Here is a 72089-nt window from a genome sequence, read left to right as displayed (position 1 = left end):
AATGTACAGAAATGAATTTGACTATTATTTGTAGTGCTTGACTATAGAGTTTATACAAATGAAAATTTCGGGTTGTCACAGTATGTCTCATAAACTATACCAATTATAGTTTATGTGCTTGTTTTCCATATTGTATTCTGAACTTGGTAAAATAGTGCATAAGTTCCATAAACTATACCTATTATAGTTTATATGTTTCTTTCTGTATTGTATCTAGAACTTGGTAAAGTGGTATGTAAGTTCCATAAACTATACCTACTATAGTTTATAGTGTGTGTTTTATTGGAATGAAAGCCTTTAAATTTTCTGCAACTATGTATGTTTATAATCATAAAGTTGTGATAAAGATATTCCATGAAATTTAACGTTTTTGTACAAACAGTAATAAAATGAGTTGTAAAATATTGTTTTTGTTTAACATGCTGAATAAATTTATTATACTTATATATAAAGCATATCTAATTACTATTCAAAAGACATTCGAATAAATGATTCTACCCTAAGCCCACAACCAAAAGAAGGAACAGGAAATAAAGCAGAATAACCAATTCTAAGCCTGTTGAATCTTAATTATATAATTATATATATATATATATATATATATATATATATATATATATATATATATATATATATATTAGTAATGACAACAATTGAAACTATTTCAAATAATTTAAATATTAACACAAGATTTCATGTGTTTTACTTGTATTCCCCCCCCCCCCCCCTAAAACAATGAAAAATCTTGAAAACGTGGGGGTACGAACTCACCTCGAGTGTGTGTTCTTGGTTGGTTACGACTTGATTGCGATAATCATCGGGTTAGAACACGTATGTATAATCTTAATCCTAATAGTATTTATACACGATATTGTAAAATATTAGTGAAATAATAATTTAAAGTGTTAGACAACACTAAATACTTACAATAATCTTTGGAAATATTTGGAAGTGTTCTTGAGTAAGTTTGAAGATGTGAAGGTTTTCTGGGAACCTGCTTGAAGATATGAATTTGTTCATGATGTTCTTGGGTAAAATATGAAGATTTGAAGATGATTTCGGTTGATGATATGAAGATTGGATGATGATCTGGGTAATTCTTATGAACATATGGAGTTTACAGATGAGTTTTGAGAGCAAATTGAGAAGGATATCGGTCTAGGAAATGAGAAATGAAGAGTGTTTGTGGTTATAGCTATATATATATATATATATATATATATATATATATATATATATATATATAGTAGATTTTGGCCTTAATGGGCCTTAACAAAGTGTTTTCGGCCCTAAATTGATTCACAATTGGGATTTCGGTCATATACTTCACATGGAAGGAAGTGATTCGGTCCTAGGGATAAGAACGGTAGAGTTTTCAGTTTTGGCATTCCCCATGAAGAGATTTTAGTCCTAACATGAAGTTTTGGTCCCCAAAAAACCGAAATCCTAAGGCTTCTTTGATTCCATAAACCGAAATCACTATGGTGAGGTGTAATTCATGCTTTTTGATTTACTTCTTTGACTTGTGTTGACTTGTATTAACTTATTTCAACATGGTTTTCAATATATACTTATATATTAACATATGAACTTATATAAACATGTATTCTTGGCAGCCAAAGTTCTTATTGTATTAATGTTATGATGTGAATTCACTTGTACACGGTTATAGTTTAGACTTTTATTTGAACAAGTTTGACTTACATTAACTTGAAATAATGGGTTGTTACATATGTGTGTATGAGATCCAACAAACCTTCACCTCTTTCACAAGACCTAATGAAAGGTGATTTTGTCATCTTGCCCAAAAGACAAGATTCACATTCATCATCTAGCCTTAAGTCGAATGATTCCAACACTCCATCCTTTTGGAGTTGGGTGATGCATTTCTTGTTAATGTGCCCAAGATGACAATGCCATAAGAATGCCTTGTCTAAACCATTAGATGAATCAATATTGAATACACTATTACCTAAGCTATCAACACAAATCACAGTTTCATACACACCATTACAAGGTAAAGCTCCAAACATAATAATTCTGTTTTTATAAACCAAAATCGATCCATTCACATCATTAAACGAATATCGAAAACCTTGTCCAAATAGTGCATGAAAAGAAATAATGTTTCATGTCATTTTTGACAAATAGCAACAATCAACCAATTCTAATCTAACATCACCACCAAGCACAAGACCATATGTTCCAATCTTGATAACAAGAGAAGATCGCCTATTGCCCATTATTAGATTCATCATTACATGCTGCACCTCCTCACTTTCTCTTAGCCCCTACAACTCAGAACAAATGTGAAAACCACATCTAGTATCAAGGACCCAAGAACGAGTAGGTTGTGAGTTATTAGTTTGAATAGTGTAAATATCTGCTGACGATGGCTTTACTTTGCCATCCTTGATGTCCTGTAAGTACTTGGGGCACCTTCATTTCCAATGGCCCTTTTCATTTCAATTGAAGCAAGTGGCCTCTTTGGGTTCACTAATAAAAGGAACGTCAGAACTGGGCTTTGCTTTTGAGCCATTTCTACACGACCCAACATGGTACTTTACCATCTAGTTCATCTTAGGAGCACCTTCCCTATTCGTTCCTTTTTTATGCCCACTATCAAGGCATGAGCATTAGTAGGAGTAGATTTTTTATTTTTCTTCAAACCCAACTCAGTTGTCTGCAATAGGTTATGGAGTTAGGCCAGTGTGGTTTATGTATTGTTCAATTGATAGGTCAAAATGAACTGATCATAACAAGGTGGCAAGGAGTTAAGGACCATGTCAATGAACAACTCCTCTTCGAAATTCACATTTATCCTTTCAAGGCGCTCCATGTATCTTTGCAATTTTTTCATGTGATTGCACACCGACTCTCCTTCCTTCATCTTGCAAGCCATTAGTGCTTTGACGACCTCATACTTTTCATTACGAGTTTTCTTGTGAAACTTTTCCATATGATCCAAGTTCATCTCGTATGGCCAGTAGTCCTCATAGAACTTTTGCAACTCTGGAACAATGGTGGCAACCATGATGCAAGCAACTTTAGTTGCGTCATCATAATGTTTCTTGTAGGAGAGGATATCTTTAGGAGTAGCAGTGGACTCATCGATCTCAATAATTTGGTTTTCAAGGACATACTCTTGCCCTCGAATCAAAGAGCCATCTTGATGTTGCACAACCAATCATTGTAGTTGGTGCCATCCAATGTCACTTTGGACACGATCGAAAGTAGCGAGAAATTCTAGTTGTGGGTGGAGGTTTGTGGAGAAGAAGCATCACCAGGAGTAGACATCTATAGAGAAAATGTACTTTTAGTTAGATGACATAAGTCCTTAATATTTTATCTCATAATAAATATTCAAGGCTAGGATCCAATATAACAATTCACAACTAAGAAGAGGGATGTTATAATCTTATCGCGAATATATAAAGGTAGGTAAAACAATTCACCAATTTCAAACTATGAACTTCCTAGATTTTTTGAGATTCATCGAATCCTATCAGTGACATGTTAAATCTCAGATTATGCTCTTCTATTTGTGACTGGGATGCCGAGGATCACAAACAAGATGTGAATAACCATGCAAACATGTTTGGCAACCTTGATGTTATTTATCATTTTTAATTAATGTGTTAGTTAACCACACACGCTCCATTAACATTGATAAGTTTCGAGATGCCCATTACTACTCTTTATAGTTACTATTAGTGTGAGGGTTAACCACATACGCTCCACTCACTACATATAAAGCATAATGTACAATTTCATGGATTAACATACTTTTCACAATTTTCCTAAAGTAACTAGAGTGAGATTTATTTTAAAGAAAGTTCTAGTAATTTTATATCATTATACTTATTAATAAGATTATGTCCTATCAAATCCGTTCGGCTAACGACCCTCTACCATACAACGGAGCGGTGGGTAAGAGTGGACACCAAATGACGGTCATTTTACATGTCGCTTCCTCATACCCCTTATAGTATGGCTTCGTGAATATGGCGTACTAGCGATTTGACTGACTTTTCTTATACATATAATATTTTAAACTTTTAGTAGTATATATACAATATGTATTTTAAAACTTTTCTAAAATACTAGGTTTAATATTAAATTTTCGAAAATTAATAAAATTAATTTAATTTAAAATTAAACTAATTATGATTTAATTTTTATCTTTAGTTAACTATTAATTAAATTAATTTAAATCGTATGAGGGTTAAATAATTATTTACTATTAAACTATTAATCAAATAATTTAAATTTAATCCTAATGCAATCCCTACTAGATTTTCGAAAATTAAAGGTATTGGGAATATCCAATTTTAATTATTCTATTTTAACCAATTAAAACAACAATTATCAAATATGGAAACCCTAACAACCCTAATGATTTTCGAAATCAAGGGAGGAGGCTAGGGTTTCAAGAACCCTAGCCCAAGTCGAAAATTTCAAGCCTTAGGGTTTAATTTCTATAAACACAAATTTGATTTATTCAACTATTATGCATATTCAATTGAAAACATTTGGCTCTAATACCACTGATAGGTTTTATAGGTTACAAAAATCATGTGGCAGAAAATAACTTAACTCTTAAGTTCCCATGCAACCTAATTGAATCTATGTTTTCACTATTGAATGCTATAATCTATGAACATCAAAGAACCCTATGGAAACCCTAGTTTAATCGAAATTCATAAGAAGGTTAAGGTTTACATACCTTTTGATTATTCTTGTAAATAACCAATGAAATCCTTCTTCAAAATATCTTGGAGGCAAGCACCAGAAATCTCGTGCCTCTGATGGTTCACACTCAAACCCTAGCAACTAAGGAAACTTGAAGAGAGAGAGGAGAGGGAATGATTTTCGGCTATTCTCTTGAGAGGATGAGTAGCCAAAAATATGAAGGGTTAAGGCCCTATTTATAGCTGCATTAGGAAACCCTAGAAACCTTAATTTGAATATAATACTATTATTTCTAATTAGATAGTTATCCAGTCTCCTAAATGATGAGTTTTGAGCATAACAAACAAAAACCTATATGTACATGCAACCCTAATTCTTGTATCTATGTTTTCTCTAATGAACATACAACTTTTGAACATCAAATGGAATACCCTAGGAGATCTGTATAATTTTCAAAAAACATAACTAGGGTTAGTAAACATACCTTTGATTGTTATGTAGTAATAACAATGAAAATCTAAGTATTCTTGAACCCTGAGAGCAAGCGTCACAAGTGTGACACCTCTAATGGTTCACACCCAACACTAGCAAGAGGATGAGAGAGGAGAGAATAGAGGAGCATTAAGAATTTCGGCTATTCCCTTAGGGTTTCATGTGTCCGAAATTGTGAAGGGGTAAGGCTCCTTATATAGGTGAGGTAGCTTAGAGCTAAAGCGAGGGTTTTAGGAGGAAACCCTAATTCCTTAACTTAAGGACCAAGCAGCCCATGAATTCCCATCCAAAGGCCCTTGGATGAAAATTCTAGGGCCTTCCTAGAAGTTTTTGTCCAACCCTTTCTAAGGAGGTTCTAGAGCCTCTTTCGTCAAATATTAATAAATTGTCAAACAGCGCCTGCACTTTTAGTTAATTCAATTAATCCCAAAATTAATTTCTGATTAACTATTAATTAAATAATTTGATTTCTAATTCATATATTACTTTCATAATACATTAATAAATCATTTATTTCAATTTATTAATCGAAAATAAATTCAACCTCCCTCTTCAAAAGTCATCATGTCTTGTTGCTAGTTTTGAGGGCAACCCAAAAGGACTGTGCTATTATCAATTCAAGTATATACCAATTATAGTTATGGGATTAGACACCTAATCCAGTAGTCTCTGACGTGGATAAGTCTAATAACTATAGTTGCCAGTATAACTTCCAAACTTAGCAAATTGTAGCTCTCAAAGCCGTTGTCGAACTCTAACCCAATCAGTTACTTGTCCTAACATAAGTGATCAAATATTCCTATGTTCTACAAGATATCGTACAGACATGAGACATGTATTATAATCAATCCCATTGTCCAAGTTTTGTTTCCTAATTTTTTATTTATGACGACTGATTCAGACTACCAATTGAACACATCATTTCTGTCCAGGCTTGGCTGAGCACTTCAGATGTCGACATCAAATCATTGAGGGGCCTACAAATATCACTTTTCCTTTTAGGGCAAAAGGAACGGATAAACTTCGAATTATATGTTTGCACTATCCACTCATCAAATTACGCACAACAATACGTTTTACAACATCAAGTTACTGATGCATTTACGTATTATCAATGCACAACTGATTTGTAAACAACAGCTCATATATCTCCGCTTCAAGAATATAAGATATTATCGTCTCAGAATTACTCGTGATAGAATCCATGATGTAATTTTCTGAGCGTGGGTTTATCCAATACTTAAATCTCCATTTTCCAAGTACTAATAAATATTGCAGAAAAACTATTGCTATGTCTAATCTCCATACACAATCTACAATTCTATTCATGACATCTTAATTTACTAGTTACTTCCAAAAGTACGATCGACTATGGATGTTTGAATAATCCAATTATTCGGGAAGTAAAACATGCAAAGTGAAACACAATAATAACATAACTAACTATGGTCTCAAAACAATTGAATATAAATAAAAGTCTTATTATTTAATCACCATATTAATTAGCCTTTATTCATTGTATAATGTTTCGAGTAATCAACTAAACACTTGAATTAAACATCAGTCATATCATGTTATAAACATGCATACTATGTCTCTCTATGGTCCTTCCTTTGTGAACAAATCGATTGGACACTATTCTAATGATGCTTATTTCATAATTCCAAATTCTTGTCACTATTAAAAGTGTTTATATGAAATGTCCTTTTGTGATGTCAAGGCCTCAAAGTCATAGAGACTTTGCCAACGATATTACAAAAATCAAAAGTCACATAGACTTTGCCAATGATATTACAAAATGTTCCATTGGACCTTTTGTTACTAAAAAACAATTCCATGGTAACAAAGTTTCAAATTCAAGGTACACTCCTTGAATACCTTACTTGCATTAAAGTTCCTAACTCACATGTTGATTTTAATTACCAACTCCCACTATGCAAAAATATCCATATTCCCATATGACTATTAATTCTGAATAGAATCACCTCCATTCATAATTTTGTCAATATGTTCCATCCAAATACTATGCTTCCAACTATCCACAAGCAACCAATCCTTTGGTATAACCTGAGAATGTTCTTGACAGTTGTTCAACAACTTTAGTCACACAAAGTTCTAGTCCTTTTTCCCTCTCAATGCCCAATGCATTTGAAAAAATCAGAACAAGTGAATATTATAGCATATGTGATCGATCCAATATACAAAGCATATGAGACTCGATTCATAATGTCTTACATAAAGACATGATATCTGCTCAGTCTCTTGCTATAATATTTCCATATATCGAATTTCATAGGTTGAACCAATTCAACACGATATTCATATATGTCCAAGACTAAGTTCTTTTAAACCCTTCAATCTAAACTTTTATATTTGAAATGAAGTATGATTGCCCTCTCCCTCGAGCCTTTACTATACCAAAGCAATTTCCAAACTTCGCAACTTGTAATTTTGTGGACTTTGTTTCCTACAAATGATATTGCCAACTTGCAACACTTAGCATAACAATTATGCTCCCACTACCTTTGACATGTATCTAGAAATCAATTGGATGTCTACAAATCAATATTTTTTTACTTCCTTACTAAAGTGTAGACTTCTGATACGTGATGCTTTGATAAGTCTTCATCTAGACTTCTCAAGCTTATACACCTTCATTAGATAGCATATGTGTGTGTTTAAACCCTTTCAAAACTTATAACTATAAGTCCTGAACGTTCAAATAGTTCCTTGACATTTCTCACAATTCAAACTACGAAAAGGGATGTCGTAATCATATTGCGAATTTGAGAATGCAATTATCACACCACTAATCATAATGATATTTATCAGATATGTAAATTTTACTAGTGAAAGTGTTTTCTCATAATAATTCTCATGAATTAGAGCAAAAACTTTGCCACTTAGATTTTATGGTGTATACATTCCCATCCATGTGAATCCGTCATTTCCAACCTACAATCATAAGATAAGGTAAGGGACAAAATACAAATCAAATTTAGCTTCCCTTTCATGGACTGAACTTCGCTCATTCTTAATTTCTTTCCCTCTGGTAGCACAAGGGGCCTACCAGTGCTTTCGTGTTGTTAAGCAGCTCACCTATATTGATCAATATACTTTCACTGATCAACATGCTTTGCCTTGGCAGTCTAATGAGAACCATAGAACTCATAAGCATTGACAACTTAACTGGAAGGTGCATAGAAACAAGAACGTGTCAACTTAAAACGATAGGTTATCAACCTTGGGTTGTGTACTAGTGATAACTAAAAGCTTTATTCTCGATTGACTCCTGAAACTCTTCAAGATCAATAAGACTCCCACTGACTTTTTGACATATAAGTTTCTCTCTTCAATGAATATTCCTTGATGAGCAAAAATAAATATTCAAAAATTAGTGTGGATTCCCGACAAGAAACACTTCATGGAATTGGTCTTAGTTCATCCTTTGTTTTAAACAAAACATCACAACTTCCAATTCCCAATGTGCTTGAGTATGAAAACATTATTACTCCACATTTCATGAGGTATTATAAACCTAATTAGTAAGAAATAAGTTTGAAGATACGATGTGTAGTAAATAGAGCATGGCTCCAAAACTTTTTTGGCTACGAAGTATGACTCGTCTCTTGATCTAACTATTTCAACATATCTGATTCTATTTCTTATTCATACAATTACCCTAAGATGTTCTTCGAGGATCAATTGAGATACAGTTCCACAATCATTTAAGATGATCATAAAACAGAATACTAAAGTACTCTCCTTTCCTTTCAGAATGGAGAAACCTTTATCTTTCCGCCTAACAGACTCTTCTTATTCATTAGGCCACTCTTTGAAACTTTTCAAAGTATGAGAATCATGTTTATCTTATAAACATAACCAAGCTTACTGAAAACATCAGTCAATCATGACGAAAATAGTTATTATCCTTTGTGGTAGATCTGAATAGTCCACATCAATGTGTACTAGACCTATTAGTCCTTCACTTGACCCACATAAACATGTGATCAACGAATTAGTCATAATCTTCCAACGATCAAGATTTTCACACATCACACTATTCAAATTGCATGACTCCAAGTTTCTATCAAATTGGAACTTGGGTGATGAGAATTCCTTTTCACTTAGTCAATCATGACACTACCATAAACGATATAATTAAGAAACAAATCCACATTTAATATTGCTAATAATGGATATGTAACAACCAATTTTCATAAATACCATTGCAAGGAAATATAAAGTAAACCAACTATATAAACCAAAATTTCACTTTTATTAATAATAAGCGGAAAAATTTTGTCCTTACAATGAAAAAATATGAAAACAATGTTTCTAGACATTTCCTAAGCAATCTATTAAATTATCATAACTTCCAAGTAGTAACTTCTAAATCTGATCATTGATCCATGCGACCAAAATCCATATCTCATGATCAGATTCAACTCACTCTTCTTAAGCTTCCTTCTTTCTCTTAGATCCTGTAAAACATCAAAACGTGATCATCACATAATGTATTAAGAATCTACAAATAGGAACTTAATAAAATAATGGAGTTATATAATGGATGTACCTGATATAGAGTCACACAACTTGACTTTACTATCTCTAAGATCTTTCAGGTAGTCTGAGCAGCTTCACAACGAATGGTCCTCTAATTGACAATAGAAAGATGTGGACCTTTTAGGATTAACACATGGAACTATCTCAGAACTAGCCTTTCTCTTAACCATATGGTCAAACGGTTTGACCTTGGCCTGTGGTTGTGTTGATTATGATGACAAAATGTGAAATATTAATGATCTAGTGAATCATCATACAAATCATGAACACATGGAGTAAATAAATCTTGTTTCAAGCTCTCATTAGTTTGGTTAGAAAGAAAACAAATGGGTTTGCTATTTCTCTCTCTAAAACTAATTTCTCCAAATGAACATTACATAATGGGAGTCACTCACTTCCTAATTATAGGAAAAGACTCAACCCATTTACACATACAAGAGGGTAAGCCACATCCAAGTAGAACTTTGCACCCTAACATTCTCCCCCTCAAAGTTAGGATTAGATGTCCCGACTTCAATATCCAATGAGCTCGCGTGATCAAGACCAACTCCCCCTCGAAATGATATCGGTCTTCAAATCCACAAATGAATACTTGAAGCTTCGAATACCCGCTCTTCATTCTTTCCCTTTTTATAATCAAAAAATGATTATAAAACCCATTAAGGGTGAGAAGCGCCCGAGGATTAATCTTCACATAACTCCCCCTTGATGTGTGCCAAAAATGAAACCTCGAAAAACTTGCATGGAAAAACAATCATGAAAAAGTCTTGAAAATTTCCAATTTTTGTGAAAATTTTCGACTTTTGGGTGAGGGTTGCAAGAATTTCCAAAATCCGGGTAAAAATTGTTACTTTTAGAATTCTACAGGGACCTGTTGCGCCAAAAACAACTTAAGATGCGAAACACTCCCCCATTTGCAAAACTGGGCATAAAGAGTAACTCCGCATTAACTGTAGGGACTGAACTCGTAAAATCTTCAATTTCTCAGCATTGTTAGCCCAATTTCAAAGTTGGTTAATTTCTGCGACATTTCGAGACTACAGGGCTAAATGAGAAACTTTAGCTTTCTTCACAAATTGTTGACACGAATGTCGGAGTTGGACCATTTATGTCATTTCGTGAAAAGATTAGGGACCCAATTCGAAACTTGTGTGTTTTCTTCCCAATTCGTTATACATGTAACGAAGTCTACACAAACAATGAATTCAATCATTCGTTATCAAACAATCGAATCAATTTCTCTTTAACGAACTACACCCGTTCGTTACTCGACCATCCACGATTCATCCTTAAACCTTAGAGAATCGACCACCGACCTCTTCATCTTTCGCTTTTCATTCAGCTAGCCATCGATATCCTTATCAAAATGTTAAGGTCGAAGTTAGGTTGTAAGATGTCGAAATTGTAATGTTATTTTACAAAGGTTGTTTATGTCGAAACTGAATGTCTAGTCCTTTGTAATTTTTTTGTATGCTTTATTGTTCTCCTATAAATAGGGGAGTTACTTAGAGTTAGATAAGAACTATGAGTCAATCTTGTCTAGTTTTCTCTCTGTAACCTTCAAGCATAATATGAGTTGAAACCAGATCCTATTTACATTCGGTGTTCATAATTCTCATTACTCTGATTTACTTTACATTTCTCGATTCAATAATTCATCAATTGGTATCAGATCAGGAATCATATCTCTGCTATCTGATATTCATTCTGAATCAAAAGGTTTTTGAATCAAATTTTGGATTCAAAAGTTTCCGCGCCTTTTGTTTTGAACAACATTGTTGATCTGTAGTTGTGATTCGATTCTGCAACTGATTTGTTGAATCGAGTATTCTGCTTGAAATCTCTGATCGTTTCAGCTATCTGTTTCCAAAAAATCTTAAGTTTTTTCTGAAAAATTCATCCGTACGTTCATGGCTAATCTCAACCTGAACTCAGTGACATCCTATTCTCATATGCTAGGATCTTCAACTAAGATTCCTATGCTCATCCCGGAATAATATGATCAGTGGGCTGATCGCATGCAAGACTAATTGAACGGGCTGGATGAGGAGCTCTGGTCATGTATTACTGGAAATGGTACTACTCCACCAAATGTTCAAGCAATTGGATCTTCATCTGGAACTTCAAGTGTTACTGATCAAACTGATAGAATGAAGAAGCTTGAGAAAAGATGTATGAGAGAATTGCGTGGTGCATTGCCTCCTGTTGTTTACAACTATGTCAGAAGCTATACAACTGCAAAAGACATCTGGAACAATCTCAAAGAAAAGTTTCAAGGAAGTGAAAAAATTAAGATCAATTCTATAAAACATTGTTTGATTGAATTGAAAGAATTCAAACAGAAGGGTGGTGAATCGATAGAAGATTACTATGAACGGTTGAATGAATTAATCTACAAATGTAATCGCCATGGAATTACTCGAACAACCATGGAGTTTAATTTGACATTCATCATGGGTTTGCGAAAAGAATGGAGGAATGTGACATTGATGGTGAAAACTCAGCAGAGTTTCGATACTTCAACGCTTAATGACTTGTACAATCTGCTAAAAACTCATGACGGAGAAGTAAATGAAATTGCTGAGGAATCAAAAATTAGCATTGGAGGACCATTAGCTTTGATGTCGAAAGTTAATGAGAAAGAGTCAGTTAAAAAGGAAGATTCTGATAGTGAAGGATTTTTTGTTAATTCAGACGATGAAGATGTTGCATGTTACTAGAATAATAGGGTAAAGAAACTTTTCAAGAAACCTTTTAGTTCAAAGTCGAAAATTGGTAAGGGAAAAGGAAAATTCGTGGCAAAAATAGGAGGAGAAGAGAAAAAGAAAAGTGAGAAAAGTTTTGTTAAAGAGGAAGAGCAGAAAGTTGAGAAAAAACTGAAAGGAGACTCTGGAATTAATTGTCACTATTTTCATGGTGCAAATCATATGTCTAGTGATTGTATGCTTCGAAAGAAGGAAGAAAAGAAAAATAAAGTGAAAGACGAAGCATATTATGTCTAACGCCTGGAGGAAGTAAGGGCGAAAGCGAAAGGAATCTCTCTTGTGGCGAAAGGTGAGGATGATGATGAAGGAACATACCAAATCTGGTCCTCAGGTTCTGATGACGAGGAAATGCGTAATCCTACGCATGGGTCGATGTATGCCAAGTTTGAGGAAGAAAGTAACGAAGCGGTGAATGGTCGTTGTTTTATGACCAAAGGAGGAAATAAATCACCCATGACAACAAAGGTACATTCTATTCTTCAATGTTTTAATAATCCTTTGAGTGCTTATGATTATGAATTAATTGCTTTTGATGATAATGTTGCTTATTTCGATACTTTGGTTATCTCTGCTAGTAACGAAGCTAAGAAATCAACTTCTCAGCTGCTAGAGGTTTAGAAGCAGTTAGATTTCAAGAAAATAAAAGTAGAAAGTCTAGAGTTACAAATTACAAATATCATGTGTGATAGAGTTGTGTTGATTATGATGACAAAATGCAGAATATGAAAGATCTAGTGAATCATCATACAAATCATGAACGCATGGAGTAAATAAATATTGTTTCAAGCTCTTATTAGTTTTGTTAGAATGAGCACAAGTGGGTTTTCTATTTCCTCTCTAAAACTTATCTCTCCAAATGAACATTACATAATGGGAGTCACTCACTTCCTAATTATAGGAAAACACTCAACCCATTTACACATACAAGAGGGTAAGCCACATCCAAGGAGAACTTTGCACCGTAACATGGCCGATCTCTTTCCATTGGGAGGAGAAACCTTTTCTGGACTACCATTGTTGCCATGGTCAATGTCCATGGAAATTTGGGAGACAGATCCTTGATAAACTTTTGCTTGACTTGTGCTCTTAAGCATTTCTGCTTCAGCAACAATCAACATATGTGCCAGATTAATTAGGGTCACGTTGTGGTCAGTTATATATTAGTCTTTAATGAACTGACTATATGACTCAGGAAGCGAAAGTAGATACAATTCAATGGCTAGCTCCCTTGGGAAAACGACACCCAACATTCCTAATCTGTCAATGTACGATTTCATATTCGGAACATACGCACACACAGAATTTCCATCTTGATGTTTCCATGCCAATAGGGCTTGAGTAAATTCGTATTTTTCAGTTTGAAGGAAATATAAATTAGGGAGATTCAATGGAGGAGGAGGAGGAAGAGTTGAAGAAGCATGACCTCCATTTCCACCATTTCTCAAAGAAGGGAACATATTTTCACCTTGATCCGAATATGGAAGATCATCTTCAGAAAGAAGAGGAAAACCACTTCCCAAAGAACGAGGATGACCATTGTTGTCTGAACTTGACATCTTTAATAGGAGAAAAGAGAATTCAAGTTAGTTGATTTTAATCCTTAATTATTAACCCATAAATTTAAATTAAGGCTAGGATACATATTTTCGATTCGAACATTGAAGAGGGATGTTGTAATCAAATTCGAATCTATTTTAGGTATGTAAAGCTTTTACCAATTTCAATATCATGAAACTCCTAGATCTTTTGAGATTCATTGAACTATTCAATGACATGTTTAATCTCGAGTATGCTCTCACTTTTGTGACTGGGATGCCGAGGATCACAAACGAGATGTGAATAACCATGGAAATTTGCTTGGTACTCTCGATGTCATTTATCATCTCCTTTTAATGTGCCGGTTAGCCACACACACTCCATTAATCAACAATAATTTTCTAGACATCAATTACCGTCCTTTATTAGTCCCATATTAGTGTGGCCGTTTTCCACATGCGCTCCACTAACGACTTATAAAGTGTAATGTGCAATTTCATGGATTAACATCAAATTCACATTTTTCCTAAAGTAACTAAGAGTGCGATTTTAGAAAATAGTATAGTTACTTTTCATCATTATACTTTTAATGAGGTTATGTCCTATCAAACCCATTCGGCTAACGACCCTCCACTAATCAAGAGAGCGGTGGGTAAGAGTGGATACCCAATGACGGTCATTTTATAGGCCGCTTCCTTAAACTCCCCTTATAGACCGGCTTCGCGAATGAGGCGTACTAGCGGTTCGACTGACGTAGTCTTATACATATAGTAAATATTAAACATTTAGTTTTACATATAGTATAAGGTGGATTTTAAAACATTTTTAAAATTCGAAGGGTTTAATCTTTTAGTAAATTAAACGTTTAATTTAATTAAATTTAAACCATCTTATGGATTTATTGATTATTTTTTAATTAATCATTTAATTTAATTAATAATAAGATCCATAAGGATGTATTTTAAACTTTTCAAAATACTAGGTTTAATTATTAAATTTCGAAAATTAAAACCCTTAATTTACATTTAAAATTAAACCACATGATTCAATAGTTATCTTAATTAAACATTTAATTAATTTATTAAATCAGATGAGGATAAACTAATTTAAATTAATCAAGATAATTTAACATAATCCACTCCCCTAATTTTCGAAAAAATATGGAAGGGATATAACAAAATTTACAATTTTCTAGTTAATCAAATAAGGTGATAATTACCAAAACTAAGAAGATCCCTATCAAGATCCTAATTTTCAAAAATAGCAAATCTTGGGGAGGAAGGCAAGGATTTCAATCCTTGCCATATTCGAAATCATGGAGGGTTAAGGAAACCGTAAATTTCAAAACTTGCAGGGCAAGAGAAAGGGTTAAAACCCTTTCCAAATTTTCGAAACCTTAGGGCCTAAGAAACCCTAAATTTCGAAAATCCCTTAGGCCAAAAGGGTTTAATTGCCATAAACCTTAATTGATAAAATTTAAACAATTGTAACCAGTTCAATAGAAAGTAAAACTGGCTCTGATACTACTGATGAGTTTTGAGCATAACAAACAAAAACCTATGTGTGCATGCAACCGTAATTCTTGGATCTATGTTTTCTCTAATTGAACATACAACTTTTGAACATCATACAGAAGACCCAAGGAGATCTATATAATTTTCGAAAAACATAACTAGGGTTAGTAAACATACCTTTGATTGTTATGTAGTAATAACAATGAAAATCCAAGTCTTCTTGAACCTTGAGACCAAGCGTCATAAGTGTCACACCTCTAAAGGTTCACACTCAACACTAGCAAGAGGACGAGAGAGGAGAGAGGAGAGGCGTGTTAGGAATTTCGGCTATTCCATTAGGGTTTCATGTAGACAAAATTGTGAAGGAGTAAAGCTCCTTATATAGATGAGGTAGCTTAGTGCCAAAGTTAGGTTACAGGAGGAAACCCTAATTCCTTAGCTTAAGGACCAAGCAACCCATAAATTCCCCTCCAAAGGCCCTTGGACGAAAATTCTAGCGCCTTCCTAGAAGTTTTCGTCCAACCCTTTCTAATGAGGTTCTAGAGCCTCTTTCCTCGACTATCAATAAAATTCCAAACAGCCCATGCACTTTTAATTAATTCAATTAATTACAAATTAATTTCTGATTAACTATTAATTAAATAATATGATTTCTAATTAATATATTACTTTCATAATACATTAATAAATTGTTTATTTCAATTTATTAATCAAATAATAAGTTCAACCTCTCTCTTTAAAAGTCATCATGTCTACTTGATAGTTTTGAGGGCAACCCAAAAGGACTGTGCTACTATTAATTCAAGTATATATCAATTATATTTATGGGCTTAGACACCTAATCCAACACTAATTATGTTCAAGGGATATTCTATAAACCCTAGAATATGCCTCCAAAACCGTCCACCATCTCGGGGAAGGTTCTGGAACCCTTTTGCTCAACTATTAAAGAATTACAACTTAGGTCCTTACACTTTTAATTAATCCAATTAATCCCTAAATTAATTCTAATTAATTTCTGATTAATAATATTTGTAATTAATATATTATTCTCATAATATATTAGTAAATCATTTATTGCTATTTATTAATCATATAATAAATCAATAAATCAATCTCTCTCTCTCTAAAAGTTATCCTATTTAATTACCAAGTTTGAGGGCAACCCAAAAGTACTTTGCTAATAATTCAAGTATATACCAATTTAGTTATTGGCTTAGACACCTAATCCAACAGTTAAACCATCCATCTAGTAAACCTTGGTAAGCCTATAGAGTAGAAATGTCTAACGGTCAAATAGGTAGCCCCAGGAAGTACTAAAAGATTGTACTTTAACATTATGAGACCATGCTTTTCTCATCAATCTCATGCCTGTGATCATTGGGAGCTTCGACATCATCATCGGCATGGATTAGTTACCTACCAACCACGTCGAAGTCTTATGCTTTGAGAAGACATTGCGTCTACCCTTACCAAGAGGGAAATTCCTAATCGTCTATGGAGACAGATCTACTAAAAACCATGAGATTATTTCATGCATGAAGGCCATAAAATACTTGCAGAAAAAATATCATACCTTCCTAGCCCACATTGTTGATAGGAAAGACAATAAGAAAAGGACTGAGGAAGTACCTCAGGTGTGCGATTACCCTGATGTTTCTTGCGAATATCTACCTGGATTACCCACAGTGCATCAAGTTGAGTTTCCGATTGATCTAATTCCAGGAGGTGCACCAATAGCAAAGTATCCTTATAAATTGGCACCATCGGAGATGCAAGAGCTCAACAGTCAACTACATGAATTTCTTGACAAGGGTTTTATCAGACCAAGCTTTTCGCCTTAGAGAGCACCTGTCCTATTTGTTAAGAAGAAAGATGGAACTTTCCAAATGTGCATCGACTATAGGGAATTAAATAAGTTAACCGTTAAGAATCGATATCCACTTCCCCAAAATGACAATCTCTTCAACTAACTGCAAGGATCCAATTATTTCTCAAAGATCAATCTGAGATTCAGATATCATCAACTTCGAGTAATGGAAGGAGACATTCCAAAAACTACGTTTAGAACCCAATACGGTCATTACGAGTTCTTGTTCATGCCTTTTCGACTGACCAATGCCCTAATTGTTTTTATGGATCTCATGAACCGAGTATGCATGCCCTACTTGGAGAAATTTGTGATATTATTCATCGATAATATTCTAATCTATTCATGAACCAAGGAAGAGCATGGGCAGCATCTTCGAGTGATCCTAGACATGCTAAGGAGAGAAAAGTTGTACATAAAATTCTCCAAGTGCGGATTTTGGATTAGAGAAGTACATTTTCTAGGGCACGTAGTAAGTAGTAAAATTCTCCAAGATTGAAGTTGTAAAGAACTGGGAAGTGCCTAAGATACCAACCGAGGTTTGTCAATTCTTAGGCTAGTGGGATATTATCGGAGGTTCATAGAGAATTTCTCCCGGATAGCCAAACCCCTCAAAACGTTGACCCAAAAGGAAGCAAAATTTGTTTGGGGAGACAAACAAGAAGAAACTTTCCAAAAGCTGGAGGAAATGATGTACAATGCTCCAATACTATCCCTTCCATAGGTTACTGATGATTTCGTTGTGTATCGTGACGCTTCGCATTAGGGATTGGGATGTATATTGATGCACAGGAATAAAGTCATAACGTACGCCTCACATCAACAAAACACTTACACCAACCACGACCTAAATTTGGGAGCTGTAGTTTTGCATTAAAGATTTGGCATCATTATCTTTATGGTACGAGGTGTATAATCTACATGGACCAAAAGAGTCTCCATCACATCTTCGACCAAAATAAACTCAACATGAGACAAAGAAGATGGTTGGAATTGTTTAATGAATATGAGTGTGAGATATATTATCATAAATACATTAATTCATAAAGAAAGAGTTAAGCCTCATAGAGTCAAAGCACTTACAATGACAATCTAGTCCAGCCTAATGTCGCAGATTAGAAATGCTCAGCTCGAGGCTCTAGCAGAAGAAAACATCGATGCAGAAGGGCCCAAAGGAATGAAAAAGTAACTAGAGATTAATGATGATGGAGAAAGGTACTTCATGAACTGAATATGGGTTCCGAAGTTTGGAGATGTTAAGGGACTAGTCTTACATGAGGCCCATAGGACTAGGTACTTCATCCATCCTGGATCAAACAAGATGTATCTAGATTTGAAAACTCTTTATTGGTGGCCAAACATGAAGGCTAAAATTGTAACCTATGTAAGTAAACGCCTAACATGTTGCAAGGTCAAGGGAAAACATCAACGACCCTCAGGATTATTACAACAACCAGAGACACCCGAGTAGAAACGGGATCATAGCGTAATGGATTTTATGAGCAAGTTGTCTAAGACTGTTAGCGGTTACGACATTATTTTGGTAGTTGTTGATAGATTAACCAAGTATGCCCACTTCCTACCAATAAAAGAGATAGATAAAATAGAGAAGATGACATACCTTAGAGAGATTTTCATATTACATAGGGTACCGCTATCTATTATCTCCGACAAAGATAGCATACTTACCTCTCGATTATGTAAAATTTTTCAATAAGCTCTTGGTACTCTCCTGGAAATGAGTACAACCTATCATCCTTAGACCGACGATCAAAGTGAAAGGACAATCCAAACTCTTGAGGACATGCTCAGAGCATGTGCGATAGATTTTGGAAATTCATGGGACACTCATCTTGCATTGATCAAGTTCTTATATAATAATAGCTACCCCACGAGCATCATGGCTGAACCGTTCTAAACTTTATTTGGTCGGAAGTGTCGATCTCCTATTTGTTGGGCAGAAGTTGGAGATCCCCGACTAGCGAGTATGTTCGCAATAAATACCCTACGAACAGGCCCATAGATTATCCATGAGACTACTGAGAAAATAGTGAAAATTCACGGGGGCATGAAGGCATCACATGATTGCCAAAAGAGATATGCTAATATAAGACGCAAACCCCTCGAATTCCAAGTTGGAGATAGATTTATTCTTAAGGTATCTCCTTAGAAAGGATTTGTAAGGTTCGGAAAGCGGAGAAAGCTAAATCCTAAGTACATAGGATTGTTTGAAATCCTCGAACGGATTGGTCTAGTGGCCTACCGGCTTAGGCTATGCCAAGAGCTCAGTTACGTGCAAGAAGTCTTTCATGTTTCCGATCTTAAGAAGTATCTCGCCGACAATACACTTGTCATTCCTATTTATGAAATTCAAATCAACCCTGAACTAAAATTCGTTGAGGAACCAGTTGAAATTATGGATAAAGAGGTCAAGCGACTCAAACAGAGTCATATTCCCATAGTTAAGGTACGATGGAACTCTAAGCGATGACCTGAGTATACCTGGGAATGAGAGGACCAAATGAAGAACAAGCACCCTCAATTGTTCGAAAGAATCCCTACTATAAGATAAAATTTCGGGACAAAATTTCTAAAAAGGGGGGAGAATGTGACCACTAAGAAAATTCTGTCACCAACCACCGTTAGGAAATAGTAGGGAAAACTAAATGTAATGCCTTAACATTGTAAGGTTTGATTTTATGAGTAAATATAATCAAATGTGTTGTTATATTTGGAGATAATTCGACGTTTAGACTAAAAAATAGGCGTCCAAAAAGTTGTACCATCTTTTAAAACGGTTAATATATTCAGAAAGTACTCGTCGACATGATTCCAAGGATATGAAATTTGTAAAAATCCGACTCCGATTGGAGGAGTTATGATTTTTGTAAAAACTAAAATCAACAGCGTAAATAATTATTACGGCGTCAAAACGATACATATATATTGGTTAAGTTTTGACAAAAGTTATAAAAACAAGAATCGTAGTACTCCTCGAGATAAGAACTTTAGGAAAAAGAACGCAGAAATCAGGATCTGTATGAGAGATATATTATTTTTGTAAAATCATTTATTTTATCCCCGTTAGGCAAAAAGATGAAAGTCAAAAGTAGTCCACACAACCTAAAGGAAAGTTGTAGTACTATTTGAGATGATCACACAAATATAAAGAGGGTTAAGATCGGAGCTCGTATGCATAAGATATGGATTTTTTAAAATCCATTTTATGCGCGTGCGGTGCGGACCATCGCGCGACGTGCACCTGACACCGGATTCGAGTAGATTGAGAGTAATGTGGCCAAGTGGGGGAGTGACACGTGGCATATTCCGAATGGAGTCACGATGATCAAGCGCAATGCGTATAGTTATTTGTGTCGCGCTCACGTCAAAACCCTAACTATAAATAGTAGGGTCTGCAACCTCATTCTGCATCCTCTGATTTCGACTGTCTTTCTATCTATCTACCTATCTATCTATCTCGAAGTTGTTCCTATCCCAAGGCAGTCCCCAAAGTCTCGAGCCCAAAACAACTCTACATCAGCGGATTCACGCACATGGCCCCATTTTTACAGTTTTAAAAGATTTTATCCTGGGGGATACATGCTTATTACACTTCTTTTTTAAGATATATTTTTATAAATATATTAGTATTTTATATCTAAAAATGAAATGAAAGGATAACTTTCCGGTAGAAAATCTGCCTAGATTTAAGCAATGATATTATGCCTAATCGTTATGCTACCCAATATACTAGGAAAAGACAATACCTAATTGTTATGCTTGCCAATCTTCTTAGGATAACATAGTACCTTGAAGTAATGCTATCCAAGTGTAGGGTAGACATTGTACGTAGCCGTTACTCTGCCCTAATATCTTGTTATATAAGTCATCATAATTATATATATATATATATATATATATATATATATATATATGGTAAAAGAAAATATATATGTATATACAAGAATAACTATGAAATAATCACTCATTATAATAATCTTATATATATATCTATATATATATATATATATATATATATATATATATATATATATAATTATCGAAGAAAACATAACAATATGTAATATACTTAACTGCAGCATGACCTATCAAACAAAATCTATAAAAGATAATTATTATATATAGGATTAAGGATATATATGAATAACTATGATATCGAAGAAAGATTAAGTAAAGAAAAGATAAAACGATAGTCATACTTCAGATTAGGCATACACGTGTTAGTGAGCTGTTATTATTCATCCTATAGCCTAATTAAATTTGGCTACACCCCGAACCTATAATCGTTAATCTTGCGAGAGCCAGAAAGATATGCATAGATCTAAACGGGGCTGACACCCCCACCTGAAATTGCTAGCTACAATCCAGGGAGGATAAATTTCTTAAGTGTAAAAGTAATATTTTTCGACATCCAATGAAGCATCGTGTTGGGGTTATTTACCGGTCCATAACGTCGATTATAGGGCTCATGGTAATGCGGTTAGGGAAATCTTAACCTAACTGCCTAGAGGGACGCCTTTAGTAGTTTTACGATTCGATTTAAAAAAAGAATTTCAATATAATTTTTAAAAGTTTAGGATAGTTATTACGTCCTTAAAAGAAAGATTTTTAAATAAAAAGGAAATCCAAATTCAAAAAAAAGGATAAAGTTGAAAACTATAAAAACCTATGAACTCACCAACTTTATGTTGACGTTTTAAAAAATACGTGTATTCTCAGGAAGATGAGTGTGGAGAGTATCTATGGAAGAATGGAAGTCATCAAGGAAGTTGATGGAAGTCGTTTTAGCTTGTTTTATGTTTAGTGAGTAAGATGATGTGTTCTTGAACTCCAAACATGTGACATCCCCGAATTCACGGTCATTTTAAAAATTTTATTTATGCTTATTTGAAAATCAGAATATTCATTTTTAAAGAATAATATTGCGGAATTTGTTCCCAGAAAACATGATAAATATTTTATCAAAGCATTTCCGAAGAAATGTAATTTGTTTATGTAAAAACTTTGGGATTTCATCGTCAATACAGAAACATAAGCATAAACGGACGTTACATTCATTTACACTAGTGATTTACATCTCCTTTAATCTCTCAGTGTAATGTAGCTTCGTATCGACACCTATGATACAAATAAACTGAGTGGGTCAGGTTGGGAAACCTGGTGATTACATAACCCACAATAATAAAGTTATTATGTTTCATCATCAAACAATTAACCCAATTACCCATCCCCATTATCTTATTTATTCTTAAGTATCTTCCCTAAGAACCATCTATCCCTCACTATTTATTCCTAAGGATTGTCCTAAGAAATAGGCATGAAGTCCATCGTTGTAAGGGTTTGTATAGCAGGCACTAAGTCCATAGCTGACGATGTTATCTGTTAGGCACTAAGTCCATAGTTGCCAGGGTTTATCTCTTTTAATGACAATGTTATTTTAGGGAGCCCACCCACAATACATGTCAATGGGTTTTTAGAGTACATCTGGTGAACACATCGTTCACAACACCTACAGGTTGTGAGTCTGCTAGTGTTCCACTGGACTGTCTAGAATAGTCTGTGGTTGTCATCTATACTCAGCTAGATGACTGGGCCATCAGTTGGGTCATCACTTCTCATCATCTTTCACCTCTCATCATCTATATCATATTTCATCTCTTATCATTCATCTCATCTTTCATCTCTCATCTCATCTTTCATCTACCCATATTTACCCATCATAATTATAGGTATAAAATATGTATACAATTTAAATCGAATAAACGTGTATATTTTGTTCATTCAGCATAGATATCAAGAACACAGATAATATGCACACATAACACATAATTTATATTAAATACTTCATATCTATGTGTAAGATGAAAGTAACTATGCACTCACTTGTTAAATTGATGATTCTAAACACGGACTGGGCTTCACTTTTAACAAGTATATTTTCCTTCGGCGAAACCTAGTATCATTACTGCTAGATTTTAGTCTAATATTTATCGCGACTATTTACGAGCGATATTGTTTTATAAGTGTTAAAAAATACTTTTCAACCACTATGTACAGACAGGGGCCAGACATAAAACACTAAAGGGCAGGAACATTTTCGCATTATAGCACTTTTAAAATCTAACAACCCTATGTGGCCCTTCAAACCAGATTCCCCGTACCACGAGTAGTCAAAAGATATTATAATAACACGTTGTATATTATATTTTATAATTTATATTTTTTATTAGTTCATAATATAGATATTGAACTTAAAAATAAGCTATACTTAAAGCAGGGTAAGCATAACTCATTTACTAGGAGGTTTGGCTAGGAACCCGGATCTACGTGGGTAGAACTTCCGAGCTGAAAGCTCTTCTTCTCGGAGCCTTCTGGCACTCCGCGACTCGCTCTAGCACTCGAGAACTGCTAGGGAATGGGAGGGGCTAAGAGGGGTGTTTGATAGAGAACGAATGGGAAAGGTGTGAGTTTTGGGGTTATTTGCGCCTATATTTATAGGCTACATCCGGTTTGAATGTTGTGCGTTTGTGGCCAAGTGTCATCATCTGGTGCCAAGCCGTGGTGAGGAAGCAGTGGCTCAGATCGCGCCACGTGTCGCTCGCTGGTTACTCTAAAAACTAATTACCTTCTAAAATCCGTAACTTCTGCATACAAGTTCCGTTTTTGACGTTCTTTATATCCACGCGTAGGTATCAACGGGATCTACAACTTCCGTTTAGACTCTATTGGCCAATTTTGAATTTATTTTTAATTTTATATTTTAACAGACTTAGACAGTTAAAATCCGTCAAAAATTCATAACGTTTTCATCCGATGTCCATTTTCGACTGTCTTTATATCCTTGAGCTCCTATTAATGAGATATTTAATTCTCATTTAGGTTGTGTCGGCTAAAAATCGATCAATCTAAAATTCAATTTCTGGGTTGTGTACTACTATGCTAAATCTTAGAAAATTCATAACTTCCTCATACGAAGTTAGATTTGGGGGTTCTTTTTACGCACGCTCTCGGTTTAACGTATACTACGACTTTTGTTTAGATGGCTACGGCTAGAAATTAATTTATTAAAAATCCATTTTTTACGTGACGCGGTGCCATGCTGGTTTAGCCGTAAAACTTCGATGGGTCATAATTTCTTCGTTATAACTTGGATTTCAGCGTTCTCTATATGTACGGAACCCTTGTGACATGTACTCTAACTTGGTTAATATTATTCATTCTAAATAATCTTCTATCAAAAAGTCATTTTTGACACGTATTGTCTCTAAATTGCCTAGCCTGAATCTGCGGACGTTATAATTTTCTCCACCTTAGGATGATTACATCCTGGAATCATCAACGAAATAGGGCTTGTATAACGACTCCATACGTTATCTTTTCATCCTATGTAATAACCGTAACTCCTATGTTCCTTCGAATGAGTATCTAACTCTTCGACTTCTTGACTGTAGGCGGTGCTTGATCTTACAACCACTCTTCTTACTCTGTTGGACTTTCAATTGTAACCTTCGAGTTACAAACTAAATCCTTTTTGGAGAAAACTGCTCCTTCTTAAACAAACCTCAATTAAGATAAGTTCTTTACTTCGATTATTGTAACAGACCGATGGGTCATGTTCTAATGACATCTCATCGTATGATGAAATGCTTAGACTCAGGTCTTTTTGAGTCGAATTCCAGAATGGAATATACCTTCCTTTATGTTCTAATATGATACAACCACATTCTAGCATGTAGCACTTCTATCTACAACCTTCTTACTTTAACAATGATCACGATACTTTTACTGATCGCTTCGATTATCTTTCACTTCAATCTTCTGGCTTAAGTCAGATGCTACATCGATATTGGTTCTCTGAACCACGTAACATACTCATCTTAGTCAGAATCGATTTGATATGACCACTAGGGTTGGAATAAGAATCATCTTCTTAGTCATTACCGAAACGATGGTAACGACAGACATGAATCAAACCAAATGATTACTAGCGCCTTGGTAACCTTGTGACTTTCCCTGATTTAAGTACGAGTCCTGTGCTTCCGGTAGTATAGGCCTCTACTGCCTTTCACACATACTCATACTCATCCCAAGTATTGTCTCGCAATTCTCCAAGTCACCATACAAGAATTTCACATAGTCATTTAACACATCGGATAACATAACCCAACTTTATATTATTTTTTGAAACGATTACATAGATGTTCAAGTTCAACCTTTACTATGTCTCTAATGGACTACACCACATGATACTATCCACATGGCTACTTAATATCTTGATCTTCGAATATAAAGTCCCCACTCCTAATTCCTTGCATTGTCACCTGCTTCGTCGAGGATCATCTGGAATGCTCTTGCCCTTGGTTTTGGCGGTGCATTTGGCCTTGCTGCTTCATTTTTCTTCGGGAAGTCCCTAGAAATATACCCTTCTTCCTTACATCAGTAAGACACCTTCTTGGTAAATGTACATTCATTGGTGTAATGCCCAGTCTTCCCACACTTGAAACAAGTCACCTTCCTGCCATATTTTCTGGAGTGTTTGTTTTTTCACTTCTCACACAATTTTCCTTTACCTCTTCCTCCTCCAGACCTTGAGAACATGTTGTTCTTTTTTGACCTTGAAGATCCCTCAAATTTCCTCTTGTTGCCAACTTCAACCTTGTTTGCGGTTTTGCCTTTGATCATTTCTTCAACAGACTTATCAACCCAGATGTTTGCCTCAAGAGTAGGTGCCTGGTTGTTGGGTATAATAGATTGCATCATTGGGATGTTTAGTTCAGTTCATTATGTACACGGTTTGGGCCTGTCTAGCCGTTATTGATTATTAGGGTTAGAGTATATATAGTGCATGCATGCACCGTAGTTGGTATCGATCTAATCACTTTTGATTGTAACCCTAGCACACCTCTACAGTAGCAATTCTTAATAGAGTTCTTCTGAGGTTGTGACTTTTAATCATTCGACACTTTGTTGATTCATCCTGTGTTCTTACTTTACTTCATGTTCATATTATACTTGTTCAGAATCTGTTCGATCTATAAGGATTTTTGTCCTATCAATTGGTATCTGAGCAGGAGACTGTGTAAATCATACGCATCTCTTCTGTTTGAAGAAATCATTAGGGTTTCCGCTATTATCGAATCTGTTGGAGTCGTCATTACTTTGTTGACGCCACTCCGTGATCTTGATATTACCCTATTTCGATCTACAAGTCTGATTCTTAACAACTACGAAAATCAAGTCAACATGTCGCACGCCGATTCTCAAACCAATCCAATCAACATCTCAAACAACATAGGATCAACCACAAGGATTCTGATTCTATATCCTCACGAGTATGAAGTATGGGCTCTTCATTTTGAAGACTATAATATTGGCTCAGAAGATAATGGGTATTTGATCTGGGAAGCTATTACTTTGGGTCCTTTTGTTCACTCTGAAACCAAAAGAACCATTAAAACTCAGAAGGAATACAACCAGTTTCTCATTGATATGAAGGAGGTTCCTCAGGATGAGAAAGACAATCTCATCAACAATATTAAAGCAATGAGGATTATCAGGTTCGCTCTACAGTTCGATACATTTACCTTGGTGAGTTCCTATGACAATGTGAAAGATATTTAGGACAGGCTTAAAGAGCTTTATTCCACAGATGCTGATCTCGAACATTCCACCCAAACACTCCTGCTTTTGGAGTTTGGTGACTTCAAACAAAAGCCATAAGAGAATCTTAGCCAGACGTTCAACCGATACAATCATCTTCTCAGTAAGATGATTAAGCATGGAATAGAACGAAAGGTGATCGAGCAGAAGGTCACATTGATGAATGGGCTTAGACCTGAATGGATGGCAGTAGTCTCAACTGTTAAAGCACACGAACAGTTCAATAGTTATTCATTGGCCAAACTTGTTGGAATTCTTTAGTCGCATGAAAGTGTAGTGACGAAAGAAGCGAAAGTTGTGTCAGGTATGGGGTCCTTAGCTCTCATTTCGAAGGGAAAGGGTGTTGCAGAGGAAGAACCAGAGTCTGATCTCTCTGAGTATGATTTGACGAGTGAAGAATATGCTTTGATGGTTTCAAACCCCAAGCGGTTTGCAAGGAAGAAATTCCCTACAACAAAGAACCGAAACTGGCAGGGAAGTTACAGCTCCGAAAAATCGAAAGAGGAAAACAAAAGCACTCCTCAAAAGGTCGAAGAGAAGAAGGAAAGCAAGCTGGTTGCTGACTCAGGCTATGACTGTCACTATTGTCATGGAAAAAATCATTTGGCCAAGGAATGCATGCTGAGGAGGCTGAATGAGAAGAAAGAAGGAGAGGATGATGAGGCTTACCACTTGTGTAAGTTGGAAGAGATCAAGAAGAAGAAGTCTACCGATAACTCAATGCCTGCTTTGATTGTGCAGGAAAATACAGCTGAGAATGAGTTTGGAGGAGTAGAGATCTGGTCTATTGATTCAGAGGATGAGGAAGTTCGCAAGCCCACACATGGCAGGGCATTTGTTGCGAAAGGAGATGGTTCGGAGTTCGCTGGAAGGTGTCTGATGGTGACCAATGACGTGTCACAGATGAGAGGCTACACAACTGATGGTGGATATGAGGAAACGAAGGAGAGAAGAGATGATAAGTGCTTTGCAGCGAAACCAATCTGTGAGCAGATCAATGAATGTGATCAACTGATCAAGAAGGTAAATTCCATTCTTGAATCTCTTAAAATACCCATATCTAACTATGAAACAGAATTAAATGATCTAAAATTTACCTTTTCTAGTATAAGTGGTAGCTTAAAACAAACTTGTCTGGCAAATTCTAACCTAACTGATCAAATCAGCAGGATATCATCCAAGAGTGAGGAGCGAAGGATTTAGATAGAAAAGAAAGAGTCGGAGTTGTCTAAATCTAGGGACGAACATATTTATTTGCAGCGTGATAATTTAATGCTTTTAAAACAAAGGAATATTTTTTTGTTTAATTGCTAAATGACTTTATTCTAATATTACTCAGTTGCATTTAGATTGTGAAATTGGGAAAAAGATTCACAAAATGATCTTGCCTTTCCTTGAATTAAAGGAAGACGAGATTGATACTGAATGTTACAAATGTGAATCTATCGTCTCTTCAGATGAAACCTATGATGCTTACAGAATTGGTCTGGATAAAATTGAATCCTTTATTAAGTACAAAGACCACAAGGACATGCTGAAAAACTTAATTGATGAATATGACAGGTTGAAAATAAAGACTGAAACCAAACATAAATTTGACTCATTGAGTTCTAAGTTGAGTTCAGAAAACAAATCAATGTTGAAAGTACATATGAACTTGATGAGGACAGTGACATGAGTGAAATATCTATAGAGGATGAAGTTAATTGTTCCGAATTTTTTAAAAACGAACCTCTACCTATAAAAGATCTGATTTCTGAAAATTCAGTTGAATTCGCTCGTGTTTCTCAAAATCAACTGTTTTTCCAAAAGTCCAAACTGTACCAAATCAAGTGTTTGCCACTAGTGGACTAGACAAAAATCAAACCATCGAACTAACGTCCATCATTAATGAAGACAACAAAGATAGTTGTGATGCATTCTTTTGGTCCACACCAATTGATAATGCAAACGAAACGAAGGGTCTGTCTGAAAGAACCTCCTGGAGAGTTAAAGGCAGATATGTGGATGAACCAATCAACAAGCCATCAAGTTTTGAGATGGCCAGTACAATTGGTACCAAGGAAGTTCAAAGCGAACCCACAAAGGAGACAAGCAAATCTCCGTCAGTAAAGAACAAAACTCAGGAAAGTAAAGCAAAACCAAAAGTGAATATTCACAAATCGTCTAAGCAACTTGCAGACCAAAAATGTCAGAGGAATCGGAGATATCAGAAGAATCTCAACGAAAGGAAGCAGTTTTGGCAATCCCAAAACTCTAACTACGTTCGCAAAGAAAAAGCTTCAAATCAAAAAGCAAAAGAAAGTTCGCAAGCGAATCCCAAACAGTTTTCACACTGTCATTCGTGTGGTCTACAAAAACAAAAGGGGAGTTTCGCTGACAAATCATCATCCTCTAAGAAGTTTGTTGAGAAACCCAATTCTCACCATTCTAAACCAATGAAAGCTTCTATCAATGATGTCAAAGGAAAGGGAAAGTTGATCTCAGGTTCTGAAGTTCAAACTAAGAAGTCGACAACTAACCCTAGGAAAGATAACAAAGATCTTGTCAAAAATCAAATTAAGCAAAAACAGACCAACTCCGATAAGACGAAAATCAAAGTTTTCACAATAAATAAAAAGGAGGAAACCACCTTGATTAAACGAACTTATGTGGTTGATCGCTCCATTACTTTTCTGTTATCTGTAAAAGGCTCGCAAGGACCCAAGCAACTTTGGGTTCCTAAATCTGCTTAATTTTTGCAGGTTATACGTGACGAGCAGTTCGACAACGAATGCTACATTCATAGTGGATGCTCACGTCACACGACAGGAAGGAAGGAAAAGTTGAGAGAGTTTCGGGCTCTCAAAGATGGTGGATGTGTAAAGTATGGGAATAACTCCTTTGGAACAATTAAAGGCTACAGGATGATCACAAATGGAGATTTTTCAATCCGAAAGTTGGCCTATGTGGAAGGATTGCAACACAACCTAATTAGTGTTTCAAAATTAGTTGTGGGGACTCGATTGAAGGTATCCTTTGATGGTGAAGGATCAAAAAAATAGAAAAGGAAACGAAAGCAGTTCTGCTGAAAGTCGCAATGAAAAGGCGAAATGTATCCGTTGAACTTAAATCCAATACGAGGGAAGCCTGCTATATGCCTTCTAACAAAAGCTCACTTGGATGATAGCTGGTTGTGGCACAGAAGACTTTCGCACCTCAACTTCAAAGACATCAACAAGATTTTTCTTGGTGATCATGTGCGAGGGCTTCTTCTCTTAAAGTTTGATAAGGATCATCTATGCGCCGCATGCAAAATTGGGAAGCAAAGTCGAAAAAGTCATCTAAATCTTGTAAACACGAAAATCATCGAACTTCTTGAACTTCTACACATAGATCTGTGTGGACCTTCTGCAATCGAGAGTGTCGGTGGTAGTAAGTATATTCTTGTAATTGTTGATAATTTTTCTCGTTTCACTTGGGTGTATTTTCTTAGACAGAAATCTGATGCAACTCCCAAGCTCAAGAAATTTATAAAGCATGTGGAGATTCAACTGTGAAAGCTTGTTCGTAATGTTAGAAGTGACAATAGGCTGGAATTCAAAAACAAAGAGTTTGAAGAATTTCTAGCTGAAAAAGGAGTAACACACAAATTCTTTGCTCCCTATACTCCACAACAGAATGGTGTAGTTGAAAGGCGAAATTGTTCCTTATGTAAAGTTGCACGAACTATGCTCAGTTTCGCTTGTCAACCTCTGTATTTCTGGGCCGATGCCATTACGACTGCATGTTTGACCCAGAATAGATCCATCCTAAATAAGCCATTCTCTCTTACTCCATATGAAATCATTAATAATCATAAACCTAACGTCAAGTTTTTCCATGTCTTTGGTTCCAGGTGTTTCATCTTTAATTCCAAAGAAAACCGAAACAAATTTGATGTAAAAGCTGATGAAGGTATCTTTTTGGGATATTCGCTAACCTCCAAGGCATATAGGGTTCTAAATAAACGCTCAAAGAAAATAGAATAAACCTAGTATGTCACATTTGATGACAATTACATGAAGAAAATTCAATCGAGCGAATGTCAATTGGAGGAAAGTTTTCCTAAGACAAGTCAAGTTACTGTTCCACTCTCCAATTTGTATGAAGAGTACATGCTACTTTTTGATGAGCCAGAAAAAGTCATCACCTCTGAAGCAAAAGTAGCTGATAAAAAAGTAGACGAACTGAAAAAGATAATTAATGATGCTTCTAAAGAAATGGAAAGCGAACCTCATAGTCCACAAGATAGCACACCGTTGCAGGGGGAGGGTTCGTCTTCATCTCTAAACCTGATTCGCCTTTCCAGGGGGAGAACCCATCTCCAACCATGACCCACGAAAGTCCACTAGAGGGGGAGAATTCTGAACCTTCCTATGATCCAAACTACCCTCCACTGACAAAATGGACTACAGATCATCCGAAGCACAAGTTATTGGTGAATCATCTGCGGGAGTTGTTACATGCTCTCAACTAAAAGCGAAGCAAACTGCTTTATTCTCTCAAGTGGAATACTGTATGTTTAATTCATTCGCCTCCAAGATAGAACCAAAAACCGTTAAAACTGCACGTGATCATTCTGATTGGGTACAGGCTATGCAAGACGAACTCAATGAGTTCGAATGAAATAAGGTTTGGAGATTGATTTCCACACCACTGGATGCATCTGTAGTTGGTCTGAAATGGGTATTTCCCAACAAAATGGATAAAGAAGGAAATGTAACAAGGAACAATGCGAGACTTGTGGTGAAAGGATACTGTCAGGAAGAAGGGAAGGACTATGAAGAGACTTTCGCTCCAGTAGCAAGGTTAGAATCCGTTCGAATCTTCCTAGCATACGCAACACACAAAAACTTTGAGGTATTTCAGATAGACGTCAAGTACGCATTCCTAAACGGAGAATTAGAAGAAACTATATACGTTGAGCAACCACCGCGTTTTGTGAACGAGAAGTATCCCAATCACTGTTATATTGTGGACAAGGCGGTTTATGGTTTAAAGCAAGCGCCAAGGGCCTGGTATGAAACACTAACTCGCTTTCTTAAAATGTCCAAATTTAAACAAGGTTCGGTTGACCCAACCTTCTTTCACAAGAAAGAGGGTGGCAATTTGATGGTCGTCCAAATTTATGTCGATGACATCATCTTCGGCTCTACGAATCCTAGCTTAATAGCTGAATTCAGAAATTTGATGGAGACTAAATTTGAGATGAGTTCCATGGGTCCAATTAAATTTTTCCTTGGACTAAATATAAGACAGGGACCAGAAGGCATTTTCATAAATCCAGAAGCTTACACAAAGACCTTAGTGACAAAGTTTGGAATGATGGGAGACTCAAGAGTGAAGGTTCCAATGGCATTCAGAACAAAGCTAACACCATCTCTAGAAAAATCGGCTGCTGATATGACTCTCTATCGTCAAATGATAGGTTCATTGATGTATCTAACAGCTAGTAGACCAGATATTATGTTTTCTGTTTGTTATTGTGCCAGGTTTCAAGCAAATCCACGCGAACCTCACATGGTGGCTGTCAAGAACATCTTTAGATACCTGAAGCGAACCTCACCTCTTGGTATATGGTATCCAGCGAAATCAGGTTTCTTCGTTCAAGCATTCTCAGACGCTGATCTTGGAGGATGTGGACTGGATAGAAAAAGCACTACTGGCGGATGTCTATTTCTCGATGGCAAACTCGTCAGCTGGCAGTCTAAGAAACAAACATGTGTATCCTTATCCACAGCCGAAGCTGAGTACATCGCTGATGCGTCATGTGCTTCACATGTTATATGGATTCAAAGTCAATTAAGAGACTACGGCCTGAAAATGAAGCGAATCCCACTTTACTGTGACTCTGAAAGTGCAATTTGCATATGTCACAACCCAATGCAACACTCAGAAATGAAACACATCGCACTGAGGTATCACTTCATCAAGGATCATGTGGAAGATGGTAATGTCGAGATTCATTTCGTTCGATACGCTGATGAATTAGCTGACATATTCACGAAAGCCTTACCTGAAGCAACCTTTAATAGAATACTCCAAGGCTTAGGAATGATGGAAGCTGAATCAGTTCTGAAACCACCTTAGCTTCCATGAGTATCACTTTCGCTTTCGCTCCATAAGTTTTTATCAAGCGATTTGAGGCGAACGTTCTCTCTATTTCGTTTCCGATTTTTTCTGGACACGAAATGGAACGAACACTCGCTCCTATTCACTTCATTCAGTCTTTATAAGCGAACTGTTGGTTAGTGATTTCACTTCTTACTCGTGGTTTGGAACTGTTGTATCTTTTTGTATATTATGCATTCTAAAAGTTTGTTTCGCATATTTTTTGTTTTTATTTTATTTTCAAAAAATCCAACCAGATTTTTCTTTCTGTTTTTTCAGAAAAATTAAATACAATTTTTTTTCTTTTGTTTTATTTAGAAAATCGAAAATACAAAAATATTTTTCTTTGTGTTTATCTTTAATTTTTAACTTCTTTTTACTTTTCACAAAATCTAAAAACCGAATATTTCAAGATGATTGAGTTGTTAACACAGGTGCTTATTTGCTGCTAATCTCAATTCGCATCATGAAGCAGGTATAATTTCTTTATCTTAATACTAGCTAAGTGTCCTTAGAAGCATGATGCAGCATGTTGTCTAAAGCATCGACGACTCTAAAGTGAAGCCTTATCGATTCGATATATACAAATCGTTTCTTCCCAATCAGCCTGCTAAATTCACTTAAGTCATGAGCTACCTTACTCTTCTCACAATGAGTTAAGAGTTATCTGCTTGGTCACTTTCGCATAGCAGAGGTACTTTCGTTTCTTCTACCACCTTAAAACTTTTCTCCATCAATTTCGTTTCATAAACGTGACCCTTGAGACTCTCAACATTTACCACTGAGGTTTACGGTTACACAACATCTGTGTTGATGATCTTAGTTTCGTTTTACCACGTGCTAAGTGAAACCCACAATCCAAAACCTTTAATGAATTGACGGTGAACAATTGAATGTTCTAGTTTTTCACCAACACACCAACGATGACCACTTTTGTTTGTTGTTTCACAGAATCTCTTTTATTTTTGCGAGATCTTTATGAAATTGTCTAAAACAAAGACATTTCTTCCCAAAAGATCCAGTTTCGTTTTTGTTTTTGAGATTTCTAATATTTCACCAAGTCACTGAAAATCTATCAAACCTACTTGATGTTATAGGCTACACTGGCCACACAAGTACTTCATCCAACTTTCGGTATTATATCAAGTTCATAGTTTGTTTGAAGTGAAAGCCACCCTACAAGCCTAAATTAAAAAGATGCCTTTCAATGTTTCTTAACAAACATTTGATCGTACTTCAACGGAAAACCACACAAACACTTCTCAGTCTCTCTTGAGTTTGAAGGAAGAGATTCGTGCCCGGGATCCTCAGTTCTGTGTCATATATGACATCACTAAATCCCACAGATATACTTTGCTTTATTTCTTTTTCTTTGGCACAGTCTTGCACGAAGATCTTTATGATTTTCCAAAAATCTAGTTCGTGGTACTTATGGTGTTTTTCAGATTCACAGTTTCGCTTTTCGATGCTATAGTGGTCTTATATTTCAAAAAGCGGAAGGTGCTCAGATTATTTAATTGGAATGTGAAGCGTTAGGGCAAAATATGACGAGGCGGAGGAATGGATAAGATTTCAAACCAAAAGGCACGTGAATTTGAAACGGTTCCTATCATCACGCCGCCTGACACCTTTTTCGGAGTAACAGTTGTCACATCGCGCTTTTCCAGGCGTCGTTTCAGAGAAAATCACGCAATCGTCATCAAAGATCTTTTTCTCTCCTGGTAAATCGTATAAAGGGATTTCACAAATCCCTTATTTATCTTTACCACTCTTAATACTCTCAAGCTACCTAAAGGCGATTTCTCTCATTGTTCATCTTCTTCTTCACGAACTTGCAACAATGGCAGATTCATCATCCGTTCAAGAACACGTTGCTCAGTCCTCTTTCCTCACCGTCATGCCCAACCAAAACTTGATCCTCGACTTGGCTCCGTTCAAATATGACGCGTACATGCTCCCCATTGTCGAGTGCTTGAAGTACTCACCTTTGGTTACTGCCTTAACCAAGTTTGACTGTGTTCTAATGTTAATATTTTCGAAGGCCTTCTCATCTGCTAAGTATGTCAGGGAGGAGGAGAAGATCATCTTTGAAGTTCTTGATAAGAAACACTCGGTCTCAAAAACTAGGTTTTGCTCTCTTCTAGGGCTAAACTATGTCGACTCAATGGTGAATCTAGAGTCTATTTCTACTGTCCAGATCTTCGACATGTTCTACCAAATGGGGTATACTGATCTTCTCACCACTATCACCAAGTTCAAGAAGTCATGTCTTCCACCCTAATGGAATGGTCTAGTTACTCTTCTCTTCAAGGCTTTCTTTGAGAGAGTAACTGGATCCGACAGTGCTAGCAAATCATTCATGACAATCCTTTATGGCCTCTACCATGGGATTAACCTTGATTATGGGTCCATTCTTTGGGCTCAATTGGTGTAGAGCACGAATTCTTCATATCAACATATCGAGATCTCTTGCTCTCGTTTCTGGACGATTGTGGTGCAGCAGGCAATGGATAAGTTCAACGTTCCGGTGATGGCAGACTCATTAATGTCATCGATTGCCACCTTCCATACTACGAAGATTATCATCGCCGATAATTCGAAGTTTTTATTTGTGGGGTCTATTCCGGAGACTATGTACAGATGTGTTTCTAGGGCTAGCAAAATTATCATTGAGTACAAGAAGCAACCTGTTTCGGGTCCTAGGGAGCTTACTTCTGTGATGCAACGCTCCTTAGACGAGGCTGATAAACCCAAAAAGGGAGGCAAGAAGGGAGATAAGAAGAAAGGGGTTCAAGAAGGTCCATTTTCTCCAGCTCCAACCCCTAAGAAGCGAAAGACTCAAGATGCAGCTCCTTCGGCTCCAAAGAGGAGAAAGCTCAGAAACATGACACTGAAGCCCTACTCACCTTCAACAAGCGATATTGAGTATGTTCCTTCTGATACAGCTATAGAAGAATCATGCGAAAGCGAAGGTTCTCAATATGATGGTTCGCTTCATGGTGATTCACCTCCACCTTCTCCACAACAAGAGGTACCTTTAAACGATTTTGTTCCAACTCCACCCCCTTCTCCTACTCACACTACTATTCTTATTACCATCGCTCCTTGCCCACCCCCAATTTCATCTTAACCACCACCTGTTATTTCTAAAACGACCACCTCTACTACCCAACCACCACCCATCTACACTGAAACCACTACAACCACAACCACAGATGAACCTCTCGTCAATGTCAACACATCTGATGCGGGGGCAAAGACTTCAGGTTTTGTCACTTCCACTACCACACCTCCTATTTCCCCTCAGCCTGAACATTTTTCTGAAGACCATCTTGGTGCTGATGGACTGGACTTTCATACGTTCCATTATATTCCTTTCTCCATTCAAGAAGACAATGATGATGATGCTCCTCTCACTCAGAGGCATCTCAAAGAGTTGAACACTAAGCTGGATTCTGTTCTCGCGTCTGCCGCTGCCTCTTCAAGTAATGCTTATTCTGAAGCCACAATTAAGAGTTTGTTCGACTCTTTGGTCAAGGAGCATGCAACGAACCTTGATAAAGCGAACAAAGAAGTTGAAGATTCCACACTCTTAAACCAACAAGCGATCGAAAAATTCGATAAACTATTTTTAGAAATGAAGGTGTTCATGACAGATCTCAATACTGTTGCTGAAGGGAATACTGTCAAGGCGAATGAGGCCATTTTAAAGCTCAACACTTCACTGAAGTCTGAACGCGAGAAACTGGAACAGCTTCGCTCCAGGGTCTCTGATGATAACACCACCTTTCACTCCTCGATTTCTACGACGCTCAAAAAATTTGAAGATGACTTGGTTGTTGAAAGCAAAATCATGGATGAGCTCGCTCTTCGCACTACTCAACTTCGTGCTCAAACAATCAAGCTCGAGCATGCGCAGTCCGAAATCGATGAACTCAAGTCTGAACAAGTGGTTGTGAAATCATGCATCAGTGACGTCAATTCCTTGCTGTCTAATCCTATTGAAGCACATGATTCAATTTTGACCATCACCATTCGCAGACACTTAGCTGAAAAGCTTCGTCCTGCCTTCGCTCTTCTGAACAGGCTTGAAGGTGTTCCTAAGGCCCCTGTCCCTCCGAAACAAGGGGGAGAAGAGAAAACTGCTAAGGCAGGGGAGAAACCAAAGACAAACGAACCAAAGGCTAATTTAGCTTCGGGTTCAAAAGGAAAAGCTCCAATGGGTGTTGTAGAAGAAGAAAGTGAAGAGGAGCAACTGAAACAAAATTCAAGTGAACATGAGCTTAATGAAAGTGCTCGCATTGCGAGGGAAATTGAAGAAAAAGAACGAAAAGAGAAAGAAGCTCACGACCTCTTGGAAACCAGAAAAACACTCTTTCCAGTGTGGACGTTGGAGCAACTAATGTACGAAGCTGTTGAATTTCCCAGTGTTCATTGTTTGGAGCTGGTGATTTCGTTTAATCTGACTAACACGAGGGATAATCAATATGATATGCCAATAACAAAAAGGGCTTTCGTTTTTCACTGCTTTGATTCCATTGCAGATATTCCCTCTCCTAGTAGGTAAAGCCTTGATTGACTTTTATCTCACTTATGGCAAACCTCAGTACCTGACTTGGAATATTTAGAAAATATCTATTGTCAAGGTCACAGGGCCTATCGCTACTAGAAGCTTCGTGAATGCAAAGTTCAAGGTAACACGGGGATCTGAAAACACTGTGCATGAGTTCACGCTTGCAGATCTGCCCAACCTTAATCCACATGATTGGATCTTTTTGCTGAATCATCTTTTGACTGAAGAATAAAAATACGAACCAATTATGGCTCATCTGAAGCGAATGTTGGTTATATATATATATATATATATATATATATATATATATATATATATATATATATATATATATATATATATATATATATATATATATATATACGAAGTGGCGAAGCTTAATGTTGAGATTGCTAAAGTTTTGAAGCCAAAGCCTACCGTGAATCCGATTGGTAAAGCCAGCGACATGAGCGCAATGAGCATGGGAAAGATCGATACATTTCACATAACTGTAATATTTCAACGTGGATCTGATGTTCTCGGTGTTTTTCAAAAATTCCTTTTCGCTTTACCCGAAAAACACCTATTCTCCACAGTCTGCTTGGAACATATCTTGGAGATTGTTGACAAGTGCACCTTGAATGATGATGCTGCAAAGAGGAAGTTTAATGATATGATTCGATGGTACATCTTGTTTCGCATGACTTTGCTTGTTGTGATTCCTAAGCTTTTCAAAATAGTTAATGATGTGACATCGGCTCCGACCACCTGCTCTGAGAGAGTGCTCTTCTATGCCGGAGACGAATCTGCGAGGTCATTGGCCGCGTCTGTTGTGACCTCGCAGATCCGACCACCTGCTCTGAGAGAGTGCTCTTCTACGCCGGAGACGGATTTGCAAGGTCACAACAGACAAGGCCGTTAGAGCCGCCCCAGGGACTGTGCCTCGGGAGTGGACTCCGACGATCAAGTTAGATCAGCTGATAGATCTGAGATGGTCCTCCATAGGTGGAGAGAACCATCTTAGTGCTGGTGGTGGTGGCTGACGGCGGCGGGAGGCGGCTGAGCCACCCGGCCGGAGTATAGTGTGGTGGCTGAGCCATGGGGGAAGTCTAGTGGTGGCTGAGCCACTTGGGGAAGAATCTAGGGGAAAGGTCCTCCTTCATGGAGAAGGCACTATTCTATTTATAGGGGGCAACTAGGTCAAGGGGAATTAGGTCAGGCCTTGGGCCAGCCCAATTCAAGCCCAACTAGGAAGGAGCTGGGCAAGGCCGCCCAGAGCCGCCGGGCGGGGCTGGCGAGCGCGCCCCAGGCGAGGCTGGCGGGCGCGCACTAGGAAAGGCTGGCAAGGGGGCGCTAGGCAAGGGAACATCAGGCCGGGCTGGCAGGAGAGTCCCCAGCAAGGCTGGAAAGGGAGCTCCAGGGAAGGCTGGCAAGGGAGCGCCAGACAAGGGAACGCCATGCGAGGCTGGCAGGAGAGTCCCCAGCAAGGCTGGCAAGGGAGCGCCAGGCAAGGCTGGAAAAGGAGCGCCAGGCAAGGCTGGCAAGGGAATGTCAGGCAGGACTAGCTGGAGCGCGTCAGGCCGGGCTGGCGCTCTAGAGCAGTCTAGGCGATACTAATGGACCATATATCATCAAGTCCCCCCAGTCTGATGTTATTGGTACGCGGCCAATGACATCGGACTAGACTTAGTCATATAAACTGTGCATCGTCAAGTCCCCCTAGGCTGATGCGATTGGGTTGCTGACAATCAGATCGGACTAGATAGAGCACCAATACATTAAATAATAGAGAGAATGATCGAACCTCGCCCACGAGGGTCGTCGGGTTGTGCGATGAGCCAAACATTGCTTATGCAGCTTAAGCTGACTTGATACTCCTTCATTGAGGGGAGTGTGAGCCGATCGGTGCGATGCAACGTTGTTGAGACCCATTTTTATAACGAACGGTGAGTGCGGAAGAAAGATATCTCGAGATTAATCGTGTTTTTGGAAGTATGAACACCAAGAACATATTATGAGTTCATAATAAAAAACTAAGAACAAAGAGAGAATAATATATTTCATGAAGAACATGGTGGGAGAGAAACTCTCCCTGGGTGGGAGAACCCACCAACTTTCTCTCTCTCTAGAGATTACATTGTGAGAAGTGTATTCTCTAATCTAAGAAAAGAAAATGAGCTAGCTAAAGTAATAAATGACTAACTCTCCCTTTATATAGGAGGGAGAGTATTTACACCACAAAATACAATAAAGGGAAAATACAACCTAATAAACACTCATTATTTGTGGAGCATTTTCATGCACCAACATTCTCTCCCTAAATGCTTACAAATGATGAGAGATCTAATAAGTGATACAAGGCTATAATACAGTAATCCGACTAGCAAGTGTGGTAATAAAATGAAATCAAGTGCTGAAATGTCTCTGAAACTCTGAAGTGTCTGTGCAGTCTGAAACTGGTCATGAATCTCTGAAAATGAAGGTCTTCGGCTTCAAAGCACAACCAATGAAGCAGAAAAAAAATAAGATCCAAATCTTCAAACCAGTCATAATCACCCGAAGAAGGAGGTCACCATGGGCAAGTAGAAGATCCAATAAAAGAAACACTTCGTCTTCAAAAATCTGAAAAACATCTCGAGTTCTCGAATCATAATACACCGAAATTCTTCAAAGAATAACCTGCTAAAAATGTGAAGCATCCATAAAATGAAGTCCGGATAAAAATAATGTGAGTCCAAAAACATGGTCTAGCAATGCCGAAAATTTGATCCAAGGACCAAAAATAAGTGCCACGTCACATTGCCAAAATAATCTTCGTCTTCAACATATCATAAATCCAAACTCGTGAAACCATAAGATCTGAACCGGATGCGAACACAAAATCATCCTGTGGTAGAGTCTGAATAATAAATAATCTGAATCGGAAAACATCGAGTAATGCCAAAAATTTGATCCGTAAAGACCAAAAAGAAGTGTCACATCGCATCACTAAATAAATAATCGTCTTCAGAAGTCTTCAAAATCCAAACTCAAACAATCATAATAACCAAATCCGGATGATATTCTCTCCCTATTTTTGATAACCAATGACCGGATATCAAAAATCAACAAATCATCGGATGGAGAGTGTCGGATACCAAGAGCTAATAGAGAAGCTCTCCCTAGATGTATGAAGGGTCTCGATAAGAAACGAGACAGAGTAAAAGAGATACTCTTGCGGTCATGAGGAGGCGGGTGACATAGTTGCTGAAGCTATGCTGAGAATAATCTGTTGTGCCAAAAATATATCCAAATATCCAAACTGCGGTGCCGGAACACTTGAAGTGGTCTTCAATAGAGAATAAAGTACACATGCTCAAGATACATGATTCGTCAACCAAAAATCAAGAGCGACAAGTCATAAAATCTCATAAAGTGAAGAATGCGAAACAACTTTGTTGATCAATCGCCGTTGCGGTGCAAGCATCACCAAAAATAATATGAAGTCCGACTGCGGTAGGAGGATTCTTCCAATAATAACCGACATGAAATGAACCAATGTGACAATCCAAGGTTCGGTTGTGGCAAAAATTGGTGTTAAAAAAAATAATTGGTGTAATAAAAAAAAATTTGGTTTTAATAAAAAAAATGGCTAAAATAAAAAAAATTGGTGTTAAAAAAATAATTGGCTGAAAAAAAAATTGGTGTTAAAAAAAATAATTGTCGTTAAAAAAAATAACTGAAAAAAAATAATAATACAAAAAAAACTGAATAAATAAAAAAAAGGGGGCTTAAAAAAAATAAGAGGGCTAAAAAGAAAGGGAAGGGCTGATGAGAAGGAAAAAAAGGAGGGGAGGAGGGGGGGGGAATAAGGAGGAAGAAGGAAGAAGGAAGGAGGAGGGAGGGGAGGAGGAGGGAGGGGCTGATGAGAGGGAAGGGATAAAAAAGAAGGGGCTGAAGGAAGAAGAAAAAGGAGGAAGGGGAAAGGGGGCCGAAGGCTGCTGATGGAGGGTGGTTGTGGGTCTAGTAGCTTGCGGATGAGAGGAGGTGGTTTGGGTGGGAGGTGATTGCGGTAGAAGGTGAGTGCGGTGGGGGTCTTGGGTGCGGATGGAAGGGTTGGGCGCTGATGGGGTAGTCAGGTACCGAAGTCAAAGCAAGGAGTTGCGGATGAAACAGCTGACTGCGGATGCGAGCTACAGTGCAAAGGGGCTGACTGCGGTGCGAAACTGGAGGGAATGCCTGCGGACCGAGGCTGCGGTCCGAGACTGCGGTCCGAGCAAGAGGGATGGCTGCGGTTTTTCGGAATAAGCATATGACTGCAGTCTCTCGGCTGCGGATAGGGACCTGAGAGGGGCTGCGGTAGCAAGGCTAAGAAGGGGTGCTGAGAGGCTTCTCAGGGGACTCCGGTAGGCAGTTTTTGGCTGCGGTTCTGGGGTCCGGAAAGGGCTGAACAGGTGACGAAAAATGCTATTTTTTCATGAAAAATGGTACCGCAAAGGCCATTTATTCATATTTTAATGAGGGAATCTTTTTATAAAGCATTCTAAGTTAAAGGTGGGTCTTGGGAAGGCAAAAAGAAGAGTGTGCAGGGGGTTTTTAGGGACAAAAGGTGATGGGAAAGGACAATGTCACATGGTTTTTGCTTGGGAAGGCAAATAAGAGTGAATTACTCTTTACCCAAAATAGCAAAAAGGACAAAGTGCTTTATGCAAACACATATTACGTCCATTTTTTCTTCAATTTAAGATTCACAGCAAGAAAATGAGGAATAAAGAACTTCATACCTCAAGAAGATTTCCAAGCTGCTGGGTAAAAAAAAAGAGCACCACTTCAAAGAAAATAAGCCCATTAATTGTGTCTTCTCATCCAAGAATAAGATACCTCCTGGAACAATTTCTTCAACTTTTTGGAGACCACAAAAATAATTTCTTCTCCCATTTTTTGTACACTTCTTCAACAGAAAAGTAATAAGAACATGAAGAACATCAATTTTCCAGCAATAATAGAACGATCAACAGAAACAACTTTTAATTTTGCTAAGATAGAATCACCCGGAAGATAGAAATAAGAAAGAACATCATAAAAAAAAATTCCGGTTTGCAACCCGAAAATTTTTTCTTGCAGAAACACGGAAAAATCACAAGATAATCACCGAACGGGAGTCATTCCCTTGAAATAATCGTGAGATCTTCAAGGTACGGCTCTGATACCAATTGTTGAGTCCCATTTTTATAACGAACGGTGAGTGCGGAAGAAAGATATCTCGAGATTAATCGTGTTTTTGGAAGTATGAACACCAAGAACATATTATGAGTTCATAAGAAAAAACTAAGAACAAAGAGAGAATAATATATTTCATGAAGAACATGGTGGGAGAGAAACTCTCCCTGGGTGGGAGAACCCACCAAGTTTCTCTCTCTCTAGAGATTACATTGTGAGAAGTGTATTCTCTAATCTAAGAAAAGAAAATGAGCTAGCTAAAGTAATAAATGACCAACTCTTCCTTTATATAGGAGGGAGAGTATTTACACCACAAAATACAAAAAAGGGAAAATACAACCTAATAAACACTCATTATTTGTGGAGCATTTTCATGCACCAACAAACGTAACTGTCGTTGTGATCATGTAGAGCGGGGCTGCTAAAGAGTGTTACGCGACACTGATGTCGATAGAATGTCGGGCCGGGGTAGCTAAGAAGCGTAAGCTTGCCATTCAGTCCCTGATACTGTTATCCGACACAATTATTGTTGTAGTCACGCGGAGATGGAATGTCACCGATAACCATCTACATAGTCTGCATTAATAACCGTCTTGAAGGTATTTCTTGCTTGGGCTACACCTAGCTGGATTCCCCCTAGTCTGATGTAGGCAGCGTAGGTAGCCGGATCAGACTATGACAAATAAGGCAAGGTTGCTATGTCAATTCGCGACGAAGTGGCAAAACTCTTTGTACGAGATGGACGTTGTCAAACCGATAAGCCGTAAGGTTGTTGGCCGTGTCATTGGTGGTAGAGGTTCCGGGAGCTGGGCGATTAGGCTGGTAGCGGGGATCACGCGGCGAGACTATTGCCGATAGCCAGACAATAGAATTGTTGAGGGATTGGCCGTGAGGCTATAGGTTGAGGTTGCATAGCAAGACCGTTTCCGAGAGCCAAGAAACAGAGGTGTTGTGGGATACACGACGAGGCTACAGGTAGGGTTGCACAGCAAGACCATTTCCGAGAGCCGGGTAATAGAGATGATGAAAGGTAGTGGGTAGCAGGGCCGCTGTCGGGATAACCTTCTTGTTGGAGAGTAACCCCACTATAGCAGGATGTATCGCCCGAGCACAAGAGAACCATGATGACTGTGAGAGAGGAAACACCGAGAGCATGTGTTAGGCATGGAATAAGCTTGTGATGCGCGACTTATGGTGTGCGGAGATGCGCGACTTAGAAGGATAGCTTGGGCTTAGCAGTTAGCGATCATGAAGATGTCACGCAGGAGAGCATCGCGTGCAATAGATCAGGCTTAGCTACCAACGATCGTAGATACATCACGCGGGAGAGCATCGCGTGGAATCATATAGGCAAAGGTTACGAGCCTTTGAGCCTTGTTGGTGGAGCATATCGTGGAGTCGAGCTGAAAAGCTAGGCGACTCAAGGCAAGGGTGTTGAACCTCGCATGCGGAGCTTGCCGCTATAATAGAGTCAGGCTGAGAAGCTAGACGACTCAAGGCGAGGGTGCTGAACCTCACATGCGGAGCATGCCGCTACAATGGAGTCGGGCTGAGAAGCTAGGAGACTCCTCGCAAGGGTGTTGAACCTCGCACGCGGAGCTTGCCGCTATAATAGAGTGGGGCTGAGAAGCCAGACGACTCAAGGCGAGGGTGCTGAACCTCGCATGCGGAGCATGCCGCTACAATGGAGTCGGGTTGAGAAGCCAGGCGACTCCTCTCAAGGGTGTTGAACCTCGCACGCGGAGCTTGCCGCTATAATAGAGCAGGGCTGAGAAGCCAGACGACTCAAGGCGAGGGTGCTGAACCTCGCATGCGGAGCTTGCCGCTATAATGGAGTCGGACTGAGAAGCCAGGCGACTCAAGGCGAGGGTACTAAACCTCGCATGCGGAGCTTTCCGCTATAATGGAGTCTGGCTGAGAGGCCATGCGACTCAAGGCGAGGGTACTGAACCTCGCATGATTGGGTGCAGCGGCCGGTAATCTATCTGTTTGGCCTGGGTGATCAGTCCATGCTGAAGTGTGATGGCGCTTGATGCTCTGCCATATCAATAACTGTAGCGATGATTAATGCCATGTCCTCTAATGATATTGTCGAGAGCTACGCAACGATGCTACTTAGAGTTGGATAATGTAGTTGTTGTCATGTGGTGTGCAGCGAGACTGCTGTCGAGAGCTGGTCAACAAGGTCGCTGAGAACTGAATATCGAGCTGATAACTATAGATAAGTAGCATGGACACTGACAGTTAGGAAACGAGACTACCGAGGGTTGAACTAGGAGGTTTCTCTTTCAATCCGGAATATTAATGGCACCTCGGGAATGCACTATCACGCATAGCATCAGCTCTTCATGTACTTTAACTCTGCCCTTTTGGAATAAAAATCACTTTTGCATAGTGTCGTACCAACCCTTCTCCCCCCTTCTTTTTCTCAAAGGAGGCGAAGGAAGGGAATAATGGGTGCACAACTGTTGGAAACTGAGATACACAGCTGCTGGAAAGAGTTAGGCGATGCAAGCGCTGACAAGAACTGGGCAGCGCGACTGTTGGGAGTCAGACAACGTAATTGCTAATGACCGGGCTTTGCAGATGTTGATCTGGGTTGCATGGCTGCTGAGGGCTAGGCTGCGTGACTGCTGAGATCCTGGCAGCGCGACTGTTGAATGATGAGCAACGAGACTAGCGGGGGCCGGTCAACATGAATGCTGAGAGCAGAGTAGCTAGACTTCCTGGAGCTGGTCAACACGACTGCTAATAGCCGAGCACCGCAGTTGCTGAGGGTTATTTCAAAATGTGTCATGAGTAGTAGTAGCGTACTACTCTTCTCCTTTTTTTTGAAACGTTGAGTTAGTCGGACCGCATCTTCTAAAATTGGACTTAGCTTGACTAAATTGGAGCACACTAGCATTGAGTTGTTGACTTTTCCTTATAAAAAGTAGCCTATATTTTATATTCTTGATATAGCCCAATATAATAAACTGCCAACTTGTTAGAAGCCCAAAATATGTTAGAGCCCTCTTGAAGAATAGTTGTTAGCCCAAGCCATATTTCCTTTCTCTTCTCTTTTTTTGTTCGAATCGTATTGTGCACAAGGTTGGCCGTGTTGAGCGGGGCTTGCGAGGCGACAAACGACTTTTGTGTAATTTATTATTGGAAAATGTAGATTATTCTATTATTGAATTAGCCCAATAGAATGTCAAGAAATCCCATGTAAATGTAAGCCCAATTGATTGTGAGCAACCCATTTTTTAGGAGAAACCCAATTGTTACTTTGTTTGAATGTATTAGGGTTAGACATCCAGGCCCACTTATACTTCCATTGGCTTTGAAGAATTCCAGCCGACATCTTATTTTACCGATCTATCAAGTGGGGAGCCAAAAAAGAACATGTCGGCGACTGGCTATCTTGTGACTCCTAGACATCTCGGCGGCCTTTCCCGGTGGTTCGTCGCCTGGAGACGATGGTGGAGAAAGAAAATAGAGTAGCGATTCCGGCAGCGACATTGGTGTGTTGGGTTGCCGGTAGTGATGAGGCGATGCTTCAGTAGTTGTCGCTTGTATTTTGTCCACCGGGGAAGGGAGTCGGAATAGCAATCATGATTTCCAGCGTTGGTGCTAGTCTGGTGGTTCATGAGTTCTCGTGTTGAAACCCTTTTTTATGTGTGTTGTTTGTCTGAGCTCGACGGTGGGAGGAATCGGGACGTCCATTTTCTCCGTTGTGTTGTAATCCGGTGATGATACGGATCTTGCGGGTCGTCGGTTCTGCAATTTGTTAACGATACTGCATGTTTCACTGGTGGTGGTTGTCGGAGTCCGCCATGTGCTGTAGTGGTTGATCAGAGCAATGATTTGATTTCGTTGGTGACATGTGTTAACGATGATCGGTCATGATGCCGACCGACAGGTGAGGTTGAGGATGGTCTGAAGGTCATGGTGGTGAAAGAGCAGTATTCTTCAGTCCATTTTTTATAGGTTTGGTTGTTCTCGTCGTACTTCGTTGGTTAAGGATGACAGGCTATGGCCTGATTTCAACTCCCCGTGGTTGGCTGGTGGTACTTCAGATCGGGTTACCAGCGGAGAATCGAGATACATGAGCCGAGCAAAGTTGCCCTGTCGGAGACGACGGCTGCGTCGGGCGGTGCTCGGAGGTGGCTCGTCTTTTCTGGATGGAGAGATAGACCCGGTGGGGTCTAACTAATGGTCCTCTGACTTTATTTGACGTCTCTGAAGCAGGTGGGACTAGGCTCTTGACTTGTATGTGCAAGCATATGGGCGCATAGACCACCTCTCCCCCTTTTTTTACTATTACATGTACGGAAGAATTGGACCAGGTGGGTCCCGATGAAAATGATGTTGTCGGTTTATGGTGTACACTGTATACACCCATACCCCCTTTTTGTTTGTCAAATGACAGCAAATATTTTGTAAATGTGAGCTGTAATGTAATAACTTCTTGTATGTATCTTTTTTTTGTGTGTTCGCTCAAAAGAAACATCTCACCACTTTCCTATCCCCCTCTTCTCTTTTTTTTACTGAGCATTAAACTGTGAGAGGGGTAGGGTACATCTTTTAGGTAAAGACAGAATATAATCTGATGGGTTTGGTGAGTACAGAAAAGCAAATTTTGGTGGGTTTTGAGAAATGTACAAGAAAGATAGCTGAGTTTACAAACAACTGCTATGAGCAATGAAGTTGTTTACAGAAAATCTTAAATAAATTTCTGATAATATATGAACTGAAAAATGAGGTAAAAACTCATAAAAACCTCTTTCCTCTCTTCTTTTTCATATATATTCTTAGAGGTTGAAGAAAACACCAAATAAACAATTTGATAAAATGTACAAGCATCCCAGCCATGGTTACAAATAAATGTTCTAGAGATTAAAGTTCTATGCAGAAAAACTCAACAAAATTCGATTATCTGATAACATATGAACTTAAGATGGGATAAAAAGCTTCTTTTTTCTTAAAACTTACTGAACAAACCCCAAGACATTAACAAAACAGACCTGAGAAGGTCTTATTCATAGAAAATTATGAACTAATAGATTTTCTTGCTAACATGAACTAAAAATGGTATAAAAGCTTATAGATATATATTTTCTCCTCTTCTTGTTCAATGAATTATCAAAATTAGCTGAGGTAGGGCAAAACCCACAAAAACTTCTTTTCTTTTCAAGCTTGGTGAAAAACGCCAAAACATAAACAAAAACGGGTCTGATAGGGTTTGCTTCTCACAAAATTTCTTTCCTTTTCAGCTTGCTTAACAAGCTATGAAGATATGAGCAAGAAATAGATCTGGAAAAATTTTCATTTTCTATCTCTAAGCTTTTGGAGAAAAACTAAATAGACAACTTTAGAAGAGTTTTGCAAAGAAAATCATAAGCTGAAGGTGATTTCTTTGTAACATAAACTGAAAATAAGGTAAAAAATCACGAAAAATTTCTTCTCTTCTCAAGTTGCTTGGATAAACACCAAGATATGAACAAAGATCGAGAAATGGTCGAAAGAACCTCTTCTCTCTCCGAAAATACAAGTAAAAACGGGTCTGAATTGGTGTTTTTAAACTTGAAAGGTGAATAAGTGAACAAAAATGTATAAATCTGGAGATCTAAGCTAAAAACGCTGATAGATCTAAAATGTCTTTGCAAGCTTCATCAATGTTCAGATGAGTTAAGAACTCAACAGATCTTGAGATCTGAGCTTCAAGACGAAAACAGATCTACAGATCTGAACTTGAGAACGAAAATAGATCTACAGATCTGAAGAGATCTTGAGATCTAAACGATGGTTAAACAGATCTGAAGAGATCTTGTCAAGAACCAAATTGATCTGAACAGATCTTGGCAAAAGCCGAACGGATCTGAACAAAATGATGCTAAGCATGAACAGATCTGAGCAAACCTGAACTGAAGCACAACAGATCTGAACAGATCTGAGAGAGAAAACAAACTTGAAACAAATTGAGGCTTTTGCTACTTACTCGAATCCGGGATGGCGCCAAATGATGTGACATCGGCTCCGACCACCTGCTCTGAGAGAGTGCTCTTCTACACCGGAGACGGATCTGTGAGGTCACAACAGACAAGGCCATTAGAGTCGCCCCAGGGATTGTGCCCCGGGAGCAGACTCCGACGATCAAGTTAGATCAGCTGATAGCTCTGAGATGGTCCTCCATAGCTGGAGAGAACCATCTTAGTGCTGGTGGTGGTGGTGGCTGATGGCGGCGGGCGGCGACTGAGCCACCCGGCCGGAGTATAGTATGGTGGCTGAGCCATGGGGGAAGTCTAGTGGTGGCTGAGCCACTTGGGGAAGAGTCCAAGGGAAAGGTCCTCCTTCATGGAGGAGGCATTATTCTATTAATAGGGGACAACTAGGTCAAGGGAAATTAGGTCAGGCCTTGGGCCAGCCCAATTCAGGCCCAACTAGCAAGGAATTGGGCAAGGCCGCCTAGAGGCGTCGGGCAGGGCTGGCGAGTACACCCCAGGCGAGGCTGGCGGGCGCGCACCAGGAAAGGCTGGCAAGGGGGCGCCAGGCAAGGGAACGCCAGGCCGGGCTGGCAGGAGAGTCCCCAACAAGGCTGGAAAGGGAGCGCCAGACAAGGGAACGCCAGGCCAGGCTGGCAGGAGAGTCCCCAGCAAGGCTGGAAAGGGAGCGCCAGGCAAGGCTGGCAAAGGAGCGCCAGGCAAGGCTGGCAAGGGAATGCCAGGCAGGACTGGCTAGAGTGCGCCAGGCCGGGCTAGCGCTCTAGAGCAGTCTAGGCCATGTTAATGGACCATATATCATCAGTTAAGAAGACTCAGCAGGCATAACAGTAAAGCATCTCTCGCCTCAATTGACGCAAAGGGGGAGATTGTTGGGTATAATAGATTGCGTCATTGGGCTGTTTAGTTCAGTTCATTATGTACACGTTTTGGGCCTGTCCAACCGTTATTTATGATTAGGGTTAGAGTATATATAGTGCATGCATGCACCGTTGTTAGTATTGATCTAATCATTTTTTATTGTAACCCTAGCACACCTCTGCAATAGCAATTCTTAATAGAGTTCTTCTGAGGTTGTGACTTTTAATCATTCAACACTTTGTTGATTCATCATGTGTTCTTACTTTACTTCGTGTTCATATTATACTTGTTCAGAATCTATTCGATCTATGTTGGGAATACAATCTGTTAAGATCGTTTAGATTCAAACAGGTAAAGTAATAACACGATATGAAAACAAGAACACAAGATGTATCAACTGGTGTCGAATAATTAAAGACACAGCCTCAGAAGAACTCTATAATGAATTGTTACTGTAGAGGCATGCTAGGGTTACAGAGAAACGATTAATTCAACTACTAGCTACTACGGTGCATGCATGCACTATATATATATATATATATATATATATATATATATATATATATATATATATATATATATATATATATATATATACTATAACCCTAATAATTAATACGGTTGGACAGGCCCAAACCGTGTACATAATGGACTAAGCAAAATGGCCCAATGACGCAATCTTTTATACTCAACAATCTCCCCCTTTGCGTCAATTGAGGCCCGAACCCTTCAGCCTTGGATTCGCTTCTGTACTTCATACACCTTTGGAATCATCGTATAAATTGCTTGGTGAACTTCAATGTACCAAAGAATCATATCTGAGAAGCACTTGATATCTTCTTTCTTGTTGACTCTGAACTTGCTTACTTGCTCCAGAATAAACTCAAGAAAGGTTATGGTATAGAGATGCTTATCAGAAAGATAGAAACATCCTTTTCAAAAACCTGCTCCAGTTCGCACCCTAGCAGAATAAACCACGAACCAATCTTCACTATAATTTTCCCTGGTTTCAATTTTTCAAAATTCTCAGCAGTTTCCTTAAGAACAGTCGAAGGCTTCTTTCGCAGGATGGCACCAACTTCAACATCCATCTCTCCAATCTCCTGAATGTAGGATTGTATCATGAGCATGAGATGAGACATAACAGGTTCATACTTCTCTTTTTCCTTCAGCAATATGTTGTAAAGGATGAACTAGTTATTTGGATTAAGGCATGGAAGATCTGGTAGAGTAAACTCATAGCATTGACTGGCTGAACCTCTAGCCACTTTAAACTTGGCGTTAGGAAAGCTATCAGTCTCAATCGGCCCTGTAACTTTCACACCAATGATTTTGCTTAATGACCATGTCTCGTATTGTGGCTTCATATGCTTTATATAGAACGAGAATAGCATATGATCTGCCCCGCTGTCTGTAATAGGAACATTCGCCACTTTGACAAAAGAACGAAATCTGAAGGCTTTTGGAGTAATTGGAAGATCCAGTTGGGAGTCTCGTTTGTTTTGAAGTTCAAACGAAACTACTGGTTCTAACCAATACTGGCTTGGAAGATCAACAGCATCACGCTGGATTTGCTTCAAAGTCTATTTGGGGAACAGGAGCTTTTTACTCTGAAGAGTAGTCTGTGCTTCTTTTTCAGCCCTTTCTTTTTCTTCAGCTTCACGGATGATTCGCTAATGTTCATCCATTTCAGCTTCACGGACTTTTGGCCTTTTCAATTCTTCTTCAGTATCCTCTTCTTCTTCATCGTCAATGATTGGGTCATCACGGAACAACTTTTCTTTTTCCTTCGGTTCCTTCTTGACAATAGGCTTAACAGGGGCTTTGGGTGGCTTGACTGAAGTTTTAGGTTCTTCTGTTCGTGATCCCCCAACCATCTCTTTTCTAGCTCCTCCAATGACAATTTCTCCCCTTGTTTCCGATTAAAGGATTGATCAGAAACACCTTCAAGATGGTGAAGCATGGCAAAAACTGGCTTTAACTTCTCTTGCAGATGCTTACGCATAGTAATGGTTATCATAGAGTCCCTAGTCTCAATGATATCTGAGAGCAAGCTAGTAACATCAGTTATACAGCTTCTCATGACAGCCTTCTCAGATAACAAATCATTGACTTGTTTCTCCGAGGCTTCAAGTTTGGTGCTTAACAGCTTGGTGTAACATCCGGATTCCCAGGTATCTTATTTTAAGTATTTATCTTGAGTTTTAGGGAGGGACTCGGCGAGTAGGCGCTCAGACTCGCCGAGTAGGATCGCGAAATTGTGCCCGAATTAATGAAGGACTCGACGATTCGATGTGTGGACTCGGCGAGTCCGCGCTGTAAAATGAAACCCTAAATCTCAGGGCTTGAGCCCTATTTAAAGGCCTTTATGGCCTCCATTTGCGGCTACCAGTCCAGCGAGAGATGCCCTAGCGATTGTGAGTGAGTTGTGAGAGAGTTTGAGCCTTTTGATCATTTTTGGTGTGATTTTGCAAAGGAGAAAGTGTTTCCAGCAAGGGGAGGTCAAGAGGATTGCATTCTAGTGGGTTTTCAGCTTGGATCTTCAAGTTTGAGGTAGTTATTCGATCCTATCCTCCTGTTTTGCTTAAGGACATTGAATTTAGGGTTTTCTATACCCTTTTATGGCTTGTTTAGTTGTGTATAGTGTCCCATTGAGTGCTAAACTCTAGATTTGGACCTTTTGAGGTCCAGAGAGCCTGAACCATACTGCTTTTTGTGGTTCTATGTAGGAAATGGACATAGGTTGCCATGTTAGAAGGGATTTCACCAAAATAAGACTTGGGATCATTGCATGTGTAGCAAGATTCGACCTTTACGTGTTTATTGGTCATGAGGAAGTCAGATCTGTAGATTAGAGAAGCAGATCTGACCTTAGGAGGTCAGATGAGTGATGTCATGGGAGGAACTCGCCGAGTCCATAAGTGGACTCGACGAGTCGACTCGGGTTGCCCCGCGATTCACGACCTGTGATAACCCGTTGAGTGTGGGGTTGACTCAGCAAGTCGAGTGAGGACCAGGGGCGAAGAGGACATGCATGTACTCGCCGAGTCTAGGTCAAAGTTTGACCGTTGACTTTTGTTAACTTTTAGGGTTTGGTCAATATTAGAGTCTTTGAGCCATGAGAGGGGTAAAATGGTCTTTTACCCTTTGAGAGTACTAAGAGAGGGTTTAGCCTAGAATTTGAAAGTCGTATTGATTAGAGTAACTATTTGATGTGATTAGGCGGAGGCTAGATCAGTATTTCCGAATCCGAGGGTTACCGAGTTATCTGAGGTGAGTCTTCTCACTATACTTCACCTTGAGTGGTAAGTAGAGTTATGTGACAGAGTATCTTGTATGCTATGTATGTGATGTGTTTCACTGCATTAGTTCTATGTGATTTATGCTGTGTGTATTCCAGAGTTTACACAGTTAGGACCGGAAGGTCCACAAAGTTAGGACCAGAGGGTCCACAGAGTTTGGGCCAGTGGGCCCACAGAGTTATAGCCTCGAGTGGCTAATATGTGTTATATGTGGTATTATGGGGAACTCACTAAGCATTTATGCTTACAGTGTTTGTGTTATGTGTTTCAGGTACCAGTGAGGATCGCGGGAAGGCGCCGGCATGATCAGTACACACTATTGGAGTTTTATACATTGTGATCTTGGGATGAGTTTTTATGGATTTGATATGTGATACAATGAGATTTGAGAATATTTATGAATGAAATTATATTTTTAAAAGTGAAAAATTGTTTTGAAATTTACGGTGTTACACTTGGCTTCTTCGGTTTTGAGAGCGAGAGAATCCTTGAGGGTGCTTTCTTTTACAAGTTCGCCTTTAAGCTGAGAAAGTTGAGACAAAATAGTGGTTTGAAAGGAGTTATGGTCAGTTTTCAGACCAGTGCGAATTTCTTGGAGTTTTGTCCTTTCAGTCGTGAACAGAGAACCCAGACTCTTCAATGCTTCATTTGCTGATGTGGTGTTGGAATTGTAAGTGGTTTGAAAGTTCTCCATGAAAGTAGTTGTCTTCTCAATTAGTTTATCGACTCTTTCGGTCGTTGACTTGCAAACCTCAGTAGAATCAGCAACAGCTTTATTAGATGTCTCTACAGAAGATGAATGTTATTTCATGATTCGCTCAAAGAGGGACTCAACAGCTGCTTTAGCATAAGCTTCAGTAGAAGAGTCTTTTGTAGATTGAAGCAGCTGGTCAATCTTTTCATTTAGGGACTAAAGTTGGCCTTTCGTCACTTGCCCCTCATCTTCATTCTCAGTCCTGATTTGGAAGGGAGTCAAGGGACTATAAGTAAAACCCTCAAGATCTGCATCTTCGTCATCAGAGAAGAGCATTCCTGGATCATCACGGTTAAGAGGGGAAATAGGTGGTGAAACATGTGTGGAGAAAACTGATGTTAGAGCCCCCGTATCAGATATGTTGACTAAAACAGCAGGTGGGATGGAGACAGTAGGATCTACTGTTGAATTAGTAAAGAGAGGGATCGAAATAGGAGTGGTTGTTTGTAGTTGGGAAGAAACTGGTGGTTGAGATGAAGCTGGTGGTTGAGACGAGACAGGAGGTGGACAAGGTGCGATAGTAATGGGAATGGAAGTGTGAGTAGGAGAAGGAGGTGGAGTTGGAAGTTTATCATTTAGATTTACCTTGTGTTGTGGAGAAGGCGGAGGCGAATCACCGCGTTGTGAACCCTCAGACTAAGAATGTTCGCTTTCCGAGCTTGATGAAGATGAGCTAGGAACCAGAGTCATCTTGCATAACTTTCGCTTTTTAGGACCTAAAGGAGCTTCTCCTTGAGGCTTTCACTTCTTAGGAGTAGATGCTTGAGAAGATGGACCTTCGGGAACAACTTTCTTCTTTTCCCCTTTCTTGCCTCCTTTTTTCGGTTTATCAGCCTCATCTATTGATCTTTGAATCTCTGATGTAAGCTCCCGCGGACCCGAAGCAGGATTCTTCTTGTACTCTGTGATAATTTTTACTCGCCCCAGAAACACATCTATACATCATCTCCGGAATCGACCCTACAAACGAAAACTTTGAATTATCAGCAATAATAATTTTCGTGGTGTGAAAAGCAGCAATCGATGACATTAACGAGTCCTCAATCACTGGGATGTTGAACTTTTCAATATCCCTCTACACTACTATCGTCCAGAAACGTCCGTAAGAGATTTCGTGATGTCGAGATGAAGAATTCATACTTTGTACCAATTGAGCCCAAAGCATGGACCCATAATCGAGATTAATCCCATGGTAGAGACCAGTGAGGATCGTTATAAAGGATTTGCTTGCACAGTCAGACCCAGATACTCTCTCAGATAATGCCTTGAAGAGAAGAGTAAACAAACCATTCCATTGTGGTGGGAGAGAAGATTTCTTGAACTTGGTGATGGTTGAGAGAACTTCACTATACCCCATGTGATAAAACATCTCAAAGATTTGTGCAGTGATGATGGACTCGGGGTTCACCACGGAATCAACACAGTTTAGCCCTAGAAGAGAGCAAAACCTAGTCTTGGAAACTGAGTGTTTCTTATCATGGACTTCGAAGATAATCTTTTCTTCCTCCTTGAGATACTTAGCAGACGAGAAGGCCTTTGATAACAGGTACATGGGAACACATTCAACCTTGGTTAGGGTATTAACCACAGGTGAGTACTTCAGGCACTCAACAATGGGAAGCATGTATGGATCATACTTGACTGGAGCCAAGTCTAGGATCAAGTTTTGGTTTGGCTTGATTGTGAGAAAAGAAGATTGAGCTGAGTGTTCTTGAACAGAGGAAGAGTCGGCCATTGTTGCAGTAGTTTGAAGAAGATGAACAGTAAGAAAGAAATCGCCTTTTAGGGTTCTTGAGAGTGGTAAAGAGTAACTTAATAATCGATAACCCCTTTATACAATTGCCCAAGAGAGAGAATCGAATCGTCAATCGCGTAAAAATCTCGTAACCAACTCCTAAAAAGACATCATTTGACAACTATTCCTCCGAAAAGTATGGCAGGAGATGTGACGATAGGTGACGTTTCAAATTCACGCGCCTTTTGTTTGAAATCCAATCCCTTTGCCGCGTCAGCAATAACTTGTTATCAACGCTTCAGTTCTCAATTAAATGTGGAAGCGAAACATCATTAGTTCAGTAAAACAAAAGAGCCATAATCACCATAATCAAGACTTTTGGAAAATGAATAAATTTTCGTGCAAGAGTGTGCCAAAGAAAAAGAAATAAAAAAAATTATATATGTGGGATGTAAGTGATGTCATTAGAGACACGAAACTGTGGATCCCGGGCACGAATCTCTTCCTTCAAAGTCAAGAGAGACTTAGAAGTGTCTGTGTGGTTTCCCGTTGAAATACGATCAATTGTTTGTTAAGAAACATTGAAAGGCATCTTTTAATTTTGGCTTCAATCAAACTACGAAACTTAACATAAGTTTGAAATTCGGTTGAAGTACTTGTGTGGCCAGTGTAGCCAAAAACATCAAGTAGGTGGGATAATTTTCAGTGGCATGGGAAGATGTTAGAAATCTCAAAAACAAAAACGAAACTGGATCTTTTGGGAAGAAATGTCTTAGTTCTAGAACATTCCTTAAAAATCTCACAAAAACAAAAGAGATTTTGTGGTACAAACCATGATAATGGCTTTTGTTAAGTCATGGTTGAATAGCTAGAACTTTCATTGGTTCACCGTCAATTCATTTTGGTATTGGACTTTGGGTCTCACTTAGTACGTGGTAGAACGAAACTAAGATCATTAACACAGATGTTGTGTAACCATAAACCTCAGTGGTAAATTCTGAGAGTGTCAAGGGTTACAATAATGAAAGCGAAATTAATGGAGAAAAGTGTTTAGGTGGTATAAGAAACGTAAGTACCTCTGCTATGCGAAAGTGACCAAGCAGATAACTCTTAACTCAATATGAGAAGAGTAAGGTAGCTCATGACTAATGTGTATTAAGAAGCCTGATTGGGAAGAAGCGAAAGGTAGATTCGTTTCATTGAGGCTTCACATAAAGTCGTTGAGGCTTTAGACAACATGCAACAGCATGCTTCTAGGGACACTTAGCTAATACATAGATAAAGATGTTTATACCTGCCCCATCAAGCGAATTAGAGTAACTCCAGATATGTGTTTGTCACAAGTTTCACTGCCATCTATTTTTGGTATTTTATATTTTTGTGAAAAAGAAAAGAAATAAAACTAAACACAAATGAAAATAATTTTGTTATCTTAATTTTCTGAAAAAGAATTTAAAAACAGAAAGACAAGTAAAGTATTTTTGGATTTTGGTTTTTCTGAAAAAGAAATAAAAACAGAAATTTAAAATATGTTTAAACGAAATAGTATACATAATGTACAAAAATGATATAGGAGTTCCAAACCAACAAGAAAGTCGATTAATCAACCGAGAGTTCGCTTATAGAGAATGAGTGAAGCGAATTGGAGCGAGAGTTCGATCCATTTCGTGTCCCGGAAAGATCGGAAATGAAATAGAGCGACCGTTCGCCTCATTTCGCTTTACAAATACTTATAAGACGAAAACGAAGGTGATTCTTATGAAAGAGAAAGTGTTTTTGGAACAGATTCAGCTTCCATCATTCTTAAGCCTTGAAGAATTCTACTAAACGATGCCTTAGGCAAGGCTTTCGTGAATATGTCAGCGAGTTGATTAGAGGACCGAACGAAGTGTATTTCAACATTTCCATCTTCTACGTGATCCTTGATGAAGTGATACCTCAGTGCAATGTGTTTTGTCTTTGAGTGTTGCACCATATTATGACAAATGCGAATAGCACTTTCAGAGTCACAGTAAAGTGGGATTCGTTTCATGTTTAGTCCATAGTCTCTTAATTAGCTTTGAATCCAAATGACATGTGAAGCACAAGATGCAGCAACAATATATTCAGCTTCGGCTATAAAAAAGGATACGCAAGTTTGTTTCTTGGACTGCCAACTGACGAGTTTGCCATCGAGAAATTGACACCCGCCAGTAGTGCTTTTTCTATCTAAACCACATCCTCCAAGATCAGCATCTGAGAATGCTTGAACGAATAACCCTGATTTCGCTGGATACCATATGTCAAGAGATGAGGTTCGTTTCAGGTATCTGAAGATGTTCTTGACTGCCACCATGTGAGGTTCGCGTGGATTTGCCTGAAACCTAGCACAATAATAAACGGAAAACATAATGTTTGGTCTACTAGCTGCTATGTACATCAATAACCCTATCATCTATCGATACAAAGTCATATCAGCAACTGGTTTTTCCAGAGATGGCGTTAGTTTCGTTCCGAATGCCATTGGAACTTTCACTATTGAATCTCCCGTCATTCCAAACTTCGCCAGTAAGGTTTTGGTGTAAGCCTCCTGATTTATGAATATGCCTTCTGGTCCCTGTCTAATATTCAGTCCAAGGAAAAAGTTAATTGGACCCATTGAGCTCATTTCAAATTTAGTTTCCATCAACTTGCGAAACTCAGCTGTTAAGCTAGGATTCGTAGAACCGAAGATGATGTCATCAACATAAATTTGAACAATCATTAGGTGGTCACCCTCTTTCTTGCTATAGAAGGTTGGGTCAACCGAACCTTGTTTGAATTTTGACATTTGAAGAAAGCGAGTTAGGGTTTCATACCAGGCTCTTGGCGCTTACTTTTGACCATAAACGGCTTTGTCCAAGATGTAGCAGTAATTGGGAATTTTTTCGTTCACAAAACCCGGTGGTTGCTCGAGATATACAGTCTCTTCCAGTTCTCCATTCAGGAAAGTGCACTTGACGTCCATTTGAAACACCTCAAAGTTCTTGTGTGCTGCATAAGCCAAAAAGATACGAACGGATTCTAACCATGCTACTGGGGTGAAGGTTTCTTCATAGTCGATTCCTTCTTCTTGAAAGTATCCCTTGACTACTAGTATTGCTTTATTTATTATCACATTGCCTTCTTTATCCACTTTATTGCGAAACACCCATTTTAAACCAACAACTGATACATCTGGTGGAGTTGGTATTAATCTCCAGACCTTGTTTCGCTCAAACTCATTGAGTTCGTCTTGCATCGTTTGCACCCAATCAGAATGATCAAGAGCTGTGCTGACGGTTTTGGGTTCAACTTTGGAAACAAATGAGTTGAACATGCAAAATTCCACCTTATAAAATAATGCACTTTGCTTTTCTTTTAACTGAGATCGTGTGAGGACACCTTCAGATGATGCACCTATGACTTGCGTTTTCGGGTGATCTCTGGTCCATTTAGTCAGTGGAGGATAACTTGGAACATATGAAGGATCCAGTTCTGCATTTACATCTTCGAATTCAGACTGTGCATCCGAATCATCATTTGCTTCTTTATTCTCCCCCTCAAATGATGATACTTCGCCCTCAGGTTCAGATTGCTCCCCCTCAACTGAACGTTCATGGGTAAGGCTTGGAGATGGATTCTCCCCCTCGGAAGGCCCATTTGGTTTAGAAGACGAAGACAAATCCTCCCCCTGCAATGGTGTGTTTTCTTTTGTTGGTTTGTTTCAACTTGGAGTTTCGTTCGCGCTATTAGATTCGTTTGAGCTAGGACATTCTTTTTCCATATCCTTCACAACATCGTCGATAATTTTCTTGAATTCATCTTCTTTATTGTCTGCTGCCTTAGATTTAGAGGAGATGGCCTTTTCTGGTTCATCAAAGAGAAGAATATACTCATCATATAAAGTTGAGATAGGAATCGTTGATGGACTTGGATTTGGAAATATCTGCACGATGGACTTTCTGAATCTTCTTCGAATAGTTATCATCGAACGTGACATAGTAGGTCTCCTCTAACTTCTTTGTTCATTTGTTCAGAACCCTAAATTCCTTAGAATTCAGCGAATACCCCAAAAATATACCTTCATCAGCTTTTGCATTGAATTTGTTCCGGTTTTCCTTGGAATTTAAGATAAAACACCTGGAACCAAATACATGAAAAAACATAACATTAGGTTTGCGATTGTTAATAATTTCATATCGAGTAAGAGTGAATCGCTTGTTCAGATCGGATCTATTTTGGGTGAAGCATGCAGTTGCAATAGCATCAGCCCAGAAATACAGAGGAAGCGAAGCGAAGGTAAGCATTGTTCGAGCAGCTTCACACAAAGAATAGTTTCGCCTTTCAACTACGCCATTCTGTTGTGGGGGTATAAGGAGCAAAAAATTTGTGTGTGACTCCCTTATCAGCCAGAAATTCTTCGAAGTCTTGATTTTTGAATTCCAACCCATTATCGCTGCGAATGTTGTGAACCAGCTTTCGCAGTTGAAGCTCAACTTTCTTTATAAAGCTCTTGAGTGTAGGAGTTGCCTCAAATTTTTGTTTAAGAAAGAACACCCAAGTGAAACGTGAAAAATCATCAACTATAACAAGAATATACTTACTACAACCGACACTTTCGATTGCAGAAGGTCCAGAAAGGTCTATGTGTAGAAGTTCTAAAGATTCGATGATTTTCGTGTTTACTCGAGTGGGAGGACTTTTCCTACTTTGCTTCCCCATTTAAGATGATGCACATAGATGATCCTTATCGAACTTTAATAAAGGAAGTCCTTGCACATGATCACCAAGCACTAGCTTGTTGATATCCTTGAAATTTAGGTGCGAAAGTCGTCTATGCCATAGACAGCTATCATCGGAGTGAGCTTTTGTTAGCAGGCAGACAACAGCTTTTCCTCTTATAGGGTTCAAATTTAGAGGATACATTTCGCCTTTCCTAGGAGACTTCAAGGGAACAACTTTCGTTTCCTTCTCTATAATTTCAGAACCTTCGTCATCAAAGCTTACTTTCAAGCCAGTTCCCACAACCAATTGAGAGACACTAATCGGGTTGTGTTGTAGTCCTTCCACATAAGCCACCTTCCATATTGAGAAATCTCCGTTAGATATCATCTCATAGCCTTTGATTGTTCCAAACGAGTTGTTCGCATACTTTACATTTCCTCCATCTTTCAGAGCGCGAAACTCCCTCAGCTCTTACTTTCTCCCAGTCATGTGACGTGAGCAGCCACTGTCAATATACCATTTGTCATCAAACTGCTCATCACGAATAACCTGCAAAGATTAAGCAGATTTAGGAACCCAAAGTTGTTTGGGTCCTGGTGAGCCTTTTACAGAACGGGGAAAAATAATAGAAACACCAACCATGTATGTTCGTTTTATCAAAGTAGTTTCCTCTTTTCTTTTAATAGTGAAAACTTTGATTTTATTATCTTGGGGTTTCATCTCTTTTAAATTAGATTGCTTTGGTTTATTTTTTATTTGATTTTTGACGAATTTTCTCTCTACTCTTTTAGAATCAGCGATCGTCTTTTTGGTTGGAACTTTAGATTCCTCGACAAGCTTTCCCTTTCATTTGACATCTTTGGATACATATTTCATGGGTTGAGAAGTATGGGATCTAGGTTTCGCTCTTGGTTACTATGAAAAAGAGGGTTTTGGAGCAACATTATTTGATTGCTTATTACATGAATGACAGTGCGAGCATTGACCAGCATTTGCAAGCGAGCTAGATTTTGCTTTTTGATTTGAAGATTTCTCATTGCGAACGTAGCTAGAATTTTTGGATTGCCAAACTTGCTTCCTTTCAAAACTTGAAGGCTTATTTATTGGCTCAGCCACATAACGTCCTTTAACTCTCCAAGAGGTTCTTTCAGATAGACCTTTTGTTTTGTCCGCATTATCAATTGGTGCAGACCAAAAGTAATCATCGCATCTATCTGTGTTGTCTTATTCTACGAGCGAAGTCAGTTCCACTATTTGAGTTTTGTTCACTCCATTGACCTTGAAAACTTGATTAAGGACAGTTTGGACTTTAGGATAAACCGTAGCTTTTGCATTCAAAATTTTCGGCTTGTTCTGAGAAATGCGAGTGAACTCGACTGAGTTTTCAGAAATCATGACTTTTACAGGTTCGGGTTCGGTTTTCACAAACTCAGAACAGTCAACCTCATCTTCTATAGATATTTCGCTCATATCACTTTCCTCGTCAAATTTAGATGTATTTTCAGGATTGATTTTATTTTCTGAACTTAATTTGGAATGCAATGAGTCAAATTTCTGTACAGTTTCAGTCTTGATTTTCCACCTGTCATTTTCATCAAGCGAGTTCTTTAACATTTTCTTATGGTCTTTGGAGTTAATAAAAGATTCAATTTTCTCCGGTCCAATTCTATAAGCTTCAGAGGTTTCGTCTGAAGAGACGATAGATTCACACTTGTAACAATCAGATCAATCTCGTCTTCCTTAAATTCAAGGAAAGGCAAGATCATTTTGTGAATGTTTTTACCTATCTCACAGTCTAAATGCAGCTGAGTAATATTCACATAAAGACATTTAGCAATTAAACAAAAAATGTTTCTCTGTTTCAAAAACTTCAAATTATATCTTTGGAAATAAATTGATTCGTCTCTAGACCTAGACAACTCAGACTCGATCTTCTCAATCCACATCCTTCGCTCCTCACTCTTGGATGACGTCCTGCTCATTTGATCAGTTAGGTTAGCATTCGCTAGACGACTCTGTTTAAGACTATTACTTATGCTTGAAAAGGTGAATTTTAGGTCGTTTAATTCAGTTTCATAGTTAGATATAGGAACTTTAAGAGATTCAAGAATGGTGTGTACCTTTTTGATCAGTTGATCACACTCATACCTTTTCTCACTAATAGGTTTTGCAACAAAACACTTGTCATCTTCTCTTCCCTCTGCATTCCCATATCCGCTATCTGTTGACCCGCCATTGGTCACCATCAAACACCTACCAGCGAACTTAGAGTTTTCTTCTTTTGCAACATATGACCTGCCATGTGTGGGCTTGCGTACCTCCTCATCCTCAGAGTCAGTTGACCAAATCTCCACTCCTCCAAACTCATCTTCAGCTGTATTTTCCTGCACAATCAACGCAGGCATTGAGTTATCATTAGTCTTCTTCTTCTTAATCTCTTCCAGCTTACGTAAGTGGTAAGCTTCATCATCCTCTCCTTCTTTCTTCTCATTCAGCCTCCTCAGCGTGCACTCCTTTGCCAAATGATTCTTGCCATGAAAATAGTTGCAGTCATAGCCTGATTCGCCAACCAGCTTGCTTTCCTTCTTCTTCTCTTCATCCTTAAGAGGAGTGCTTTTGTTCTCCTCTTTCGCTTTCTCGGAACTATAACTTCCCTGCCAGTTTCGGTTCTTAGTGGTAAGAAATTTCTTTCTTGCAAACCGTTTGTGGTTTAAAATCATCAAAGCATATTCTTCACTTGTCAGATCATTTCCAGAAAGGTCAGTTTCTGGTTCTTCCTCTCCAACACCCTTGCCTTTTGAAATGAGAGCCAAGGACCCCATACCGGACACAACTTTTGTTTCTTTCGTCACTTCACTTTCATGTGACTTAAGAATGCCAACTAGTTTGGCCAATGTATAATTCTTGAATTGTTCATGAGCTTTAACAGTTGAGACCACCGACATCCATTCTTTCCTAAGACCATTCATGAAAGTGACCATTCTTTCCGAAGACCACCGTCATCCTACTAAGAATATGATTGTATCGGTTGAATGTCCGGCTTAGATTTTCTTCCGGCTTTTGTTTGAAGTCACCGAACTCCGAAAGCAGAAGTGTTTGGGTAGAATGTTCGAGATCGGCATCTGTGGAATAAAGCTCTTTAAGCCTGTCCTAAATATCTTTCGCCGTTTCACATGAACTCACCAAGCGAAATATGTCAGACTGTAGAGCGAACCTTATAATTCTCATTTCTTTAATGTTACTGGTGAGCTTGTCTCTCTCATCCTTAGGAACCTCCTTCATATCAACGAGCAACTAGTTGTATTCCTTCTGAGTTTTGATAGTTCTTTTGGTTTCAGAGTGGAAAAAAGGACCCAAAGTAATAGCTTCCCAGATCAAGTACCCATTTTCTTCTAAGCCGAGAACATAATCATCAAAATGAAGAGTCCACACTTCATACTCGTGTGGATATAAAATTAGAATTCTTGTGGTTGAACCTATGTTGTTTGAGATGTTGATTGGATTGGATTGAAAATCATCGTGCAGCATTTTGACTTGTTTTTTTGTACCTGTAAAGAATCAGACTCGTAAGGTCTTATTAGGGAAATATCAAAATCATGGAGTGATGTCAACAAAGTAATAACGGCTCCAACAGATTCGATAAAAGCGGAAACCCTAATGATTTCTTCAAACAGAAGATATGTGTATGATTTACACAGTCTCCCGCTCTGATACCAATTGTTGGGAATATAATCCTTTAAGATCATTTAGATTCAAATAGGTAAAGTAATAACATGATATGAAAACAAGAACACAAGATGTATCAACTGGTGTCGAATGATTAAAGGCACAACCTCAGAAGAACTCTATAAAGAATTGCTACTGTAGAGGCGTGCTAGGGTTACATAGAAACGATTAATTCAATTCCTAGCTACTATGGTGCATGTATCCACTATATATATATATATACTATAACCCTAATAATTAATACGGTTGGACAGGCCCAAACCATGTACATAATGGACAAAGAAAAACGGCCCAGTGACGCAATCTTTTATACTCAACAATCTATAAGGATTTTTGTCCTATCACTGGTGTACTGGCACAGTAGGTTCATCCCTATTGAGCAACATTTTCCTCATCTCCTCGCTTTGTTCGGCCATCATAGCCCGAATCATTGCTTGGACTCCTGTCATCGTGATTGGCTCGAGTGCAGCTGCTACTTCTGGTGTACGCTCAATCACTTATAACTCAAGCTGCAGGTTACAGCTTTCCAATCCGCTTTGAGTTCTCACCATGTCGATCTATACACCAAATTAGACGTTCGGTGTGCAGTGACGAGAATTTATATAGCAAAGCTTTATGTATAAATCTCCTTATCGCTCCGAAAAGTTATATGCCAGTTCTAATATTGTATTTAAACATTTAGAAATCTGAACACATAAATTTCCAGGTCTGGTCGGCAACAGACCATAGATCCGATCAAACGATAGTATCATAAGGCATATAAGGCATCTTCTAGCATAAATGATTTAGCACACAAAATAAATTTAGGTATCTTTCATAAAATAATCTAGTTCTTATGTCTATTCAGTTATACTACCTAATATATTAGACACACTCCACACAATCATCGATTAGCATTCTAAGTTTAAGTCTAGAAATAAATCCTTATTCCTAGTTCGCTTAAACTAATGCTCTGATACCAAATGTGACATCCCAAATTCACGGTCATTTTCAAAATTTTATTTATGCTTATTTGAAAATAAGAGTATTCCTTTTGAAAGAATAATATTGTGGAATTTGTTCCCAGAAAACATGATAAATATTTTATCAAAGCATTTCCAAAGAAATGTAATTTATTTATATTAAAACATTGAGATGTCATCGTTAATACAGAAACATAAGCATAAACAAAGCTTACATTCATTTACCCTAGTGATTTACATCTCCTTTAATCTCTCAATGTAATGTAGCTTTGTATCGACACCTGTGATACAAATAAACTGAGTGGGTCAGGTTGGGAAACCTAGTGAGTACCTAACCCACAATAATAAATTTATTATGTTTCATCATCAAACAATTAACCCAAGTACCCATCCTCATTATCTTCTTTATTCTTAAGTATCTTCCCTAAAAATCATCTATCCCTCACTATTTATTCCTAAGGATTGTCCGAAGGAATAGGCACGAAGTCCATTGTTGCCAAAGTATATATAATAGACACTAAGTCGATAGATGACGATGTTAATAGTTAGGCACTAAGTCCATAGCTGCCAGGGTTTATCTCTTTTATTGTCAATATTATTTTAGAGACTCCACCCATAATACATGTCAATTGGTTTTTAGAGTACATTTGGTGAACACATCGTTCACAACACCTACAGGTTGTGAGCCTGCTAGTGTTCCACTGGACTGTCTAGAATAGTATGTGCTTGTCATCTATACTCGGCTAGATGACTGGGCCATCGCTTGGGTCATCGCTTCTCATCATCTTTTACCTCTCATCATCTATATCATCTTTCATCTCTTATCATTCATCTCATATTTCATCTCTCATATCATCTATCATCTACCCATCTTTACCCATTATAATTATAGGTATAAAATATGTATACAGTTTAAATCGAATAAAACATGTATATTTTGTTCATTCAGCATAGATATCAAGAACACAGATAATATGCACACATAGCACGTAATTTATATTAAATACTTCAAACCTATATGTAAGATGAAAGTAACTATGCACTCACTTGTTAAAGTGATGATTCCAAACTCGGGCAACACTTCGCTTCTAACAATTCTATTTTATTTCGGAGAAACCTAGTATCATTACTGTTAGATTTTAGTCTAATATTTATTGCGACTATTTACGAGCGATATTGTTTTATAAGGGTCAAACAATACTTTTCAATCACTATGTACAAACATGGACCAGACATGAAACACCGGAGGGCAGGACCATTTTGGCATTATAACACTTCTAAAATCTAACAACACTATGCGACCCTTCAATCCAGATTCCTCGTACCACGAGTAGTCAAATGATAATATAATAACACTTTGTATATTATATTTTATAATATATATATATATATATATATATATATATATATATATATATATATATATATATATATATATATAGTTTATAAGTTCATAATAACGATATTGAACTTAAACATAAGCTATACTTAAAGTAGGGTGAGCATAACTCACTTACTAGGAGGTTTGGCTAGGAACCGGGCTCTGTGTGAGCAGAACTTCCGAGTCGAAAGCTCTTCTTCACGGAGCCTTTTGGCGCTCCAGGACCCAACTCTAGCACTCGGGAAGTGCTAGGGAATGGGAGGGGCTAAGAGGGGTGTTTGAGAGAGAAAGAATGGGAAAGGTATGAGTTTTTAGGGAGATTTGCGCCTCTATTTATAGGCTGAGTCTGGTTTGAACACTGGGCGTTCGTTGCCAGGTGTCATCATGTGGTGCCAAGCCGTGGTGTGGAAGCAGTGGCTCAGATCGCGCCACGTGTCTCTCGCTGTTACTCCAAAAACTAATTATCTTCTAAAATTCGTAACTCTTACATACGATTTCCGTTTTTGACGTTCTTTATATCCACGCGTACGTATCAACGGGATCTATAACTTTCTTTTAGACTCTGTAGGCTAATTTTGAATTTATTTTTAAAGTTATATTTTAACAGACTTAGACAGTTAAAATCCGTTAAAATTTCATAACGTTTTCATCCGACGTCTGTTTTCGACTGTCTTTATATCGTTGAGCTCCTATTAACTGGATCTTCAATTCTTATTTAGGTTGTGTCGGCTAAAAATCGATCGATCTAAAATTCGATTTCCGGGTTGTACACTCTTGTCCTAAATCATAGAAAAATCATAACTTCCTCATGCGAAGTCAGATTTGGGTGTTATTTTTACGCATACTCTTAGTTTAACATATATTACGACTTTCCTTTAGATCACTAAGGCTAAAAAGTAATTTATCAACGAGTCATAACTTCTTCATTATAAATCGGATTTCAGCGTTCTTTATATGTATAGAACCCTTGTGACATATACTATAACTTGGTTAAGGTTATTCATTCTATATAATCTTCTATCAAAAAGTCATTCTTGACGATTATTGTCTCTAAATTGACTAGCCCGAATCTGCGGGCGTTACAAAACAATATAACTATAAAATAGTTGATAATAAATGAAAGTAATGTTTAATTTATACTTTCTTTATTGTGCAATATACCTGCTACCATGATCTAATGTCCCTATACCGCACAGCCTGACGTTTCCAATGTTGGACGGGAGTGTGACATATATATATATATATATATATATATATATATATATATATATATATATATATATATATATATATATATATATATATATATATAATAATAATAAAGATCAACAGCGAACTCCTAAAACATGAGCGAACCAAAGAAGCACCAAGGAGACTGAGATTCATTTGATTACATCTAGAATGTAACCGGAAAACCACATCATCCTCTGATTTCTATATAAACAAACAACATATACAACGCTTACCGTCTATATTCAAATATTTGTGTAACGCTCGTTTCAGGTAACATTTATTTTTTCAAGATTTTAGGGTTTTGGACTAGATCTCGACGAGTTGGGGAGCTCCAACTCGTCGAGTAGAGATCGTTTTGGACGCGAGACTCAGGGTCTACTCGACGAGTTGGAAGGCCCCAACTTGACGAGTAGACATTGTAAAGGAAAACCCTAATTTTCAGGGATTTGTACCACTATTAAAGGAGCTTATGGCTCATTTGTAGCCTCCTTCATCGTCCTTACGGCCCAGAGAAACCCTAGATCGAGCCTTATACCTTCTTGAGTGTGTGAGAGAGCTTTGGAGAGTGATTTTGGTGTGGTTGTGAAGGAATTTAGAGCTTGAAGAAGTTTGAGTAAAGAGAGAGGCAGTAGATCCGACATCTACGATGTTTTGGCAACCATCTTGAGGTATAAAGTTGCTACCATGACCACTATTTGCTTAGATCTCATCTTGTGAAAGTATATTGTCACTTTTGGTGCATAATGGTGTCATTCTCGGGTTTGAACTTGTTATGAGGATATGTGTAGGGTTTCAAAGTACTCCATGGATGATGGCAATGGGCCGCCTTGATGAAGTGTAGGTTAAAAACCCAAGACTTGTCTTTTCCCTATAAATAGTCATGTATTATTCATTATCAGGGTTAAGACTGAGGCAAAATGTAGCCGCCACGTTGTGAGGTTTCTTGTAGAGTTAGATTCTTATTCTTAAAGTGTAATCTGTTCCTCATAATTGAATAAATCGAGTGATCATTAGACATAACTTCATATTTGTGTTTGTTCTTATTTTCCGCATCTTGTTCATCAAATCACAATTAGGGTTTTAATCCCAACAATTGGTATCAGAGTAGGAGACTGTGTAATCAATACACATTCCTTCTGTTTGAAGAATTCTTTAGGGTTTCCGCTTGTATCGAATATAAAGAAGCCGTCTTCTTCCTGTCGACAGTAACTCTTGTGTTTGATAAAACCCTAATCTCAAGTTTACAGGTCTGATTCTATGTAACGCCCGCAGATCCGGGCTAGTCAATTTAGAAACGATGAGCATCAAAAATGAGTTTTTTTTGGAAGATTATTTAGAAGGATTAATCTTAAACAAGTTGTATTATATGTTACAAGGGTTCCGTACATATAAAGAACGCCGAAATCCGAGTTATAACGAAGAAGTTATGGCCCGTCGAAGTTTTACGGCAAAACCGGTACGACACCGAGAGACGTAAATAGTGAATTTACGGTAGAAGACTTTTTAGCCTTAGTGATCTAAACAAAATTTTTAGTATACGTTAAACCGAGAACATACAAAAAAAGAACGCCCAAATCTGACTTCGTATGGGAAGTTATGAATTTTCTAAGATTTGGCATAGCAGTGCACGACCCGAAACTCGAATTTTAGTTTGAGCGGTTTTTGGCCTACGCGGCCTAAATGAGAGTTGAAGATCTCATTAATAGGAACTCAACGGTAAAAAGACAGACGAAAACGGAGTTCGTATGTAGAAGTTATGAATTTTACGCGGACATTTAACAGTATAATCTCCTCCTACTGTTAAATTTACTATCGGTCGAGAATTAGCCAACGGAGTCTAAATGAAAGATTTAGATCTTGTTTTTACCTACGCGTGAATATAAAGAATGTCGAGAGTAGAGCTCGTATGTTAAAGATATGGACGAAACTTGGTCCCTACTCTTCGAGCGCGATAAATTCGATACAGTTTTGTAAATCTGAGATAGAATGAGAATTAGCTGACGGCGTCCAAATGAAAGTTGTAGTACTCGTAAATACCAACGCGTGGATATAAAGAACGTCAAAAATGGAGTTTGTATGAACGAGTTACAAATTATAATAGCATATTTACGTATTAAAATAAAGTATAAATCATATATACGTACACATATATATACAAATGTATATATCATTAAAAAGGTATCGAGGATGTGGTTATTATAAGACTAGTGTTGAGTACTTTCGACATTAGTTTAGTACAAATATCGTTAAATCTATTTAAAATAGTATTATGAAGGAGTGTTTAGTCGTTTATATAACTATAAGGTCATTAAGTAATTATGGAGGGTAGTTTTTGTAAATTCAATTACTATAAATAAGACGCTTGGGCTCTCATATTTCTTGCACCATTCTCTTGATTCAAGAGTCTTTCTCTTCTTATCCCCGGAGCATTTCGGTCCCTCGTGATTCGACTTCTCTTTCTGTAGTTTTAGTATAGTAAGGTGAGCGCTGAAGCACTGCACGAATCTTTCTTAGAAAGATTCAACGACGAAGTTCTGCCCCTACAGAGCCCGACTCCTAGCTAAAACCCACATGTAAGTAAGTTATGCTTACCTATTTTAATATAGCTTATATTTAAAATTAGTATTGTTATTATGAACTTATAATAAATATTTGAGCTATTATTATGACTTATATAAGTGTCGTTATAATATCTTTTTAACTACTAGCGGTACGGGGAATCTGGTTTAAAGGGTCGCATAGGGTTGTTCGATTTCAGAAGTGCTATATGCCAAAATGGTCCTGCCCTCCGGTGTTTTATGTCTGGCCCCTGTCTGTACATAGTGGTTGGAAAGTATTGCTTAAACGCTTATATAATAATAATAATAAGACTAATAATTAGTCACGGTAAATATTAGACTAAAATCTAGTGGTAATAATATTAGGTTTCGTCGAAGGAAATTATTTTAAAGTAAACGAAGCACTGTCCGAGTACCGAGTCACCACCTTATCAAGTGAGTGCATAGTTACTTTCATCTTAGACATAGATATGAAGTATTTTATATAAACTACGTGCTATGTGTGCATATTATCTGAGTACTTGCTGTCTATGCTGGATGAACGATTTTATACATGTTTTAAATGATTTAAACTGTATATATATATATCTACGATAATATGTTGGGTAAAACATGGGTAGATGTAATAGATGGAATATGAGTTGGATGATGAGTTGAGAGGTGTTATAGACCACGAGGTGAGTGTGAGAGGTGGACGATGTGAGAAGTCTTTCCCAAGTGATGGCCCCATCATCTAGCAGAGTATGGATGACAACCACGGACTATTCTAGACAGTCCAGTGGAACACTAGCAGGCTCGCAACCTGTAGGTGTTGTGAACGATGTGTTCACCCGGTGTACTCTAAACCCTGGCGATCATGCAAACTTGGTGCTTAAACCTTGGCGATCATGCAGACTTGGTGCCTAAACCTTGGCGATCATGCAGACTTGGTGCCAAAACCCTGGCGACTATGCGGACTTAGTGTCTGTTGTATAAACCCTGGCGACTATGCAGACTTAGTGCCAAAACCCTAGCGACTATGCGGACTTAGTGCCTGTTGTATAAACCCTGGCGACAATGCAGACTTAGTGCCTAAACCCTGGCGACTATGCGGACTTAGTGCCTATTGTATAAACCCTGACGACTATGCAGACTTAGTGCCTAAATCCCGGTGACGATGGACTTCGTGCCGATTCCTTAGGATGATCCTTAGGAATGAATGAACGAGGAATAGTTGATTCTTAGGGTAGATCCTTAAGAGTAAAGAAGATAATGGGGATGGGTAATTGGGTTGATTGTTTGATGTTTAAACATAATAATTATATTATTGTGGGTTGAAAACCCTATGTACTCACCAGGTTTTCCAACCTGACCCACTCCAGCTTATTTCTATCACAGGTGTCGATATGAAGTTACATTACACTGAGAGATTAAAGAGGTGTAGATCACTAGTGATAATGAATGTAAGTTCTGTTTTTGCTTATGTTTCTGTATTGAAGATGACATCCCAAATGTTTTAAAATGAATAAAAATACATTTCTTCGAAAATGCTTTGATAACGTATTTATCATGTTTTACTCGGAACAAATTCCGCAACATTTTTATCAAAAGAAGTACTCTAATTTTTATAAAGCATAAACAAAATCGGTCTTTTCTGGCCGTGAAAATGGGGATGTCACATTCTAGCAGTTCTAAGGAAAGGCTCATCATGTCTCACGACGATTCTCAAACTAATCCCATCAACATCTCAAATAGCATTGGATCCACTACAAGGGTTCCCATTCTTTACACTCAAGACTATGAAGTGTGGGCGCATCAATTGAAGATTACGCAGTTGGATCTGAAGATAATGGTTATCTCATCTGGGAAGCTATCACGATTCGGCCGTTTGTT

Source organism: Lactuca virosa, chromosome 7 (genome assembly GCF_052849685.1).
Source record: "Lactuca virosa cultivar CGN04683 chromosome 7, Lactuca_virosa_CGN04683_v6, whole genome shotgun sequence".
Taxonomy (NCBI): domain Eukaryota; kingdom Viridiplantae; phylum Streptophyta; class Magnoliopsida; order Asterales; family Asteraceae; genus Lactuca; species Lactuca virosa.
This window is presented reverse-complemented; position numbering follows the sequence as displayed.